Below are 64,754 nucleotides of genomic sequence, written 5' to 3'. Positions count from 1 at the left end.
CGTACGTATCGATATATTCTCTCCTTATTAAATTATTTTCACTTTTTTCTAATATCAAATTCCAAAATAATCATTTATAAAATAATTTTAAACAAATAAATCATAGTCTTATAAAATAAATAAAGACTCTTCTCAACACTAATATTTAAAAGAAATTTTAAATATTTTCAAGTAAAAAGATATCATGAATAATAGAGCATTAATTATAAAAATATTAATGTAAGTGATTAGCTTCCACTTGCTTAGTGATAATATAGAAAGTTTATTGAATATTTTAAAAAAAATTTATACCTTCCAAGAATTATATTTTAAGTATAAAGCAAATAAGTTTTTTTTTAATGAGTTAGATCACTAAATTATAATCGATGAATCTAAACTTAAACAATGAGGATCAAAAGATACAATTAAGTAGGATTATAATTTTAGCAAATCGAATATGACTTTATAGCTCATTAGATATGAATTATTATTATTATTATTAAATATAATTTTAGTCTTCCATTTTGCTAATTAATTTTGCTATAATTTTCAATTTTACATATATTTTAATCTTTTTCTTTTATTTTAGTCCAATTAAACTTTAAACCTAACATATTCATTTAAAATATCATTAATAAATGATTTAATTAACTAAAATCTAAGAAATAAAAGAAATAAACATAGACAAAAGAAATAAATAATTTATGAAGCAGGACAGAATCCTCTCTAATGTTATATGCTTGTGTATACGTACTTAGTTATATATGCAGTTGATGGTTTAATTTTATGAAAATTACATATTAATTCATGAGTTCTTCGTCAGGTCGTTTGCAAAATGATTTCAACATCCGAATATAGTCTCTATTTATGATTATATCTATCTGTGGGATGAGGATCTAGGGGTGGAACATTTTTCACCTTCAAGGTATGAAGGGATGCTTCTTTGTTTTTCTGCTATTCTTATTATTTTGGTATTTGTGTGCAGTCTGCCATGGATGTGAATGATTATCATTTTATAGGCTAATAGGAACCTACAGTAATGGTGTAAATGTTATGAAAAAAGAATCCAATTTTATTTGATTACAAGTTATATATTAGTTTTTTTCCCTTTTAAAATTTGATAGCTGAATGAAATCTGACTCTGAATTTTCTACAACACATTATAAGATGTATATTATCCTTATTAGGTTTGCTAAGCTTACATTTGGTTGCTAACAAATCTTGGCTTGTCTAGGGTGGTATCTTACAAAAGAGGTTGGTTTTTTATTCTTAAACATGTTCTAATTTTAAGGCTAGTCAGTAGCCTCTCTACATGCTTTTATCTCATCAAATAAATAAAAAAAGGAATCAATATTGGCTTCCTTTTGCAGATATATTGAAATTATAAAGCAAGAAGGTTTGGAAATATCTCAACCAGCTCTTGACCCACATTCAACAAAGATACATCATAGTATTACAGTAAGTAAGAGCTAGAACCAAGAAATTTCGTAGGTGATTTTTTTTGTTAGACTATCCATATGAACTTGCTAAACAATGCTTTTTGTACTTACATTTGGTGTTTCATTGAAGCAGAAGAGTCTATGAACGCAAAGGCAGTGCAAGGTGTTCAGATTCAAGTGCACTGGATAACTGTTACTTTCTTTGAACTTGGTAGAGTTGTGTAATATTTTAAGATGTTTGTGTTGGATCTTGTTGATGCTTTTTTTATCATCCCTCCATGTACCATCAAGATGATTTTGTTATGGTTTAGTTGACTACTTTGTAATATACTATGTTTTCCTTCTCTCTACTTCTGAAAGCACAATAACAAGTACGATGAGACAAATTCTTTTTGGTGATTTATGATAAAGCTTGGCATGCATGTTGTGTTGTGAATGACACAAAAACTTCAATACAACTTATGTAGGTTTGTGGAAGGTATGGCTCCGGTTTTCTCTCGATTTGCCTGGTACTGTACTTGGCATCTTATACAGGTAATATTATTGGCATGATACATATTAATATTAAATCTAAGATCTAGGGGTGTGCAAAAATCCGAAAAAATCAAATCGATTTTAAATTGGTTTAAATAGTTTAGTTTTTAAACCAAATTTGAGAACTAATTTTTAAAATCAATTTATAACTGAATTGATTCTAAAAGATCAATTTGAAAACAAATTGATTTTGAAAATTTAGTTTGAAACTAAATTGGTTTTGAAATAGTTTTAAGAACTAAATTGATATCAAATTGGTTTTTAAAACCGAACTTATTTCAATTTTAGAAAATAAATTCAGTTATCAAGTGAACCCAACTGATTTTAAAATTAGTTTAGTTCAAACCGATTTAAAAAAACAATTTCAGTTTTATTTAATCAAATCGATTAGGTTCAAAAATCAATTCAGTTTGGTACAGTTTGGAAACAGTTCAGTTCAAACCAGTTTATAGACACATTCCTATTGAGATTGAACCAAAGACATGTTGCAAACTCCTTTCAAACTCGCCATAACTTTTGTTTCTTCTAATCTTGTAATTGTACTACTGTGAAACACACCATGGACAACTTTTATTTTTTGTCCAAAAATTTATTATTGTTGTTTTTAGTTGTATTATTTTTTTTTTTTTGAAAGTTAGCAAAATGTTTGCCAAAAGGTGTTCTGAAATGAGGTTTGCTGAAAAGAAAACTTGTTCTCATTTACTTGCATTTTATTTTGGTTGCTTGCATTTTATTTTGGTTGGCTTCCTGATGAAGTTTAACCTTGTTTGTTATGAAATTTTTAGAATTCAATTTTTCATTTTTGTTATAGATAACTAATGGATGAAAATAATCAACTATGTTGGTGCTCAATTGTATTTTCTCCAAAATGACCTTGTCCAAGGATGGGGATTGGATATGAAACTAGGATATTGTGCACAGGTGAGAAATATGCATTTTCTAGACACTTTTGGAGGTTGTAGTTGTAAATTATTTTATTTCTTCGTAGAATATTCTTTGAACATGTGTTGATCTATTCAATTTATATTTAATCAATCAAACAGTTGTATACTAGGTTGCTCTGCCTTTACTTTTTTAGCTACCATTTATGCATGGCAAGTATATCATTAGTGAGATCAATGTCATTTTTCCAGGGACATCGAACTAAAAAAGTGGGAGTTGTTGATAGCGAATATGTTTTTCATAAGGGAATACAAACTCTGGGTGGAAGTGATCACAGAATGACAAAGGTATATGCCTCCTCCTTTCCTAATTGTTGAAGTCATTTGTTTCAGTTAGCTTTCATAATTTGTACTATGTCACTGCTCCAACATGGTATTTTTCAATATTCAGTAGTTGTAACTTGAATCAAATTCCTTGTGACACTAAACTTAAGAACAAACATGGTTTCTTACATATCATTCTGTTATCTACAGAAAAGTGTTACTTTCTCCCTATATTCATTTGTCTGGACAAATTTGTTGGTTTGAATTATAGCACCAATAAAGCTGTGTCGTTTGCTATTTTGTTGCCAATTAACGATTAGATATTATCTATTTGATCTGACCTCTCAAAAATTTCCCAGATTTTTTTATACAGTTTTATTAACATTAGCCCTCAGATTTATTTTCTTTCTTAATAAAAACTTTTTATCCTCGACAACAAAACCATTTTTTATGCATATATATTGAATATTTGAGACATTTAAATGGTATGGAAATGTAAATGTAATTGGTAATTGTTAAGAATTAAGAGACATTCTTGTATTGATATCAGTATAACAGTTAGATTTAATAATTTTGTTGCAATTAACTGAGCATCTGTGAAAGGGATTATTCTACCATTTTTAGTAGTTTGTTGTTGATCATTTGCTTCATGTCAATAGATTTTGTTCTTTTTCTGCGGGTTTCAAAACTACAAAAGATAACTATGGTACAGTTTTAATGATATTATGTGGTTCTTGTTTCTAATCCTATTTCATTAATAATCCTAATATTTCCTAATATTCATTTTATTTTTGATTTTGTATCATTTCCTAAGTAGAAACAAGGTGGAGTGGGGATTGATGTGCGAACTGAGGTGAGGTTTTTAAGCTTAGTTTCAAACTCAATTGTTGTGGTATTGACCCAAGAGTAACATGCATTGCAAATGACACTATTTTCATCTTAAAGTATGGATTGAGCAGATAAGAAGGCAACCAACATGGGAATTTGAAATCTTCCAAGAGCGGTGGAATGAAGCTATTTCTGAAGATAAAAGTTGGGTTGATCCATTTAGGAGTGACCAAAGACACATAAGAAAACGGCGTGCCACCCAACGCCTTTCTAAGCACTTTATATCTTAAAGTTTCATTCTCAAAGCATTAGTTTTAATTATAGGCATAATTAGCTTGTATAGCTCAGAATATTCATTCAATTTTGAAAAATAAATTATATTTTTCCTTATACTATTTCCCTTTCTCCCCCCCCCCCCCTCTCTCTCTCTCGCAGGCACTCACTCAGGATTTTAAAACTCGAACCAATCGTTAAGACCAATTATAAAACTTTTTTTGGGAAATTTTCATGAACGCTCAAAAAAATTGACTTAAACAAATATGATAAAAATAAATGTTGGGATTTAACTTCATTAAAACCTCCTTTTACATGATACAACACTCATTCATTCAATTAAAGTTCATATATTATCATTAGCATATAAACTTACTTAAACCTTAATCCTCATTCATTTAATTAAAGTTCATATATTATCATTAACATGTAAACTTATTTAAACCTTAATCCCTTAGAGCTTAAATTTGTTGATTAAACTACCTATTCCTTGAATAACTTATCAAACAATTTGTATTTGTATTAAGATAAGAGGCTAAAAAATTACTATTTTGATGATTTACATTAGTTATTTTCAAATAATGTTTATCAGAGGTGGTCACTTTTTTTTTAAAGAGAGAAGAAAAAGTTATGAATAACCATATACTATTACTTTATTTTATTTGGTAAAAAAGTTAAATAAAAAATTGACTTATAAAAACAAAATTTCAAAATTTTCATTTTTTCATTTTTCTTCTATTAAATAGAAAAATTGACTTATAAACCTATTATTTCTTGCTTTCTCTCTCTTTTTCCTTAACAGTCATTGACTTGTGCACCACTAAAGGTTCAATCTTGTATTTGGAAGCTGGCTCAAGACCACATTCCTTCCCTTAAGAACTTAGCATATGGAGGTATTATTCAAACCAATAAATTAATGTGTAAAGGTTGCCTTAAGGAAGTCAAAACTGTTGTTCACTAGTATTTGGAATGTGAATTTTTTTCAAAGATGTGAGGTGAGAGTGCTTGAGCTAGTGGGACATTAGGTCAGTATTACTAATAACACTCAAGTTAATTTCTGTCAAACTTAGGGATTGCTTAATTGTGATTTGGCTAGCTAATTGAATCAGGTGGCAAGTTGTATAGTTTTCTATTATTTGGTCAATATGGTAGGCAGAAAATTTTCTAATGTTTCACAATCCAGGAGCTCGTTTTGAAGTATTTTAGTAGATGGTGTTAGGCTTGAGCAGGAGATTGCAACTTGGTATATTGTGGAAAGGATTTATTTTGTTATGCAGTGGATTTGATTTATTCTGCATCTGATATATTTTGCAGCTGCTATGTAGTGGAAGGGATTTATTTTGTTATGTAGTGGAAAGGATATATTTTGGTTATGAAGTTGTTCAATTTTATGAGATTACATGCTCATTTAAATTATTGATGCTATCGGTGAGTCGGGTTATTGACAGGCCGTTGTGCACTCTACCTTGTTTGATGTTTCAGTCAGCTATGGGAATTTGCATAGTATATATATACTGAATAGTATTTCTTTAGGGTGTTTTTTTTTGTGTGTGTGTGAATAATACACAGAGGAACACGAATCCTCTAGGAAAAAGAAATAAAGCCAAATCAGCTCTAAGAACATTACAAATAAAATCTGGAGCAAATTCAAAAATATATTTCTGGGATGAAAGCTGCAATCCTTGCTTATCGACACCGTCAGCAACTTGATTAGCTTCACACAGCACATGGATTCAAGTAATGTTCCTCCAATGCTTATGAATATCATGAATCCTCATAATCAAATTATAACAATGTTGAAAGAAATAGCACCCATTCGTAAGAAGATTAACAGCCGAATCTGAGTACACTTTTGCGTGATGATTGGTGAGGTTCATTTGAGGCCAATTCCTTGATTTCTGGTGTTTGTTACTAACAAAATGCTTTCATGCTATTTCATACTTGCACCTACATGTGTCTTGGTGTACGCATAGTAAGGAGGTTCTTGAGCCATGAGAAGCATTCTCCAACCCACTAGATCAGAATCTCGCTCAAGCAAATTTTGCATACAGAAAAAATCAAACACGAACTTTCCACTAAATAGATCGGTATCCCACATGTGAACACAACAGAACTTTATAAAGGACCATATTAATTTAAGAATTACGATTAGATTAATAGATAATCATTCATAAAAAGGATAATTTAATTAGTGAATACTTTCTGTAATCGTAGTCAATTGTTAGGGAAAAGACCCAAGGATGAAAGGATAGCATTCACAAATAATATCACAAATAAAAATAACAAAAGATATCAATTTAATGTAGTTAAGTCCCTCTTATCCACGTCTTTAAGAACATTTCAATAAATATTTACTATCTCAAATACGATTACAAGTTTTCTAGATAAAGTTGAGAAAATCTTGCCTATTACACAACCCCTTCTCACTTTGTACGATACTTTTTCACTTCACAAGGACCTCTAGTGGTGAATAACTCTATTTACAAATGTGATTTAGTAAACTTCATTTGTCCCATTTCTCCACCAACTCTCGTTATTTTTATTTTTTTTTATGCTTCAGAAAGTTAAAACACAGCTAACAATGCAAAAGACAGAAAATACAGAACAACTATATCTAACACGAACAAACTGAACGCCTACTAACAAATGGACACTTGAACTAGGGGGCAAGCATCAAACACGATCCAGAGGTTGTCTTGAGATGCTTCATGGTTAGCCAACCTGTCAGCTACATGGTTACATGTATAAGACTGAATCATGTATCCATCAAAGGAGCATTAGGTTGTGTTTGGTTTAGTGTGAAAGGGGAGAAATAGAAGACAAATTTTGTACTTTTTATGTAGCCAGGATTCACACCTTTTATATTCTATTCTAATTCAAAAATTTATTTTTTATTTTCTTTCTCTAAATCAAACATACCCTTAGGATGAGTTTGTTCCACTCCCTGGAGAATAAACTGCAAGTTAAGCTCTCTAAGAGTCAGATTCATAGATAAGATTCATAATTCCTCATGTTAAGCTGGCGATGAGGAAATTAGACACTTTATCCTTTTTATACATATATTAAATTTGCACTCACTTAAGTTCATATTTGAAAATTGGAATTAATTTTTCCAACACCAATCAAAGGATAAAGTGTCGAATTTCCTCATCCCATTTTTAATGGATAAAAATTGTAGCAACTCCCAGATCTTTCAAATTTTGATTGATGCACGATTAGTTGACACGCGTCAAACATGTTGAAATAATATTTTTAAGAACTTTTTTTTATATAAATGTTGAATTTTATCAATTTAACTATTAAATTATGTGATTTTATCCTAATGATCATCTATATCGTTTTTTCATAATCTACAAATTTGTAGTTGTATAATTTAATCATAAAAAGTTACTTATATTTTAAATAACATATTACAGGTTAAAATATAATCTGAAGTATTAATTAGTTTTTACATAATATGATATTTCATAAACTAATTAATTTATTTCGTGAAAACTTTTAATGCCATGGTTAAATTGATAAAATTTAATATTCGTAGAAGTTATTATAGGTACACTATGTAGTTTTTCTACAACGTATCAATTGAGTTATATAATTCAATATAAACATTTTACATTTTCTACAACAGTATTTTTATTATCTCTGTATCTGTCACATAAATTATTTTAGCTCACACTTCTATTCTCCATTAATGTCCAAATTCTCTACGCCAAAGACCTCATCAGAGTTGAAAGAAAGCCCACGTTCTCCAAATTCCAATGGTAAGATAGGTCTTTCATGCCCTACAGCTATCTCCTGACATGAATAATGGAGAACAGAGTGAAAAGTCTCAAGAACATGCAAATATCATATGAACTTTCAAGTCCAAGAACATTGAAAGTGCTCGTGGGACTGACGTGTAGAAGCACCATGAACCGTTTACTAGTAATTATAATCTGTATAATTAGTTCACAATGTCAAAAAGATGTTTAATTAAGAGTGAGACATTCACCAAGAAGAATCCTTCAAAATTTCCCTAGTGGGGGCAGTGATTAATCATTACAAACTCTACTAACCCATTTCTTTTTTCCTTTATTTCCCCTCCCTACACGCTTGGCTGAAGCTTCTAATCAGTTCATTTTTTTTTCTAATTAAATGAATAATGTATGTGCCTTGTGGCTAGAAATCATTTGCTAGTCTTTGAAGTCATTCTCAATGTACCCACAAGGTGTGAAACAAATGACTAATAGTTTAAAGTCTTTTAAATATATAATATGGGTTCGATTTCTAGTTATGTAAAAGAACAATATTTGTGAGGAGAGGAATTATCTTTTAATTGGTACATTACTTTTTCCGAAATTAATCTTCTGAGTGCAGAAAAACTTTGCTTTTAGGGAGAAAAAAAAAAAGAAAAAAAGAAGTCATTCTCAATGTTGAAAAACCATATATCTAGGCCGGTGTTTAGGGCCTGGCGGTGCGGTGTCATTAGTACTTAATAGCAATTTATGACCTCAGCAAGTTGGGGCATATTTGGGTCGTGGCCTATAATTGAGGTGGACCATCATCTACTATGGACTTAGATTAATTGACAGGCCCGTAATGTATGCTTTGTTGTGGTTTTAATTCAACTCCTCTCTCTGACATTGCACGAGTTGGAGGCAGCTCATCCAATTTCCCTCTTCTGTGCTAAGACTTTCACTTCCAGCTTATAAATGTAAAAAAAATTAACTGAAAAGAAAAATATTAATTAAATTTTCTAATGAGAATGAATCATTAATAATGGTAGTGAATGTTCCATACCGATAAAAAAGATAAAGTAATGTTGGACTTTAAAATAATAATTAGAGACAAAAAGGTAAAATTATCTTAAATGAGAATATCAACCAAGATGTATTTATATAAGAAATGATAAAATATAAAATAATTATATATGACGAAATATTGTTATGATATTTTATTTAAAAGAAGATGATTGAAAATTTGTTAATGTAATTTACATATTAGTGAAGAAGATCACTAGAGACACAAAATGAAGAAAGTAAACTGCATTGTTTCTAGCATGTGAAAAGAGATAGAGATCAGAAGAAATCTTGTACTAAATGCATTTATCATTTAAGAATTTGGTTGTTTTTATAGAATCAAGTAGTGTCATGTGATTCATGTTATTTACCTTAGGCAGTGCCGTAAGGCCAATTAAATCATTGCCTTAGACTTTCCACCAAACTCTTAATTTATAAATATTTATAAAAATTAATTTAAATTTAAATTATTAGGTAATATATTTTATTATATTATTTATTATTATTTTGTTAGTAAAATAATAAAATTTTATTATATGTATGCACATAGATCTACTATAAATCATTTGAGAAGTTTATAATTCATTTGAAAATTATAGAAAAATTAGTTTTTATTTACTTTAAATTAAAAATAGTCATTAAAATGAATATAGTGATTAAATGTTATAAAAAAAATTATGTATATTTTGATGAAAATGACACATTTTTCCTATTGTAAAATATAAAATTACGTTGTACTTTTTATTTGAATCATAATAATTGAAAATTGTAAAACAAACTGAATTGAAAAAATATTATATTTATCTTGAACTAAATTTAGGTTTTAGTGAGTATTAATTTGATATTGTTGGTCTTAATTTTTCTCCCTAAATTAAAGATATTAAAAGAAATACTAACAAAAAGTTAATGTCTTATTAAAAATATTTAAATATATTAAAAAATTAATCCTTTTTATATGAATCTAAAGTTTGTAAAATATAATTAATAATACTTGCAATTGTTGTCATAGTAAAAAAAAATATTTAAAATTAATTTTTTTCAAGATTCAATTTGAGAGATAATTTATATTGTAAGATATAGTAGAATAAATTAGTATTGGATGAAATGTGAAAATATTACTTAAATATTAAATTTTAATTAATAATTTTTACACAAAAAAGTGAAAGAATAAAATGAAAATAGATAAGACTCACCTACAAAATTTGCCTAAGATCATAAAATATATATAGACCCGGACCTGACCTTAGGGTAACTCCAATGGTAGTTGTCTCTCACTTTATGTCGGACTAGAAACTTATTAAGTAACTCACAAATCATTGGAGAAAATAATGACCTGATTAATGGAGTAACCATTGCCTTCTATATTTTAGGTCTCATTTATAATTAAAATGCTTTCTAGAAATAGATGGTGAAGTTCATTTAAAAAAACTTTGTAGTGTTATTGGATTGAAGAAAAGAATATTAATAATAATATAATTATTATGGAGTATAAAAATTTATAGAATATTGGAATTTACAACTCTCATCAATTGCATTGTTAAAGATACTCTTATCAAATGTTACATAACTGTTAATGCTCTTAATTATTAACAAAATCTTAATCAAGGAATCCAGTTAACTTTGCATAAAGCAGGTCTAGATGACCCACTTATATATATTTCATTTGCACGCGGGAATGTCATTTCGTAAGATTACGCTTTACAGTTTCATCTTTAAATGAAATTAAAGCTGCAAGCAAAAAGTGAAACCAAAGCAAAGCAATTATTTTAGGAAAAGCATGCAAAGTGGAGTAACTATTTAAGCTTATGCTCAACTGCCCATAAACATAATTGAAAGAAAAATGATCTTCTGCTCGTAGTTACTATTGAATCAGTAGATGAAAAGTCAATTCATGAACATAATGACTCAAGTCATCAATATATATATTTCCCACATTTTATTTTTTTATCAATAAATATTAATTATAAGATTAGTAATTTTTATTAGTAAGAAGAATCAAACACATGATATTTTTTTTCTTTCTTAACCACATTTCTTAAAATGGGTCTACCAACGATTACCTTCTGAAGTTGCTTTAGGATGGATTTAAGTTGATGATGTATTGTACAAATAATTAGTTGCATGATCTTCACAGGTTCAATACTCAATTTAAATCATACTTTATAAACTGTACATTAAAATGTTGTGTAGTTATATAGAATAAAAAAATTATGCTACACATCATCTTAACAAATCTCCATGCTTTTCGTTTTTTGGTTTTTCTATTATTTTTCCAATTAGTAGTACATGGAATAAGTGCAGTGACTAAGGGAATATATGAGTACCTCTACCATCTATGGATACTATCTCATTTTAAGTGGAACAGTGTGATATATAGTGTTTTCATCGTACCATAACAGTGGCCACAACCATTTAAACCAGTTTATTATGGCATTGTCATACCACAAAACCAAAAGTATGCAATTCCACTGTTGCATTAAATCATTGCTTTTCTTCTCAAAGTTCTCCCGTTAAATGATTCGGTAGTTTGCTTCCCTACCAAATTTCTAACAAGTTCGTGGTAAGTGATGTCGGTGCGCTCTATGAACCTTAACTTTGTAGGGCATTATTATTATTATGTCTTCAGTTTTAGCCTCCGTATATATTATGTCTAAACTTGCTATCATTTCTGGGCCCATTAAATAAATATTGGCATATAGTTTTTTATTCAGAGGACTTTTGAGGGTTACCTAGTATTTGTTCTCATTGCCTCTGAATTCTTTATTCCATTTGGTGGAAGGTACGTAGATGGCAACCTAAGGGTGGATGTGCTAGCTTTTATTTATTTATTTTTCCATTTTTTTCAGAAAATAATAACATCTCTAGGTGTCAATTGCTAAAAATGACTCCCTTTTACACTTTTCCCCGATTATTTCTCTCCGTACCTGGGGATGAGTTGGGGTAAATAATCACATGATTTAGAATAATTATATACAATTATTTATGAAGTGGGGTAGTGGCACGAGTTAGTTGAAGAAAACAATTTTTAATTAATATCAAGCAAATAAGATTAAGAATAAAAATACATTCAAATAAGTCCTAGTTTTTTTAGTTTGTTTTAAATTTTGGTAGAATTAAGTTTTAAAATAGCCATATTAAAGGAATTAATTGAATAAAATAAAATTTCTGCTCATTGTAAAATTTAATTTGTTGTGCGAAGAAAAAGTGTATGATGTGATCGCAAGTTAATTAGCAAGTTGATTGAAGACTTTAGATTGATGTTTTAGTCTTGTTTTCATGATTAGCCTCACACTTGATTGTGATGGCAAGTTATATTGTATGTGTGTCTTGTTTAGTTAGCTTCTTATCTTTTTTATATGGCCAAGTTATGAAAAGATTCAAGTATACGTTTAAGCAATTTAAACACCATGATTTCCATAAAATCTTGAATTGTTTATTTTTTTAACTTAAATCTTGATTTAAGTATTGACACCCTCTTCCTCAAATTTTTGTAACCAGATCTCTTCATACTATTTAGCAACGCTCTTATACGAATAAGTTTGTTTACATGTCTATCAACAAGGAGCCTTTTTAAAAAAATTGCATGATCAACCATTTGCATTCAAACGACTCTTTTCCATTGCTAATCACTTCTTAGAGGTCGACATTGGCTGTATGTTAGGTTTCTTGTATGATGAATTTGTTACACCCTGATTTTCTCGTGCTAGCCAATTTGGACAACAGCTTGAGGTTTTCTTCCCTGATATTGTGCTTTATGTTGCATCTTGCATTCCTTAATGCATGGATTTTGTGGGTTTTCACCCATATTAATCCCAAACAAATTACTCTTGTAGAAATTAACTTCAACATTAAAAATGAGATCAGAACTTCTAAGGACAATTTTTATAGCCCGGAATTTTTCCTACTTCATCTATCTATAATAATATCAACATAATGTAATAGATACGCACTTCCCTCGTCATCCTGAAAATCCAAGAATTATCCAAAGTTCAATTGCCTTCCTATCATACTAGTTAACCCTTCAGGTTTCAACCACGATAAGAAAAACAAATGGGTGCAAAGGGATCCCCTTACCAATACCAAAAAAGAAAAATATTATTCAAAACAGTAATTTTCTTTTTCAAAACCAATGAATTAAATCAAATCAATTAACCTGTTGTGGATCATATATTAATTTTATTTGAATTTGGCCAATATACATAGATACATATACATACATAATGCTATATAACCGTGTAAAATGATGGCAATTTATGTATATTGTGAGAAAGAAACATGTATGTAAACAAATAAATCAGAATTTTTATTTCAAATTTAGTGATATGCTAATAAGCATCATTTGTGTATGTTTGCCGTGGTATAATCGGATTTGTATTAATGACAAAAACAAAGATATGGAAAAAGGAAATTGTGTGGATTATATTTATGTTGTACAAGGGAAAAGAATAAAGGAAATATTATAAGGAAGAGAAACTCCGCCTATCTTATTGGTAGGAATCACAAGGTAGAATATGTACCAAATAATGAAAAATGTGATTTGGGAAAATAAACAAAACGAAATGGAATCTAGATAAGTATATATTTAAGAATTTAGGGACATGATGATGCCGTTGTCATAAATTCACACATGGTGGTCATGATTCATCGAGGGATGGGTGAGGGCACGCAAGAACAGATGAAGAGTCACCGGGTAATGGTATCTTCCATTTTGGTGCAAGCTGGATGCAAGTGGATTGAGCATTTGACAATGTCAGCCCAAATATAGTAGCCTATTGTCTTCTTTAGAATTTAGTCTTCAATAAAAAAGAAATTGCATCTCGACATCAATATTATACATTTTTTTTTAAAAAAAAAATAGAGAGATAAAATGAGAAGAAATAGAAATATGAGATAAAATTAATATATATATATATATATATATATATATATATATATATATATATACATATGATAAGATAAATCATACAAAAACATTATAAAAATTTATTATAATTACAATATGTTTCTGAATCAAATTCCCTCTCAAAACAAAGAAGTCTTGTATGTAACAAATTTCAGGTTCAAAACCTACTCCTTTTCTTGAGATTAAGTAAATAACCCGAAGTGTTTCTCAGCCTTGGACTATGACACCATCTCCTTCCCCTAAATTTAATCTTTACCAAAAATAAAAGTAACTAACGAAGTAGCAGACAGAGAGGACCACCCCCCTCTCTCAAAAAGATATATCCCATTTAATAACCCCTGGTTGTTCCACTAGCCTTTTCGCTCCCTCTCAAGCATTCTATGCAACAAACAACATTGCATATTCGGAAATGATCAATGGTACAAAACATTTTGATGGAATTATGAACGAAGACGTGTGGCTAATTTTCGTCACATTTCATATTATTTTTGTTTATTTTATTAGAAAAACAATAAAAACATGATGTCTTACATAATATCGTCATAATTCGCGCATAGATAATTTGTAATATGAGAAAAGTGAATGGCGTATTCATTTTATTACACCATTTATTAATAATAAAAATTTATTAAAAATTATAAAATTTTATAAGTGTCACCTTTTATTTAATGAGTTTTTCACTCATATTTTGAGGTTTCTGATAGACTTCAATTAACAGTAGAACATGTCTTAAAATGATGTATTAGAATTTATTTTTTTTAGGCCAAACCAGTATTAGAAAGTATTGTTAGCACTTTATATTATGCTCTTTTATTTATAATTACTCATTGTTCTTGTATATTTCACCTTCCGTATCCCCCTTTGTTTGAAAAGCTTATTTTATTGGGATTGTCTTCATCATCTCACTCTGTACTGCCAATTGTCAGTTGCTAGGGTTTTTGTCTGAGACGCTGGATTTTTTCTCGATTTCCTTCCAAGAGTGAGAAGAATTGAGAAAACGTTATATGTATATATATATATATATATATATAAAGGATTGAGAAAATGTTACGTTCAGTTGATAATTTGATTAAAAATGTACATATATGAAGACGTGCTAATTAAAAGTAACGATGAATAGCAGTATTACAATTCGAACTTAGGAGAGAATAATTAATGGAACAGTTAGTTTTTATTAATTTTTAGTGTGGCTAAGGTCATGCCAAATTAACAGTGGTTGGTGGGTGATAGCAAAACGTTAAGATCATTACTCCCTTTCTTTTTGTGCACTACATATCTTTGCAAACACACACGCCCTTATCTCTCTAGCCACATAAAAAGAAGTGGTCCTTATTGTGGCTCTGTGATGACGAGATCAGTTCAGAGTCATGTGCATGATGATTCTTAACTTCTGAGTGTTTTTCTAGCTAGTTTGCTTGCGGACATATGTATATGCTATACAAAACCCAATTTCGTGAAAAAGATTCAGAGGGGAAAGGGAAAGAACATGTGTGTCTAGGACTGTGTATGTGTTTGCGTGGTAGTAAGCTCACTCACTATGTAAGTTGAACAATCATGTCTGACTTTCAAACATTCATATATATGAATTAAAAACCCAAGTTTCTTATATTTTAATGATAGCAAAGTGTCTGACTTTATCTCTTTTAATAATTTATTCTTTCATACATACGATAAAAAATCGATCCTCTCTTAATATACTTATAAAATTCAACTATTTATAAATTGTGTTGTACTATGTCAGTGATATTATTATACTTTGTTATAAATTATAAACCCAAGATTGTTATATTTTACTTAAAACAAAGTATTATTATAATTGAAAGTCATGAGCATAATTTCTTAAAACGTATGCATTATTGAAATAGGTTTTATTTCTTTAAGTAAATTTTTTTCTTACATTCGATAAAAAAAATTGAACATATGTCAGTGTGCTTAAAATATTCAACTATCTATTCTTTATATATGTTGGCTCATGTTAGTTAATAGGAAAATGTTGGATGAACATCCAAAAATTTATTTAACAAAGAGAAAAAAAATATAAATATAATATAATAATAAAAAAAAAGATAAAAAAAATAAAAATATTAATAAAATATTTAAAATAAAAAGATGATTCTTGTATATTACTGTGGTCAATATTATTATGTTATGATATGATATAAACAGTGGAAACGGCAGGAAAAGTGAAGAAAAGAGAGTGAATTTGGTTGAATTGTTGTTGGTGAATGAATGGATGGAGGTGATGGTGGTGCGACAAGCAATCTGGGGTTGTGGTATGGGGGCCACAGTTTTCAGTGTAAGTCGTATTTGTGTATGTGTTATTAGTAATTTAGTACATGAAGCAGTGTGTGTGAGAGAGAGAGAGAAAAAGCTGCAACAGAATATAGAAATGCAAATCACGGTCGTTCCATTGTTTCTCTTGTCTTGTCACTATCCACTTCTCTTTTCCCCGCAATTCCCTCTCTCTCTATCTCAACGGAGGGAACTTTTCCGTCCCGTTTGTAATTAATTAGCACTTCATTATTCACCATTCAAGTTAATTTCATGGAGAGACTCTCTGTGATTGTCCGTTTTTATGAGAAAAAAGAGAAGGGTGCTTTGGCTTGCAACGAAGAAAATATATATATATATATATATATATATATATATATATAGAGAGAGAGAGAGAGAGAGAGAGAGAGAGAGGGATGCATCGTCGTTGGTTTCATTCATTCATGGTTTTGTGGTTGGTGACACATACACAGTACATGTAAAAAGTTGCGTGTTTCTCCTTCTGTCTTGTTCTATCTGCGGTTTCCCGCCAGCTGACACACACAATATATCATAAAACACCAACTTCTAAGATAAAAACATGTAAAAATTTAAACCGATTCAACTAAATTGTATGTACTTATATAAAAGTTATTGTAAATAAACTTTAATTATTATGTCTTTAGTTTAGCATAAATAATCGTTATCTTACTAAAAATATGTCACTTGTTAACTATTTAACATTAAAACAGGCTTTGTTGATATAAATTTGTTTAATAAAAGTTAAATTACTAATTATGAATTTATATTAACAAACAAAGGTACTATATAATATATTAAATATTAATATATAATACTATATCGTATTATTAATGTAAATTTCTACAAAAATACTAATGATATAGTTTTTCTTATAAAAATCATAACAATAAAAATTAGTTAATTTTTTTCAAATAAATTATATTTTATATGTAACATATTTAATTGAATTTTTTAAACTAAAAAAAAATCTGAAACACGCATACACGACACGACAAAGAGATTGAGTACTCTCTCTGTGTGCGTGTGTCAGAACGTCCCATCAGACGTCTATCCGTCCGTTTTGGCTGTTTTTGGAACATCACATGATGAACTCCATCTACCCCTTCACCCAATCTTTTTTTTTTTTCCCTTTTTTCCTTTTTGTTTTTCATTTATTTTCATGTTAATTTTAAAATTAATCCTTAAAAAAAAAAAGCATGCTTTTATAATTTCTCGATTAATGTTGTTGCTTAACTTGCTTACCACCCTTTTTTAAGTATCTAAGTTGAAACGATCGTGTCGCTTAAATTCCCACCCTACTTTTATAAATGAAACGTTAAATCCATGTGATGTGAATCTTCTCTGAAATAATCACTTTATTTTTTGTTTTAGGGAAAAGTCATCCCCTCACGTTATGGCTTATTTAGCCTTATCACTCTTTTAAAATAACATTCTTGTTAAGGATCGGATTTCCCTAATAAGGAAATGGCGCAAAGCAACTTCAATTTGTAATGGATTAGTTATTTGGATCTTGTAAAAGGATTAGACCAAGGTAGTGAAGGTACCTTCCGGTGTAGTAATTATCATCGATAGTTGAATGCTTTATTCCTTTTAACTTATTTTGGCTAAAGTCTATCTTACTCAATGAATTGAAAGTTCAAAAATGCTTAAACTATTTTAGCTAGTTTGCGATTATACAAAGCGACAATGGATGCAGTTAGTGTGACATGATAACAATTATCTTAACAAAGGACCTTTCGGACCGAATAGTATCTTTCCCCTTAATGGGTCCAAAATGCATTGTCTGGTCTAACATATTAAAATTAAAAAATGTGTTAAAATAGAAAAAAAATTAAATTAAGTTATGGGGTAGGGATATATATATATATATATATGACAGTGGCATTGGATGATTGATGGCTAAAGTATTTGATCCAAGAGCAGGGTTGATAAATGATAACATATAAGTTGCTGTTGAAGACTCGTGTTAACAGAGTAAGGAGTCATGAAGGCCCTTTCGTTCTGCATCAATTATTGGGGGCCGTTCCAGATTTTGATGTGATTAGATTGCCCATCACCTCCCATATCCAAAACAGTTTCTTTTCTTTACTTTTTTTCTTATCAACAGAATTAGAAATTTGGATAAATTGAAAAGGGAGAAATATACATATTATATTGTTTATAGAATAATTTTTATATTTATAAATATAAATTAGTGTTGAAATATGTAGTCTCCGTGTGATATCGTCAACCGATGTCCATAACTTAACCTCTGCCCAATGTATGCTTCAGGCTTGAGGATTATGTAGTGATTTTAGTAGATTCAAATTCGATCCGATTACCTTCAAGATGTTGTGTATGCCCAAATACTGATGTGGGGGTAACCATGTACCAAGATTTTCAAGGACATTATATACTGTCTTGATACTTTTAACTAATAATTATGATTCTCGAATATTGAAGAGGAAAAAAATGGGCAGTAGGATAACATAAAAAGACCTTTGCTTTGACCTAAAAAAATAGGTTAGACATTACAATTCATTTCAATATTTTAGATTAGATCACATTCACATAAACAAATCTTTTCTAGAACAAAATATAATGTTGATTACATAAGTAAATATTAAAATGATATTATTACTCTATTTCACAGTAATTTATAGCGCTAAATATGCTTGTGTTCCTGTTTTTTTTAGAAAATATTTTTGGTTCCTAAATAAAAATTTTAACATTTTTATCTTTATTATTTCTTTGCATCAATATTTTTATTCCTTAAATTTTAAGTTTCAACGTTAAGTTATGAAGTTATAGTCACATTGCTGACATGACAACTATATATGTTAGAAACACTTAACTTATCATGTAATCAGTCTTTTTTCCTTCTTATCCTTTTGATTTATCAGAGAGAAAAATTTGATTAATCTAAAATTTAATCTAAAAATAAATAAAATTTGATCAAAAATTATTTTTTATCAAAGTTGAAATTCAAATACTACTAAAATAATTCAATTTTAATCAACTAATCTAACTTAGCAGTTATGTATAAATTTTTTTAGTAAATTATATTATGAATTTTTTATTATCTAAATTCACTTCATTAACTACTTTAAGAAGATAAGAGATTAAAAAGATAGTTTCAAAAAATTACAAGACTATTATGTTAGACTAGATAATGATGAGATAAGTGAAGAGATTGCTAACATGAATGACATGTTGCTACTAAATGCCCAAACTTGACAAGAGATATTAAAAAAGAATTTTCATGATGTCCCAAAAATTGTGAGGATTTTGTGACTGTTATTTTTTAACCAATAAAATTGTCATGTTATTTATCTTCTCACTGATTAAAGAATTTTTTTTTGTTTTTTTTCAAGTTCTTGATTAATTAAAATATTAAAAAAAATTAAAATTACAACTATTTCAATCAATTTTTTTTATTATATATAAATTTAAGTGATTGTTAAGCTTATGAAAAATATTTTGTGTTAATATTGGTGAAATAAATTAGGGTTTGTACTTTTAAACTTATGTTTAATCAAAGTTTTATAATTTAAAATAGTTTATTTTTAATTTTTTACAAATTAATCAATGGTAATTTGAAAAAAAAATGTATAAAAAAGTTAATTAATGAAAAGATATATGATATGATAATTTTATTGGTTAAAAAAATATAGTACCAAAACCCTCATATTTTTTTGTTACCATAAAAACTCTCGTATACAATTTGTGCTAAATATTTATTTACAGACTAAAACTGAATTTTATAGAAATGTTTAAAGATAAAAAACATATTCAACCTTGATTTTTAATATGAATTTTAATCATTTTTTTGTTATTTATTCTTTAATTATCATTTTAAACATTAGGGAGTTGGATCTTGTTATCTATTTATTTATTATATCTTCAATTTTATTTCATATATATTTTGTGCATCTTTGTTTTAACTCTTGTGAATTTTAAAAAATTGTATAAGAATAATTTTTTCAAACGAAAATAGATAAGTCAGAGATCTGTCTAGAGTACACACAATAATTTTTTAGATGGAATCTGTATGTTCTTGTTTTATTTTGCTGTATTATTATATATGGTCATCTTTCGTAAAATCCATCTGACGTTGACGTAAGTTTCTAGTGAAACTGAGTTTAACCGTGTGAAGGGTAAAGAGACAAGAAAATTACGGAGAAAAAAAATTATAAAAAAAAAAAAGAAAAAAGACATATTTGTATTTTTTAATTTAATAAAAGCATTATCATTCGTATTTATTTTATTTCTTCTTATCTGATCATAGCGGGGGGGTTATTAGTGTAAAATTGATACTCTTTAATGTCGTATATTTATTTTGTTTTATGATATAGCGACCTACTATCTATTATATATATATATATTTTTAATAAAAGTAGCTTATTTAGTTTAATGATAATTTGTTTGTATGATCATGACCAAATATATATATTCTATTTGCTGTCACAAAACTAATATAGTATACAGAAATCTGCTTTATATACAGTTTAATAGGGAACAAAAACAAAAATCAGAAAAAAAAAATTAGAGACTAATAAGGCGGTAAACCCTAATTTATAGTATAATAAAATGTATCAAAGTTGTAATGATTTTTTTTTCTTGAAATTTGACACACAAGAGGGAGAGGAGGAAAGAAATTAAGGTTGTAACTCTTTTCGTGTGTTGTCTTTCATTAGCAATGGTTCATTGAACAAGCAGTCTTATTGCTTGAAATTAAAGCATCCATAGCATATGGTAGAAAATTTGAGTGATTGCCTTACACTTTACAGAAATCTCTCACCATATTCTTACTCACAATTAAGCAATTTCTTTGTTCTAATATACAGTTTGTTAATCCGGCCGTTGCTGATTTAATAAGCATAACAATTTTTCCAAGCATCACCGTTATATTGCTCATTAGCCGCAAATAGGAAGCAATCCATCTTATTAGTACTCTAGATTAATCAAGAACGTAGTTAATTAGATGAATAATTATCTAGTTAATGAGTAGATAGGGGATTGAATGGTTATTATCCATTGATATGACTGATCTAGTACATTCCGTATCAATTATATATTGTCTAAACTTTTATCTACACTATAGAGCCGGTATTCTAAAGCTTATAATTAAAATTTAATAAATTTTAACTGGTTTAATTAAAATTGTAGAATAATGAAATCAAGACGAACCATGACAAATCCTTATACATTATTGTCTATATGCACTAGAGGAGAAATATGCGTGCTTGACTACTTGGTATGTTTGAGTAAGCTTGGGTGGTCTTTTCCAAAGATTGGGGAAGACAACAACTTTTTATTTTCCATAACGCTTTCTATGGATTGCGATGTGTGGCCTTAGCATTTATATTCAGTTTCTCACGCCAGTCAAGAGTGTGCTTTTAGTTGGTGAAGAGATGCTGACCCCATAACGTCGTTCTGTTTTAAACTGCCGTCGTTTGGCTCCTACATCACAAAATGATAAATTAAAGCGTTTTGTATCAAAATGCCCAAACCCAAAGCCCATCCAATCCTAGTATTTATTTCACCGCAGTTTTTTAAACTAGTATTTTTTTTTTATAGTCAATTTAAACAGGTTTTTTTTAGGTGTGTTTCACAAAACTAGATAAGCTACTAAAAAGTTTGTAAGTTAGAAATTGAGAATGGAAAAGTTGAGAGTTCATAATCTAATTGATTAAATTGAAAGTATCTAATAAAAATTAACAAATGAATTAACTAATAAATGTAAAATAATATATTTAATTACTTAATTACATATATGTATATAATATTCAATTTAAATATATAAATTTATTTTTCATGACTTATCATCTTAAAATTATGATAATATTTTTTCAAATTTTATATGCTTAATCCTTTTTAAGTGTGGCTATTTATTACTACTATTGAAAGTAATGAACACTCATAATTATTTTTTTATATATAAAACATCCAAGTTAATTAAGCTTGTAAATTCTTATATCCGTTTTATAATAAGTGTCATCTTAAATTTAGTAGGAGTAATTAGATAAAAAATAATTTTACAAAATTATTTTTTTCGAAACAATGCGGTAAAACATTATTAATAGTATAAATAGAAAAAACTAATATTAAATTAAAAAACTAAAATAACACTTGTTTTAAAACTTTTGTTTTCTTTTAACAAGACACTTAGTGTGAGACGAAAAGAGTAAAAGACTCTTAATACAAGCTAGTTAAAAATGATTAAGAATATACTTACATATCAAATGAGTTTATTTTAATCGAATAAACATATAAATTACTAGAATAACTTGTCAAACATTCTTATATAATGTCTAGTATATAAAAATACTTTTTAAAAGAATTTATAATGTTCAGTATAATATGTTTTTATAAAAGAAAATTGTAGTTTTAATTGTTTAACATTATCGTGTTTTAATTAGTGTATTAACGAAGTGCCTCTTGACACCAAAAGCTCGTCACCCATGTCGGAAAAGAGAGCACGTAGCAAGAGCTGCCTTTAATGCCGACAACTTACATTTTTTATTTTCGTATGTAATAATTCCCTTTGTTCTTTGGATAAATCATACATGTAAACTTTAATTTTTAGTCTAATCTAAGATATAAAAGAGAGAGAGATAATTAAAAGTAGAATAAAAAAATAAAGGATATGACAAATAAGAGAGATAAAAAAATAAAGAAAAATATAAAGATATTATCCAAACGTGTGAAATTGTACTATTGCTGTTGTTCTTTCTCTGAAAAGCAATCCTACAAACAAAGATTACAGCTATAACATTAACAACACGCACTCCCTCTGGCCCTCGCTCTCGCTTGATTCCTCCTATGTGGGAACAAACAAATCTACTTCTGCTTCATTTTTACACGCGCCACCCCACGCGCCTCCTTGCACGAGTCCCATACGACGTCACTTCGTTTTATTAGGCACTGGAATGCGTGCAGTCTGGAACACCCTAAAATGAACCCGTAGACTTTCAGTTTCAGTGCTTGTCATGCGATTTGGTGGAGCGCGTGGCATGATTTTGTTCTGTCTCCAGTTTTTGGTCGTATTATCCGTATAATATTTTCTTTTCTTCTTCTTCTTCTTATTATTAATTATATTAAAAGTATTCATAATTTTATCCCACATTCTCTATCTTTTTATTATATAAATTCTCTATTTTTTTCTTCAGCAACATTTCTTCATGTAATTTTTATTGCATGATAAAATTATTTTTACATAATTTGCTTTAGTGAACAAAAGAGATCGATACATGTTTTTATGATTTTACTATCCGCAAAGATGACATCTTTATATTCTATATATTAGAGTTATGCTAACAATGTGTTTTAAACACACCTGCTATGGAATTATCAAATAAATAGTTAAATATATTAAAATTCAGTAGGATGGAATTCAAAATAAGAATGAAAATGTATTCACATCATTTTTTCAAAAAATGTTTTCCTTTTTTAATTTCTTAACATGTCTTAAGAGTATTTCTCAACACTATCTTTTATGATATGTTTTAAATAATTTCTTTTATTTCAAAAATATGCTATTGATTAGTGAACTTTCATGTTGCTTCTTTTGGTCTGGTCTAGTTGTACAAAGCAATGATATACGTATGGAAATCTTCACATCATTTCCATACTTTACCCTTAATTTAAGAAAAGAAAAACATATATGTAGCTTATTTTCGGAAATAACATAAGGGTCTTCCTAATCAGCATAAGTAGAATATTGATTAAACAAATTAAAAAAAATATTTATTATGAAAATCATAAAAAAAATTATCAACAACATAATTTTATATATATCAATAAAAAAATCTTTTAATTTCTCAAACAATATTCTTAAAATATTGATTAACATTTGACTTAATATAATTCAAAATTAAACTCTGTTTAATGTCTCTATCTAGCCTTTTTGTCATTTGTCCTCACCCCATGCTCCTCCTCAGGCAGGAGAGTACCACGGTCACCGAAAGTGAAAACTTTTCGCGGTTAATTTTAGGTATCCATTAATCTGGAAGCGGTGAAAACCAAAAATTATCGAGTAACCGGAGACAGCCGGTTGAAGGTGACAATCTTAAGACAAATCGAGAGAGAGAGAGAGAGTGGTATATTATGCTCTCATTGTCGTGTCCTCCGAAAACAGAGAACCGCAAAAGTATATGAACGAATACACCCTTTGGACAAAGAAAGCACGAAGACAGAGAGAGAGAGAGAGAGACACACACTAAGAGAGTGAGAGAGAGTCTGAGACCCCCCCACCACCCATATTTCCTCAACACTAATTATTAAAAGTATTGAAAAAAAGTTAACGAATTTGGAGAATTTCGCGAAATGGAATTCGAGGATCAAGAGGAGCAGGAGGAGGAGCTGTGTATGGGTGGTGGAGCGGGCTACGATCCGACCCAGATGAAGATTCCGGTTGCGGCGGAGCCGGTGAGGAGCAGCAGCAGCAACGGCGGTGGCTGCGGAAGGGCGAGGTACAGGGAGTGTTTAAAGAACCACGCCGTCGGAATCGGAGGCCACGCGCTCGACGGCTGCGGCGAGTTCATGGCGGCGGGGATGGAGGGTACGCTGGACGCGCTGAAATGCGCCGCGTGCAGCTGCCACCGCAACTTCCACCGCAAGGAGGCGGATTCCTCCGCCGTGGTCTCCCTCTCCGGCGGGGACCCGTACTTTCTTCCCCATCATCACCACCACCACCACCCTCCGCCGCCGCAGTTTTCGGGGTACTACCGGCATCCGGCGGGGTACCTTCACATGGGGGGACAACTCCGTTCGGCGGTGGGGGGGACGCTGGCGTTGCCGTCGACGTCCGGCGGCGGAGGAACTCAGAGCACGCGTGAGGACCAGGAAGACATTTCGAACAACCCTAGTGCAGGAGGAACAGGGTCCAAGAAACGGTTCAGAACAAAGTTCACAGTTGAACAAAAGGACAAAATGCTTGAACTTGCTGAGAAACTAGGGTGGAGGATTCAGAAACACGACGAGGCTGTGGTCCAAGCCTTCTGCGACGAAACTGGTGTCAAGCGTCACGTTCTCAAGGTTTGGATGCATAACAACAAGCACACCCTCGGTAAGAAGCCCTAGCTAGGAAGAACAACAAAAACATAAAGAAAAGTTTCCATCTTGCTAGCTACCATCTTCACCAAAGCCAAAATTGTTTGGTTTTTAGGGTTTCTTTCTCTTTTTTCTATTAAGGGCTGTTAATTTTAGTGTGTCAGGATGTAGGTAAGGTTAATTATTGCTGCTGGACTAATTTTAATTTTCATTTCAGTGCCAAAAATGCAGTCTTTCATTAGTTATCTTTTTTTTTTCTCATGGTGACTACGACATGTTTTAGTTTTAGTATTTTTGTGCAGTTTGTTACAACGGTGGTGCATGAAGCGTTTGGAACCTTTTTTTTCGGGTGGATGATATCAACTATAAAGATGAAGGTGATGACGAGGAGGTTTAATTAAGATGGCATTTAGTTTGTTTGTCTATTCTGATACTATGATGATAACTCTATCCTAAGACAGATGTAGGAACTAGGAAGCAGAAACTTCCTCGGTAGCATCAATGCGTTCTCATCACACTCACCTGCATTTTCCGTTTTTCATGTCTTTCATTCAATTCCTCTCTCTCTCTCTCTTCTTCGGCTAACGGCAAGCCTTTTGGGTCACACCACGCACTGAAAAAAAGTGAGAGAAATCCCCGTGCTAGTGTCTCATTTCAGCATCTCCGTCATGCATTTTCAATTTTTCAGCTGAAACCTATTTGTTTTTCTTGCCTCCTTTACTTGACGTGTTTTAATTTTGATTTATACTATAAAGGAAATATATAATTTATACTATATAAGATATAAGTGGTTTAGTTGGCAGGTGTTTGTAACCCATAGACGGTATAGGGCATTAATTATTTGATGGGGGTAGAATGTATATTGAATTTCTTTGCTTTTTATTTTCCCAAACGAGCTAGAAATCAGAAACACTTTCATAAGTTGTTATATGTTGAATTCACTGTGGAGGAGATTGAACAGGAACCAGTTTGTTTGTATTAGTATGGTTGCGTCTTCCTTTCTTCATCATGACCTGGGGTCTGAGCGAGGAAAGTGACTGTTGTAATTAATGTTTTATTTTATTGCATGCGAGTTTTGTGAAGTTTCTGAAGCATTATTTTGTAATGTTTTCTTTTGTCTTGGGGGAAAGCAAATTTGGAAGACTCAAATCCTTATGCGTGGGGTATAAATTCATGTTGGGGGAAATAATTCAAGTGTTTGATTGATTTTTCTCCTCCTTTTCCTTCCATAATATCTCTATTTTTCACTTGGAATAAATTTTTCCATTGTTCTGACCAACTTTTCCTTTCTATTAAGTTAACAAACAAGCTCTATAAGCGCATACTAGTAGAAGAATTAAATTAGGGACACGAGTTACACAACCTTTATTTTCTTTTGCTGCAGTTCTCGAACTACTATCATCAATGAGGTTTAGAGAGAATCTATTAGGATCCCTAGAATCTCAGTCACGTCTCTCATTCACAATCATGGTTGAACTTTGCATTTAAGAAGGTGGAGTACTTAAAAATCTTAAGTAACATACATACATATACAAGCTAGCTAGTTAATTAATGAATGTAGTAAGTAGTAACTATATATGGTTTGTTTCTAGCTTTATGGCTGAGCTTTAATATATGCATGCTAAAGGGGGGACCTGGTTGATTACTTGGGGAAAGAGGAAGAACCGTGCTACTTAATTTGTAACCTCCCTAATTCAAAACTATGGGGGGGTTGTGATGTTTCAATTATAGTAGCAGGATATTATGCTTTTTTTATGGACAGCTTCCTTCTTAAGTAGTCCAAAGCCTTCCCATTACCAATTGCACGTTTAAGATGCTTTGCTTGTTTTGGGGGAGTCTTGATCGAGCATCAGTTAAAGCTGCGTGGCTTCATCTGTGGTCCACACACAAATATGAGCTATGATTTTTCAACACTCACTTTTTTTTAAATATTTTATCAATAATTTTTTTATCACATCATATTTCTTATTATATTTATATTTTATTTTTTTCACTTTCTTTGTGTCAAATAGCTTTGGATATCAAAATATTTTTTTAGGTAGAATTGTATTTTTAGTCCTCCAATTTATCTCCAATTTCGGATTTGGTCTCCTTATAATTTAATTCATAAATTTGGTTTCCCACTTTTATAAATCCCTGCAAAATTGGTCCTGAAAGCTCGATTTGGACGTTGACCGTTAACCTCAGACATTGATTGTCACGTGTCAATGTCATGTGTCAATGTCACGTGTCAACGTTTGAGTGGTTCCCTGTAAAAGTTTCATTTTTTTAGGTAAAATTGTACTTTTGGTTCCCTAGTTTTATTCCAATTTCGATTTTGGTCCCCTTATAATTTAATTTGCACATTTGATCCCTCAGTTTTATAAATCCCTTTATAAATTTAACCAAATTTCATTACTGAAGAAGTTGTATTTCAAATTTCAAACAAAAATACAATTGTCATACATAAGCCACTTAAGCAGTCGTATACACATAATATCGCATGGGGAAGCAAAAAAAGAAAAAAAAAATAGGGGGTTATTACAAAACCTATTAAAGTAAGAGATCTGAAAATTTCAAATCCAAGGTGGGATTTATGCGCCACTTTCCCAAGTTGAACAACCCCGGAAGTAGAAGAAAGACAAAAAGTGATTTTTCTCTGGGTTCTAAGTGAGTGAAAAACTTGCGATGAAAAAGAAGTGTGAGATTTATCAAGATCTACCATGTCTCTAACACCAGTGGCTAAACCATTCAAAAGACCAATTTTGCAAGAACAATTTATAAAGGGATTTATAAAACTATGGGACTAAATGTGAGAATTAAACTATAGTGAGACCAAAATCGAAATTGGAGTAAAACTGAGAGACCAAAAGTGTAATTTTACCTACAAAAAATGAAGTCTTTACATGGAACCACTCAGACGTTGACGGTCACGTGTCAATGCCGCGTGTGTATCAACGTCTGAGATTAACAGTCAACGTTCAAATCGAGCTTCTAGGATCAATTTTGCAGGGATTTATAAGAGTGGAGATCAAATTTTTGAATTAAATTATAAGGGAATCAAATACGTAATTCAAGATAAAATAGGAGATCAATTTTGCAATTTTACCTATTTTTAATTTCCCCACAAATATAATGTAATAATTCTTTGGTTCAAGTTTTGGTTTATTGATCAGTCAGATTCATCATACAAAGGCCTACATATCCGTAACTCTCCTACAAACATGTTCATGACTTAACGGATATTGTCTATATGCTCCCTTCGATCATTCAATTGCAATAAAATTAAATGAAACACATATCTCTTCCAAAAACCTGCAACCGCGTCAAATCAGCGCATTCTTGCTACAACTCGCAGGAGACGCCATGCTTTTTCAGTTGTTTAAGTACGATCCATCAATTCATCTAATATTTCTTTGTCCCTCTCCATCTCTATCAGCATATTTCTTGAGATATGTAGAACCAGCCTTGGTGCAATTATGTTTTTTTTGTTTTTTTTATATGTCAAAACATAGTGATAATGTTCGTTAATAATAACGGGCATTCGTGAGATGGGTCAGGACAAATTTAAAATTATATTAATTTTATAATGAATTAAAAGATTATCAGTTGAATAAGAAAGTTTTACTATTAATATATAATTATATATATTTTTAAAAATATAAAATGGTGTGCCGGATTGAAATAATCCAAAATAAAATCAGAGTCTATTATTAAAATATATCAACTCTAGTTTCTTAAAACTCGAACACTTTAGAATCAACTATGTATCAGGGTTAGTGAAACGGGACAGATTAAGGCATTCCTATCATTTACTAAAGCTGTGAAAAATATTTGTGTAGTTTCTTTCATTAAGCACTTAGATAACATTGTAGGGCAAGGATAAAAAAAAAAAATTAAATATATAATTGATAACTTGATGATGAGCTAGCATGTTTAAACATCTAGAACGACATATTGATGTGTGTGTGTTTATAAGATTTCCATTATCATATATACAATCAAATAGGTAGAAGAAAGTTGGTTAAGTTGATATATAAGCAAATTTCCTTAATTATCATTGGCACGCGTAACTAACATAATGAAAGAGAAATTATTTACTAGGCACCCAGAAAAAAATAAGTTATAAGGAATGTTATTTCCGAAAATAAGCTACATATATTTTAACAATATATCAATTTAAAATACTTTTTAACAATATTATTTTACCAAGAGAGAGATAAAATAAGCTACATATATGTTTTTCTTTTCTTAAATTAAGGGTAAAGTATGGAAATGATGTGAAGATTTCCATACGTATATCATTGCTTTGTACAACTAGACCAGACCAAAAGAAGCAACATGAAAGTTCACTAATCAATAGCATATTTTTGAAATAAAAGAAATTATTTAAAACATATTATAAAGGATAGTATTGAGAAATACTCTTAAGCACATGTTAAGAAATTAAAAAAGGAAAACATTTTTTGAAAAAATGATGTTAATACATTTTCATTCTTATTTTGAATTCCATCCCACTGAATTTTAATATATTTAACTTTTTATTTGACAATTCCATAGCAGGTGTGTTTAAAACACATTGTTAGCATAACTCTAATTTATAGAATATAAAGATGTCATCTTTGCGGATAGTAAAATCATAAAAACATGTATCTCTTTGAATTAAATACAAACTTCCCCGTTTAATTTCTAGTTTTACATGATGATTAGTGCATATAATCTAAGACAACTTGTATAATCAATAAGAATTCAGAGTTCTCTTTTCATAGTCCACATTTACACCAGTATAGTGGTAGTATTAGATTATGCAGTTGACATGAAATCATTCGTCTTGTCACTTGCTGGTTCAACAAGAATGGAAAAACACTTATATTATCATTGACAAATTACTCTCGTTGTTATATATATATATATATATATATATATATATATATATATATATATATATATATATATATATATATATATATATATAGAGAGAGAGAGAGAGAGAGAGAGAGAGAGAGAGAGAGAGAGAGAGAGAGATATGTTATATACTTACCAGATAATTAAAGCCAGTTGTAACGCTTAAACAAAAAAAAAAGTATTTAGTGTTATTTTACCTTCTTGGTCAGGTAAATAGAAGTATATATAATTTGTTAAGTATAGGAAAATGAATGGTGAAGGAGAAAATAAAATTAAGGTGGGAAAAGAGCAGAATTATATATGGTTGTGGATGAGAGTCAACTGAAAGGTGCAGAGAAGTAAGAGGAGGAGGGACCGGGCAATAGATTCGTTTGGATTGCAAACTTTTCCCAAAGCAAAAATTTGATGATTCGAAAGGAAAAAGGAGAAAGGTTTCCAAGGAACTTGGCTTTGTCACCTTACCTTGTGTCCCTTATGGAGAATCCCTGCCAACAATTAGAGGCAGCTGACCTCTAAATTTGCCGTCCCTACTGGTTCCCAATATCCAAACAATGACATTTTGCTTTCACAATGATTCCAAGACCAATGTTTGGGGTCTCCATTGCCCCCACACTCTCATAAATATATTGGTTTCCAAACTCTAATAAACATTTATATGCAAATGTTAATTGTTAGTTTATTAGTTTTTGTTAAAACTAGAAATTAAACATCATCTTTCTTTTTTTTCCTTCTTTCTTAATCACCTAACTAACCTTGTATCTCCCACTCTCATACATATATTAACTCAATCTTTTTTTGTTTCAATTAAAACAATTGTATGCTTGTTGCTTTCTGTTCATTAGAAGGAAAAATAATTGGTGGATACCAATCTTTAATCAACATTTAGAGAGTGCAAAAAAGATAAGTTAAAGACAAGAAAAAAAAATGTAAGTATAATAGGTAATATAGTATAATAGGAAGAAAAAAAAGACAATTTATAAATATTAATGTGATATATAATATGAAGCCTCCACTTATTAATTAATTATCACACTAACTAGAATCTAAGCTTCCAAACACGGCTAATGAAATTTTCATATCTAAGGTTGGTGGGCACTTGGGCTTTCTTTTGCAATATCATGGGCCAAGAAAGAGGATGCCCATAGTTTTTGGGCAATTGCTTCCTGCATCCCTTAAAATACTTTCTGCATCTCCATTAACTTTGCAAAATTCCGAAATCACCCTGCAGCACATAAGTATTATTTAATCATTTTCCAGAAAGATAAATCTGTAACACATGAAAATATTGGAGCCTTCAGAAAAGGCAAATCCGGAATTATAAAAAATAATTCCGGATTAAACAAATAGAGGGAAGGATATCGTTCATGGGGATGCGATTGGAAAATATCACTATTTAAGTGGGAGATTGATTTGTTGGGTGACATGAAAAATGATACGCGAAGTATAAAATTGTTATAGGATGAAGAGGACAAATGAGTGTGGAAGAAGGAACAAAATGGATTATATTGAGTTGAATTTGCTAATAAGATTCTCATGTTAGCGCAAGGGACGAATATCGTGAAGAGTTCTTCAGAAAATTGTGATTTTTGCTTGGAAACTTGTATTTGATAGGATACCTTTCTCTTCTGAATTTAGCTCATAGGAATATAATTGGTGACATTGTGTAAGGGATGTGGTTTTGATGGGGAATGTTTAAAGCACTTATTCTTTGAATGCATTTTTTCTCTCTAGAGTGTGGTATGATTACTTCAGAGGGTGGGGCATTATTCGGCCAGTACTACATGAAATGCTTAATTAAATTTGTCACAATTTACCAAGTGGCTTGGTTCAATTAAACCATAATAGGCCTCAGCCTCTTTTATACGTTGTCAATGCAATCCTACGATGCTGAATCTTCCATGCCTACTGAGAGATGCACATCAAAATCTTCCAAGCTATTAAAAATGATGAAACGCCCTTCAATGGTTGATGCGGATATAAAGTAATAATTGTTAGATAATGAGTAATTGTCTTGCAAATACTCATGCAAACAATGGAAACACTTACTTAAAAGCTTATAAGAAAACTAATCCTCGGAAAACCATTTTATGAACTACTTTTTAGCCGGTAACAAAACTAGTTCATCATTAAACAATAGTTTAGTTCAATTGAAAAAAAGTACATCAAAACATAAGACGTATATACGTTTCAGTTCGGTGCCCAAAAATAATTCAATTGATTCAAATACAGTTTGGTTCAAAATTTTTAAAACAATTGATCACCGAATAAAAAAAATAGTTCGGTTTAGGCAAATCATTTATCCATTCCGTTTGGTTTTTTGAGTTAACCCGAATCATAGACACCCATGCTCTCCCTAACTATAGATTTCTATAGTTTTTTTTTTTTTTTTTTTTTATGGATTTTGGCCTAATCTCCCATTTTACTGTTTGTATTGCTTCTTTGATTAATGTTATTCGGAGAAAGACTTTGATGGCTGATAGGTTAGTGTCATCATAGTTAGGATGTTCCTGCCCTCCATCCTGTCACTCGCTAATTTTTATTAAAAAAATCATAAACACCCATAAAACCAATGAAATTTTAACCTAGATTTTCGTGTAAACTATCCAAACTCCAAATTGATCCATTTTAGCAAGGTAATTAAGTGAAGTTAAACGAAGAATACAGAAAGCAAGAATCCAATTTTAAGTTCAATATGTAAACATCACATCAAATCGATACTTTATTTCTTTACAGAAACTTTCACTCCTTCAATACACTATCCATCATTTGTTTTTAGGGAAAAATCATTCCGAACTATATTACTATTATTTATGCAATCAAAGCCTTAGAAATCACGAATCAAATTACAAAGATCTTCAAACCTTCCACACCAATTGAAGTATCTTCTTGTCCACACTTGCATTCTGTTTTACTAGCTCGGTAGAACCAGCATTCTTTCCCCTCCCACCATGAATTTTCCAGTTGGAGAAAACATTAGGGTCAGTGCCTAACTTTTTATTCTTATTCTTTGAGCTGACACATGATGATCTTGTAGCACAAACAGGGCTTGAACCTGCTCTGAGGGTCTTCACCCAATCAACCTTCTTCACTTCCTTCACATTTTGTGGTCTAGAATTCCGTGAATCCTTTTCAGCTGCTTCTTTGTTGATCTCTTTAATTTCAACTTTAGTTGCTCCTTCCATTCTTATGCTTATGTTCACTTCAGAAACTGCCCTAGCTTGTTTATTGTAGAGTTCACATGCTTCTTTTGCACTTCTTTCCTTCTTCTGCTGGTAAATCCGGTGCAACCGAAGAGCAAGGTGGTATATACCCTCCTTGATCTCTTCTTCTAAGTCCCTCTCAATCTGCATTCCTAGCTCACTTCGTATCTTCAGCTCCTCTGCCGAAATAGGAACTGCGAGGATGTTCCAATTGTTCTTCACGTAATGGCAGTCCCGTTTACCGTTTTCAGTTTTCTGCTGCAGTTCAAATCAATGATGGAATAATCAGAAAAATCATGCTCAATATATATGTTTGAGTCAAGGTCTTAAAAAAGGGTCTCCGATCGAGGTTTTAGCCACAACTTCAACTTTTTAAGAGTGTTCACAACTGCAATTGTAACCACAATATTGCCTGCATTTATCTGCAATTTCTCGCAATATCAAGAAATGCGATGAAACATCTATCGCTACAACAGTTTAAAACCTTAGTTCGAGTTTAATTCAACTGTGTAACTTTTGAAACTAGAAAGAAGTCAAACTTTTTGTGAGTCCAGCGTTGAACTGAGCCAAGTACTGCTGTCAAATTCCAAATCTTGGCAATTCTCTGCTGATAAATCTGCATATGTAAGTAAAATGCATTAATAGTTTTATCAGCAAAAGTTTGAGGAATATGAAAATTAATAAAGACTTTGATTAGAATAGAGTGTAATCACTGCACCTAGGATATCTGCCTCGGTGTATTCTCCTTCATGACCCATGTTGTATAGTTGGTGCTTGCACTAGCAGCATCAAATATGTGGAATTTATATGCCAGCAATGTGATTTGGACAGTGCTGATATGGGGCTTGTGACAATATGTAAGGAATATGACACACATTAGGGTGCTTAGAGAAAATGTGATAGTAAGAGGCTGTGTTTCCCTTGGCTCATGCAAATTTAGGCGCCAAATAGATCTAACTGTTTTAGTATGTGATTTGGGTGTGCATGAACGTTAAGAAGAGACAAATTGTGCTTTACGTGGAAGGAATAAATAAGGCACTGGTTGGGTTGCCCTTAAAGCACAATCAATAATAGGGTGCAACACCCACATGTTTGATGTGTCTTCCTTGGATGTGTACCTTTCCCTCGGATTTTTAAGGTTAGTTAAAAGGAACCTATTCAAGCCAATGAAATCATGCCATTCACCGTGTAACAGTGTCATAATAATTAATATCCATTGCTTCCTTCTTGCGAATTCCATTATTAACATTCCTGGCAAACTAATTTATCACGAATCACTATTTTGTGCATACAAGTTGTTATGTACTTAAAATTTTTAAATATATAATATAAGTTATGTTTGTGATTTATAATAACAGAAAAATGATTATGCACTAATTGTTTTATTTTTTACACTGATAGTGCATAGATATTAATCTGTTGTAATAAATAATTTATATAAATTATAATATCGGGTTATTTAAACTATTGATAAAATGAAGAGAGTATGAGATGATTGAGAGAAAAAAAATAATTGTACCTCTAGTTGAGATTAGTGAGTGAAATACAAATTTGAAAAAAAAATTGAAAAATTCTAATTGAAAAAGTAAAGAGAATAAGACTCTTATTATTTTTTTTATGTTATGTATTTTAATTTATAGCATAAGAATGTAGATATGTATATCTAAAAAACCAGAAACTTTGCTTTGCAATACATTCATGTAATGCTAATGCTTATGAGATTTGGTTCGATGTCCCTTTCAAATTAAGGAATCAGAAAGAAAGAAAGAAAAAAATGGATCGTCGCTAGGGTTTATGGACCATATAAGTTCGAGATCGAGGAACGAAAGGAGAGTTTATGGAGGTTTTTATCTAGAGCTTTGAATTGATCTGTCTATGATCATTTTGGGGAATTTATATAAATAGCTGGTTCGCTTGTTTGCGTAACATTATTGCTAAAATTACATAGCAATAATGTTTTCAAATAAATTGTGTGCATATATACAATTGAAAATCACATCCTGATAAATTTAAAATTAATGTATATATAAAAAAAACAAATAATGAGGTATGAGTAACAATACTGTGACGCACTGTTTTTCTAATTGTCTGACTAAGTATTTTAATTAAAGTATAAGAGAGATTACATTTAATTTATATTATAAATAATTAATTTGGTAAAATATAGAAGTGAGATTATGTGTTTTAAGGAATGTTTGTCTTTCTTGTAGTTTGGGCCTTAATAGTTGGGCTTTTGAAATAAGTGAAGGAAGGAGTGTATCTAGCAAAGTCTAAGAGAGGGAAAAGTCAGTAAAACCCTTCCTAAACCCCTGAGAATTCTAAAAACATTAAGTTAAAACCTTTATTATCGCTTCTCTTCTTCCTCAAGTCATTCTACTCTTAAGAGGTTGAAGAAGAATCATAATCATCTATTCCAGGAGCACCTCTTTCCTTCTTTTGGAGTTCCATAGTTGCTTCCTTAGTGATGGTGAGTTCCTTTATTCTCTATTCTCTTTTTTGTTTCATTTTCTTCTTCCTCTTGAGACAAGGGTTTCACACAAATTTTGAGATGTCACTATAGGGAATAAGTCATCTGGTGACAACGGAAAAATGTGAATATAAAACAAAATCGTAGGTATATCACAATAAGCCTATTCCAAATAACATTTGATTTTGTTGTATATAATTCGCTATACCTACAGCTTGGTATTCGTAACTGTAGATTTTAATTTTAGTTACGATATTTAAGGCTATCGGAAAAATACTTTAACATATACCTACAATTTTATCTTCAACTATATTTTAGTTAAAATTAATATTTTTTATACTTACCATCACAACCCCGTCACTATAGATTATAGTAACCATATTTAAGATTGAGTGAAATACGATAAGATATACTCATGGTTTATCATTAGTAAGAGATTATAATTTGTCTTATCCATGTTTACGACCCATCACTCACTAAATTTTTAAGTAAGTCTTACAGTAATTAAAATTAAATTGAGTTTGACATGATTTTTTTAAAGATTATTTTATTTTTATAAAACATTCAAATTTGGAGCTAGATATCCAATAATTAGTAAATATATTTAACAACCACAATAAAATAAAATTTCAAACATATTGAAAATTAACATAAACCAAACTTTAGACATGTTCATAGTAAATTATATCAATAAAGATCATAAATTATTAGAAAAATCACAAAGAAATATCTATGTGTACTAGTAAAACATAAAAATTTAAGTCAAACTCGTGTTTTGGAGATAAGTATTTTTTATATCTCTAGCACTTATAATAAATAAATATTTTTAAATATATAAATTATATTATAATTATAATTATAATTAATAATATACTTAAATGTTTCAAATACATTTTATATGATTATAATTTATAATAAATAAATATATTTTAAATATTCAAATTACATTGTAATTAAATATACAATAAATAAATATCTTTGAATTATATCTTTTTTTATTTACAATCAACAATTAAAATGGTGAGATAAGCTTATTTTAAACTATTGATAAATCTCTATTATTTTTATAAAAAAAACATTGAAATTCAATTTAGAGATAATAATGATAAACGGGGAGATAAGTTGTTAAGAAGATAAGTATACCGGTAAAGATAAAAAGATTGAAGCTTGAGATGCTTGTAAAAGGAATTTTTTTAGTATGTTTGGATTTCAATTATTCATATCCAACTTTCAATCGAATTTAACACTCACATTACTTCTCTTTATGTATTGGAAAGTATAAATTTTCCATTCTACGTCATAGGAAAGTGATAGTCTCACACTCTCATTCTCTAAGTTGTGTATTTGTCTGAACTGAGTTGTAGGTTAATGAGTTTCCCACATTTTTCACGTTTGTAGATAACCAAACAAGTTTAATAGTTGGCTTCCTTTACAGACTTGTTCAACAGCGTTGTGGTTGGTAGGTTAGGGTGGCTGCTCTCTTCAAAAAGTGACCAAATAAATATTTGAAAGGTATTTTTGTTGGATCAGTCTTATGGTGTGAGATGTAACTGTCATTAATTAGAATGCCAATTTGATCACGAGATTCTCTAATTGGAAAAAGTCTTGTTTACATTTAGCAATATAAGGTAAATTACATTACATGAGAAAAATGTTATGGTTAATAACTAATAATTAATATTTATCAATAAAAAATGTTATTTATCATATTTGTCTTTCTATCGAGTATTTTAAAGATATAAATCAAAGTTCTAAAAACATTTAATGTATTTCATTAAATGTTTCTAAGTATTTCAAAAGATTAAAATCTTTTATATTATTAATTTAATAAATAAATTTCTTATTATTTTTTCCTACTTTTATCCTCTTCAATTTAACAATTGTCTTATCTAATTCCAGTGTTGCTTTTGTTAGAAAGTGGTTTTTCTCTTTGTTTTTTTGTTGTTTTCACTCAAAAAGAAAATCACAATGGAGTAGTTTTTGGTAGAGACTCACATATCTTTTATACGAGGCCATCCTACTCGTCTCGTAGAACTATCAATATATTAAGTAGATGATTAATAATCATATAAGTTAATCCACATGTTGGATAGTTCACAATGGAGTTAATAATATGTATTCGATCCAGTATTTTGTAATGGCATTAGAAAAACTCATATTAATCAATATATATTCGAAATTCGCAATCAAAAAGAATATATTATCATCCCATCACAAATGAGTTTTTAAAAGAATATTTTGAATGTTGTATCGGTAATATTTTTTATCATAAATTATTACATATAAATTATTATATATGATAAAATTGTTAATTTATTATTTAATTTAAAAAATAAATTTAGGATAATTTTTAATTAGTTAAATGTGTTAAAATCTTTGCATCATAGAAAAAATATATTATTACTTTTTGAATACAAATCTTAAAAGAAAAGAAAGAGATATCGAGCAAACAATGCATAAAGAATAACATGGTTTATTTTAGTTCTTTAAAGAAAATAATTATTTCAGTATTTTATAAAAATGAGTTATCAAAAAATAAATTGTTTAGTTTTAATACGTTATCAATGTAAAGATATTTACACTGATACTCCACGTATGATTTTTAAAGTAGTTTATAAATGTTAACAAACATACCACACAAAAAAAATTCATAATGAAAAATAATTTATTGTTATAATTATCTATTAAAATTAATTTTATTTAAATATGACTAAATAACAACATAAAATGTTTTTAGATTTTTTATATATTCTGATTAAATTCTTAATTAATTTGAACTATTTTCCACTAAAATATTTTTTTATATATAAAAGTTGTAAAAAATATTTATAAAAAAACTTACTATCTACTATTATATTATAATAAATTAATACTTTTAAATATATAAATTAAATTATAATTATGAATAAATGTTTTTTTAAAATACAAATTAAATTTTAGATTTAAGAAAAGCATGTAATTTATATTGCAATACAGCATTATTTTTAACTATTGATCTTTTAAAAAAAAAATATCAAAATCCAAATTTCTTGAACAAGAATGAAAAGGATGAAACGAAAGAGATAAAAGCTTACGAATTACGATAAGAAAAATATTTAAAACCATTCTTGTTGCAAAAAAAAAAAAATCTCTTAAAAATGGTCCGTTTGAAGAATAACTGCTTCTAAAGCGTTTTTAGATGTTTTTGATGAAAGAGTAATTTTAGGAATTTTTGAATTTCTCATCTTTCAATCTTAGATGCATTTTTAATATCTTTAGTTTAAATTTCAATTTCATTTTTTTAAAAAATGATCAACAATTATAAGGAACATTGTATCATAATATAAATTAATGATCATGAATCTAAAATATAATTTAGATGTTCAAAAATATTTAATTTATTAAAAATAATTATAATATGATTTATATTTAAAAATATTTATCATTTTAAATTATAATTAAATAAATTAACATTTTTTTTACAATGCATAGACTAATATACTAGTTGAGTTATATGCCTTATCATGATCTTATATATTGAACATTTAATTTTATTTTTTTTATTTTTTTTCTTTAGATTACACTTTGTAATTTTTAAAAATTTAATTGAAAAATTAGTTCAAAATTATCTTTCTCAGTCATCTTAAATTACTCTTTGGTTATCTTTAACTGTAGATTTAATGTTTTGATCACTTATATCTTTTAATATATTCTTTTCATCTTTATTTCTTAGTTGAGTTTCAATATTTTTTTTAAAAAAAAATGTTTTAAATTTTATTTATAATATAACTCGTACTTATTAGTATTCATTTATTATAAATTTTAACGGTGTACAAATAAATATTTATCTTTTTGACAAAAATACTAGTTGAACGTGAAAAGTAGAAAATAAATAAATAAAGGCTTAAGCAGTAGAGCTTGAAAATTAATGAAAAGGAAGTAACAAACTTTCCATTGAAGATTCTACATAACACAACAGTAAAGTACACACCAAATTGCCATCGTTAGCACTACAAAGGTTGTCTCTCTCGTTTGTTTCACGTGATTTCATTTACGTGACCGCATGCCACAAACAACAACTTTTGTATTTGATTCATCACTCTCCGCAAACCCCTGTTTTTTGATGGGTAGCATGTCGCATATGATCACTCTTCATGGCCTAACAGCTTCTTCAACCCGTTGCTCCTACGCCTTTAATGACTCCAATTCTCGTTTCAAGGCATTGGCAGTTCCTACCAGAGTGGCTAGCGTCTTTGCCAAGGTTAAGAGTAAAAGTTCAACTTCCTCCGAGTCCAACAACTCCGCAATTGATTTCAGCGACCCTGATTGGAAAACCAAGTTCAAGGACGACTTTGAAGACCGTTTCAGACTCCCCCATGTCACTGATATCTTTCCGGATGCAGTTTCTATGCCCTCTACGTTCTCTCCCAACATGAGGTTGGTTCGTCTCTACTTGTGGATTTTAGTCTCTTTTGTTGAATGTTTTTGTAGCGGAATACAACCCAGTCCATATGGACTAATAATTTTAAGACAATTATCATATGGACAGGGGATCCGGATGTGTAGACTTTAGTCTATTTTGTTGAATGTTTTTGTATCGGGATCCAACCTGGTCCTTATGGACTAATAATTATCATACAGACTTCGGAATCCCAATGTGTACACTTTAATCTGTCTTGTTAAATGTTTTTGTATCGGGATCCAACCTGGTCTGTATGGACTAATAATTATCATACAGACTTGGAGATCCCGATGTGTGCACTTTAGTCTGTTTTATTGAATGTTTTTGTATCGGGATCCAACCTAGTCCGTATGGACATACGAATTAGGGGATCCCGATTTGTACACGTTAGTTTGAATTACATTAAGTGTGTTTCTCATCAAAATTGGAATTTAACTTTTGTAATCTGCATAATTCTTTAATGCAAACATTTATTACACAGATTATCCAGGTAAAACTCCAATTCTGATTTGAAGAGAACACGAACAATACTTAGATGTAGTTCTTAGATGTTTTTAGCATGAATCTTTTAATCTGAATTGGAGTTTCACTCTAATAATTCATGTAACAAAGTTATGCTACATTATCAAGGTAAAACTCTGATTCTCCGACTAACAAAATATATAAAAAAAGTTTTTTTCCTTCGTTGATGTGTTTTAACTGCAATTTTTTTCTTCTTTTTTGGTTATGTCTGTGACTGTGGCAGAAATCCTACGACTAGTGACTTTCCTGGTAATTATCCTTTGGATGAGGATTGGCATGGATATATTAATGACAATGACAGAGTGCTTCTTAAGGTGTGTGTCTCATTCACCCTTCATGTTGTTTGAATTTAAATTGATTATGAAGAGGTATTTAGCTTGCTTGATGTTATTACCGTTGATACTATTTTCTGTGAATCTTTGTTGCATTCATGTTTCAAATTGCGGTTGCGTTCGCAAATGCAGCCACTGCAATTGCGGCTATTGTGTTGTGATGCTTATTGTGGCCGTTGCAGTGTGAATTTACTTTATGTTTGCACCAAATATAATTCATCTTGACCCATTTTAAACATTCTGCATCTCTTGTTCTCCCTCCCAAATTCCACCTCTCCCTCGTTACTAGCTCATTGTCATTTTACTAAATATCTAACCCTTCAAAATTTCGTATAAATCTACAAATAAAGAAAGAGGAAGAATGAAAAACTAATTGTGTTAGAACTATAAAACACATGGCATTCCATGTGTCTGTTTCCACCTGCGGTGTTGCATTGTGAAGTTTTCTGTGATTTTCAAAAACAGTGCAATTGCAATTGCAGACACTGCCGCGATCGTAATATTGCGGCTGCATCAGGTGATGCAGTCCACAATTTGAAACCACATGTATCACCAATTTCAGGTTTCCTTTGTTGTCAATGTGTTGTATTTTTTCTTTAGCCATGATATTTGGACTAATATTGTTGCCTTCACTGATTTTGAATCAAACTAGTTCTCTTTGTGGGCACTTGTTAATACTAGTTTAATAATATGAATTGACAACTTAAGAGTTTGACTGTATTTCCTGGTTAGTTGCTTGAAATACTGTCTTTCTGTCATCAACACATCACATGTTTATTATCACACTAAGGCCAATATTTGTCTTGCAAGAGGAAACAGTTTTTGCATTTTCAACTCATTCTTGCATTGGAATGTCTTTTGTAAATACAATTGAAGAGCAGGGAAATGCTTGTGTTGGATTTTAGTTGATGATCTTATTCTATTAAGTTTCTGATACAAGTGTTGACAGTTCTGAATGTTAATTTCCGTTTGCTTTGATCTCTCAGACAATATACTACTCATCACCTACATCTGCTGGCGCTGAGTGCATTGATCCTGGTTGTAATTGGGTGGAACAATGGTAAATATTTTATTTCACAATTCAAATCTGAAATATAGTGATTGATTATGATATGCCACTCTAAAAGATAGTAATGTTTCTATATTAAAAACAATGGAGTACTTTTTATTGGGACTTGGAAGGTTGGTTTGAAATTTGTGATGGATAGAGGATGTATTTTTTCAGTAAGTAGCACTAAGAACTCATCAATCAAAAATGTTTCTTAACTAATCTTTTTCTTGTATAAAATCCTTTTTAGGGTTCATCGAGCTGGACCTCGGGAAAAGATATACTTTCATCCGGAAGAAGTAAAGGCTGCAATTGTTACTTGTGGGGGGCTCTGCCCTGGTCTTAATGATGTCATCAGACAAGTTAGTTTGATGTGAAATTGTTACTCATATAGCTTTGATAAATTTTAGATTAAATATTAAAGCTTTGCAATAAAGTTAAGGCAGCAAAAGTTATTAGAGAAATGTCACATTTTAACTTGCATTGACTGTGCCATCTCAGCAATATGTTGTCACTAAATTCTCTGGGCAGTGAAATACTGCCTAAGTTATTGTCAAACAAACCTGAAATATATTCCTTGCTTTCATATCTAGTTATTTACTATTTAGGATATTTCTAGTTTGGGTTTCTTTGTAAACCAGCTCTAGTTTTTATGGTCATTAAATTGTTTCTCAATGTTTGATTCAATATTTGATGTGCTGCAGATTGTAATCACACTCGAAATATATGGTGTAACAAAGATTGTGGGTATTCCTTTTGGTTATCGTGGATTTTCAGACAAAGAGCTGACAGAAGTTCCAGTAATCTCACGCTTCCCTCCTTGCTGATTTTGGTCTAAATATCATTTGATTTAACTAAAGATATATTGCAAATCTATTGAACTTTTCTTCTTAATGAATGCTTACAATATTTGGATTTCATTTGCAGCTGTCAAGGAAAGTGGTTCAGAATATTCATCTTTCAGGTGGAAGCCTATTAGGAGTTTCACGTGGAGGACCTGGAGTCAGTGAAATTGTGGACAATTTGAAGGTGGTCTATTGATGCATTCTATTGACAAAATTCATGATTTTGCAGAAAAAAGTTTATTTTTTTATTCTGGGTACTATATTTACTGTCATTTGTTTGACGTGCAAGTTATGGATTTCAGGAAAGAGGGATCAACATGCTCTTTGTGTTGGGTGGAAATGGCACACATGCTGGTGCAAATGCAATTCACAATGAGGTTGTTAATCCTTTATCTCTGTATTAATTGATCACATTCAGTTGGATCATTTTGTGATCCATGTGAGTTCTTTTGTGACAAAACATATCTAGGAGTTTACAAAGAAGATTATTTTCTAGTAATTGGTTTTACTCACTGCCATTTACTTTCTGATTACTTAATGTTAACATTAAACTGTATGTTAGACAGTTGTTTTGAGATTTGCATTATGTGTGATATAATATTGACAGATTTTGCATGCTATTAGAATATCCAAGCTTGTCCTGAGTCTCTAATGATTTTTTTTTTCCATTCAGTGCTGTAAAAGACGGCTTAAGGTATCTGTAATTGGAGTGCCTAAAACTATAGACAATGATATTCTATTGATGGACAAAACTTTTGGCTTCGATACTGCGGTTGAGGAAGCACAAAGAGCAATAAATTCTGCATACATTGAGGTAAATTACTTGACATTCTGAGTCGATTTTACTAAACAGTGATATTTTCATGTTGGTAAATATTACAATATTTACATATCTTCCCTCATTTTATTAGGCACATAGTGCATATCATGGAATTGGTATTGTGAAATTGATGGGCCGTGACAGTGGATTCATAGCAATGCATGCTACCTTAGCTAGTGGACAGATTGACATATGTCTGATTCCTGAGGTATATATGATAAAAATTGGTCAGAACACTCTTTCTTTGTCATACTGATATACTGATGCAAGTTCTTGTTGTGGTTCAAAGGTTCCTTTCAATTTACATGGACCTCGTGGAGTGTTGAGTTATCTCAAGTACCTTATAGAAACAAAAGGATCAGCTGTAGTCTGTGTGGCAGAGAGAGCTGGACAGGTGATATAAATTATGTAATTATTTTCACAAATAATAAATCCACAACACTTGCACTATTAAAGTTCTGCTCTCATGGTATGTCAATCAGTAAAAAAATGAGCAGTGCTATTTTTTTAATTTATTTATTTGAAGATTGCTACATTCTGACATAGAATTAGAAATTTATACTTGTTAACTGATATGTCTTCTTGATGCAGAATTTGCTTCAAAAAACTAATGCTACTGATAATTCTGGAAACACTGTATTTCGAGATATTGGTGTATATACCCAACAAGAGGTTTGTTATTATTTGTTTATGATGCTTACAATACAAATGGGTTGAGACTGGATAAAATATATATATATATATATATATATATATATATATATGTTGCTTTTTTGTTTTTCATGAATTAAATTTCAAATCAAATATAAGAAAGAAAATCTAAGCTTGTGGAATAGCTCATTTATAATTTGTATTTTCTCCTCAAACGTAACCCAAAGGTATTTTATATTTTTGTCTATGCCTATCATCTAGGCAATGTGTCAATTTTACTTGTGCTTTTGGTCTCTAAATGTATTGAAAAGGAAAGTTGATTTTGTAAATATTCTTTTTGTGTTCAAATCCCTTCTCCCACTTTAAGAAGTGAAATTCTAGAAAAGAAGCTCCATGCTGTCTACCAAAGGTGGTTTTAGTTCTCCAAAGAAACACTGCAGCTTAATATCCTTCCAGTTGCCTACATTACTATATATGTATCCAGGGTAATCATGCCACAAATTGAATCTTTGATTATAGGTTCCTCTTTTCTAATGGTCAAGATCATGGGTAAGTTGGTTATTGGTAACCACTTAACAAGTTATTATTTTGGAAAAAAGCAGCTATTTTCCCTTTTAAGCATAATAATTTTGGCAAAAAATGGAAAAAATTTGCTCACAAACACATCTTATTAAAGCTTGGATCATGTGAGTTATATGAAAATGTTAGATGAAGTTTTTTTTCCTTTCTTAAGTACTGAATAATATGTTTTGGGCAAAATAACTAAGTTAATGCATGGATGCTTTTTGAAATGAGCTAGACATGAAGCAGTTTTGAACTTAGTTATGATATTGAGCTGCTGTCCTACTTTTATTTCTGTTAAAGCTAAAACTCAACCGCCTTTTTTGAGGTACAATGCTTAGCATTGTGTTTTTTACTCTTTGAGTATGGTTTCTGTTGCATATTCTATAATGCAGATATCTGTCTTCATTTAAATTTTTTAAATCAGTGTTTCATGCCAACAACTGCTTTATTTCAGACGAAAAAATACTTCAAGGAAATTGGTGTTCATGCTGACGTTAAATATATCGATCCAACGTACATGATCCGTGCATGTCGAGCAAATGCTTCTGATGGAATTTTATGCACTGTACTTGGACAAAATGCTGTTAGTCTCTCTCCTTCTCTATCATTTTCCTGTTGCATATATATGATTTCACTTTTTGTTATTGTTTCTCATAGGCAGTTTATTGGCCTTTTATTCTCAATTTCTTATCAATAAAGCTAGGAACTTCTAGATTATGTTTATAGTTCACCAAACTAAAAGAATGGAGAATATAGTTTTCAATCTAAGTTACTATGTTCATATTGATCTACTTTCTCTCAGAGAAAGATATAAAGTATGCGAATATTAATCAAATATCAGATTCATTTGGAGTTTCAGTCCCATAAAATAAGACTCTAACATCAAAGAGGGATTGAATTACCCTGTAATCATATTGCCTCCACTCATCTTTTTTGTTCTTTGTTCGACTCAATATATGTGGAGGAAATCCTCAATTTGATCATTCAAAGTTACACTCTTAATTAGCCATATTAAATAAAAAAAATTGGTCACTAAATAAGTCTCTCAAAAGATCTAAAAATGCTATCATATTAGTACTCCGATAAACTTGTCACCAAATTAGTCTCAAAGATTTAAAATTTCACCGTATTTGTCTTTCTAGAAGACTAAAGTGGTAGCAGAAATGAATCTTTGAGGGAATAATTTTGTGACAGATTAAATTTTTGAAGGACTAATTTGGTGGCAAAATTTTTGAAAGGTTAATATGGTGATGTTATAAATCCTTAAGAAATTTCTGGAGTAGCAGATCGATAATATACTCAAGCTCTATTGGAGAATAGACTCAATAAATATGGTGATGGTTTTGAGATTACGGAGTCAACTACATTTTAATTCTTTCTCTAGTTTATGATTATTGGGTATATATGACCTTGATATGAGTACTATTTCTCAAGCACAAATTGCATACAATTCAACATCTCCAATTAAAAGTACGTCTTATGTGTAGTGTTGTACATTAGTCACTTGATATTGATTCATAGCTTTTGTATTGCAGGTTCATGGTGCATTTGCTGGATTTAGTGGCATTACAGTAGGCTCTTGTAACACACACTATGCTTACTTTCCCATCCCCGAAGTGATATCTCATCCCAAATTAGTGGACCCTAACAGTAGAATGTGGCATCGTTGCTTAACTTCAACAGGCCAACCCGATTTCATTTGATTATTTTCCCATTTTAATACATTCATGAGGCTTGGGAATTCAGGCTTCCGTAGAGTATATCATAGGAAGATAGCTTCAAAAAAGTATTTTTGGTTAATATACCCAACATGATATCATTAGTGGAAAATAATACCGAGGATGACATTCCCTCATTCAAATTTTTATAGCATGGCAAATTCATAGTCTTCCAATTGCATTCAAAATGAAATTTGAGAGGAATGACAGAGCATTATTTGCTTGATTTTGTGGCATTTGTTGTAAATATAGAGTATTATAATATTGGAAGTCTATTGAATATATGTTTCAAGACTCTGATGCCAATATTCCAATCCAGCACCATTCATATTTTGGTTCTGTTATCTTAGTGTTTCCATTTCTTTTGATTTACGACTTTAGTATAGTAACTTTCGTTGAGAACAATCATGCAAATTAGAGTTTACTAGTTACCCTTTTACCTTGGTCTCTTTGCATTTTTGTAGGAAGACTGAAAAGAGTAATGGGTATGTGAAATAAAATGAGAACGTGTGACGAAGATAATATTATGTTTTAATTTAAGCTGTGTTACATGAATTAATGGAGGATTTAAATATACAATACTAATGCAAGAGTTATTCAAGAATTTATGGGCAAAGTAAAAAAAAAAATAGTCAAGATCATATGTATCTTTCTACTGAAATAATTCTATCAGAACTCAAATATAAATTAAACCTCTTATTAATAAGAAACAACCTTAAGCCAGTTCATTCATATACTGAGTGGTATGATCAAAGTAAATTAAAGTAAAAGATTTTTCTTTCACTAGAAAATTTAAGTAAAAGATAAAAACATGAGTTAATTAAACAAATATTTCATACATTACTTACTACTTAATTCATATGTTAGTGCAGTTTCCAGTTGAAAGTGATTTGTTATTTTTTTAGAATATAAACCAATTTCAACCCGACATATATAGTTGGGTACTAACTTGAAATTTGAAAAAATAAATATTTATTTAGTCTCAAATCTAACTTGGTCAGTACTAATAAAAATGTGATTGAATTAACTTAATTTGTGTACATAATATATCAATATTAACATTAACTTTAATTAAATAATATGATTAAAGAAATATAAAAATAATATATGTACTTCAAAATCAGTCTAAATTTTATTATTAATATATAATCGTTAAAAAATATAATTTGAAAGAAATATATGACAATAGTCTGAGTTAAGATTACTCAGAATATAATCCCTTATGATACTCAAAACACGCTAGCTAGGTTTAATTTTCAAAACTCAAATTCATCAAAATTAGTTTATTATTGGCAAAATTAGGTCATAGACACTCTTAGCAACACCAAAACCTAATTAACTTGTCACCCAAAATCCTTCCCATAACTTGTTTAGGGTTTCTTAGGAAAGAAAAAATTTACTCTTTTTTTTATATAAAGAGAAGAAGGAAAAATTTACTTTGATAATATTTAAAATCTTAATTAATAAAGTAGTCTCTAATAGTCAATGAAAAGGAAAAAGAAACATCCCCTTCCTATAATTGTATTAAAAAATTGAGGTGATGTTAGTGTTTTTGTAGCATATGGATCTTCTCCTTCGACATGTTGTATATGATGGTAAATAGTCAATAAAACAATGTTTCAGTGAAAGATAAAAGTGCGCGAATATACCCTCTCTGCTACTGCCTCGTATTAGGAACATAATTGTGGCGAAAGGAAATTAAGTAAAAGTACTTTTCTGGCAAGGGGAATAAACCCAGGTCAGCCCTAGTGAGTACTGAATAGTGATCTTTTTATACATTCATTATTCATCCTCACCCTTCATTCATCTTTTCTTTTTCTCTCCCGTGAAGATATGCCAGAAAATTGTTCCTTCTTTAATGCCTTTTGAAAAGTCAAAGTTCTCAATCTTATAACTAACCAGTTTTAACTAATGCTAGATTCCTGCGTGCGATAACAAACAGGAATCCATCATCTGTCAACATATTTAAAACAAGCTAAAGCATTCAAATAAATGGATTCTAAAACTCTGATTCTTTTTATGTTTGTGTGTCTGAGCAACCCTTTTGAGCTTTTACTCATCTTTTTTTCATTCAGTCCTCAAACAATAATAACCATAAAACCGTATATATTTTACTAAATGAGACGGGTTACATGAATTATGAATTATACAACGTCACTCCATTAAGTTAAATACTCAGGAATTTTTTTTCATTACAATAATCTTATTCGATTTAAATAAAAAAATTTCCGATAAAAATATTTGTGATCTAAACGAAAAATACTAAAGAGGAGTTTTAGATATATACTATTCAAGTTAGTTTTGCATCGTGAAAAAATTATGGATCTTCTGCGGCCACTAGAAGACACAAAAGAAATGGAAGGTAAATGAGAGCTTGAATTGCTTGACTAGAGTATATATTATACGTGAGAGACAGAAAGAGCACTTGAAAACTTCGTCACTGCATCCACTCAAAGCTCTGGAAGTTAAAACTTCCACCAACCTTGATCAGTGTGGCAGTGGCATTGACCATAGTTTGGGTACCCACCACCTAACATTGCACAGAAATACACATGCATGGAGTGAGTGAAACACAGAAGATACACCAGAAAACTGACATACACAGAAAGACCGAAATTAAAGAGAATTATTCTCTTTATTACAAGTTTTGCTAACCCCGTGCATCTTTTTAATTTACTCTCTTTTCTTTTACTGATTATTTCGACAAAACAATGTTTAAGGAACTAGAGTTTGATAATAGAATTGGTAAAGATATCCTAGTCAAAGAACAAAAACAAAGGTTTAGGTACCATGCTTGATTTAATTTCTCAATCCGGTATGTAATTTATGCTAAGTTTGTTTGGCGTGAAACATAACTTCGCGAAATAATGGTTTACGAAATAATTGTGATTATTTGGGTTCTTTGAAGATCATACATACATAGATGGATGGATGGATATTCAAACTTTCAAATCTAACTGAAAAGAAAAATATGAATGACAACTCATTTGTACTTCCCTTTATGAAAAACAATTATGTAAGTGAACTCGTTGCTTTTTCTTTTGATCAGCTCAAATATTCTTCAATTAAATAGTCTATGTTACAATAATATTCTCTTCGCTTTAAAATTAATTGATGTTTTAAGTTAAAAGAAAGAGAAAATAGATTAGGTAAAGTTTTACAACAGTGCATAATTGTTAAACTACAAAAATAATCATATTAATTGATGTTTCTAACTATATATATATATATATATATATATATATATATATATATATATATATATATATATATTAATTTTTATTTCAATTTTGACCAAATAAATATTATTTTGTTGGAGTATTTAATAATATATTTATAAATATTGGAAAGAAGAGTAAGAATATTTAAGTAAAAATGTAATAGAGTTCCATTACTTGAATTTAATATTTCTTTTCTTAACTTGTGTGAAGAAACTTAAGAGCAACTTTAACGGGTTCTTCTCTCAATTCTTAAACATAAGAACTCTCCTTTTTTTCAAGTTCATCATTGGAGCGGTAGGAGGGGGTCATCATATTGGAAGAACCACCGTTCTTCTATAAGGACGGTATCGATGTGGGACCATTTTTTATTGAAACAGACGAGACCCTAGATTGAATGGACCGTTAAATAATAAAATGTTAAGAGTAAAACGTGGAGTCAGTTCTCATTGAGTTTATTGTTGGAGTAAAAAATTAATGAAAGTTCTTAATTTTGATGTGTTGATTAAGGGCCTAGAAAACGTTATTTTTTTTTACTTGTAGGTATTAAAGACAAATATTAAAGAGTTTACAGCACAATCTTTTGGTACCTGCAAAAAGTAATTTAAGAACTTAAAAATTGATTTTCCTTGAAGATGATGTGTAAATGGTATGTTTCTTTTAGAAAATAAAGTGAACAAAAAGAAAGCGAGACAATAGTGGGTGATATTTTAGTTATTTATTAAAAGAAAATAAAAAAGAAAGAAAATATCATTTGACCATAAAATCTCAACATAATATAAGATATGTTAGGTCATGACAGATAGCGGTAGTTAAAGTGATGTTTTAAGGTAGATTAAATTTTTAAAATATTTGATTATCTATTTTGTAAAATCTTATAAAGATTTCATGATTTCATGATATTTTAATTTAAATTTGAAATAATTTAATTTTAAGTTTTTATTTTAATCTAATGAATAAAAATTATTTATATAATTATTTAAATAAAGATAACGTTTTCTTTTTATTTCATTGCACTCCCTTTCCCTTATAATTTTGGTCATGTTTTTAATATTTCCTTCCTAGTAAAATGAATCAAACGGTTGACAGTACACATGATACATCGCAGATCTGTTTCTGTACTGTGGTGAACTTAGATAACACGAAACCTAAAGTCACTTCACTGCAGAAACATTGGAGCTCTTCTGTAAACTTAACTAGGAATTGCCGTAACCACAATTGTAACACGCGCATAAACTTTTATGTCGCGCAATTTTTTTTCCTTCGTCTTTTAAACATTTGAAATATACTCTAAATATCAATTAATTTGAAATGGAAGAAATACATAAAATGTCTATCAGATTTTAATTTTTCCTTTGACTAAAATATATTAGAGAAGTTCTTATTTTTTTAATTCTAAATTTGTAAACACTTAATCACTAGTCAACACTGTTTATCTCTCTTTATCATTTTCCTATTAATTACATCATATCACTTATTATATTTATATTACTTTATGTTTTGTCTCTTTGATAAAGTGTCGAATATCACAATGTGTCTAAAAATCACTTTTGAATATTTTGTACGGGTTATAGCAATAGTAACTTCACAAGTTCGTGGTAGTTTCAACTATTGAAATCAATATTAAAAATAATATAAAAAATAACTAATAAATTTATGAATCATGAAATTCTTGCAAAAAAAACTAAAATTGGATTAAAAGTTTGCATCGTGAACTTCATAAATTATAGTAGCATATATTTTTTAATCACACTACAAGTTGTTTATTTTACAACTTCTATAGAAAATGGATGATTTTTTGTGAGAAAAAAATGGTATAATTATATCAAGATTTTATTAATTTAAAAATATTTATTTTTTTTATTCTGGAAAGTCATAAGAATTGCCGTAAAATAATTGCAGAAAGGGAAAAATATAAAGGACCGAAAACATTGCTGATAAAGAATGAATATATTCTTAATTTTTACATTATATACTATCTGATTGTGAAGAAGCTAAATTCATACTATATGCTTCTCTTGCATGTTTAACGACTTTCAAATGGATTGTTTTTATGTATATTTGTGACGTATAAAAAATTGCAAAGAAATTATGTCTTTCAAGATTAAAAAAAAAAAAAGAAAACGTTTATCTGGTAAACATTTAAAATATAGAGTAACTATATGCAAAAAAAAAAAAAAGAATTGTATTCATACAACTTTGTATAAAATTAAGGAGAAGAAAAAGAAATGCATAATAAAATAATTAATATAATAAAAAAATATTATAAAAGGCGTTGTAAAAGATTATTATATTTTCTCAACAAAAAAAAAGAAGTAACTTAATTCTCTTGAATCTAGGAAAGTGCCTTATATCCTTTTTGTATTGTTTTGTCAGTAGTGTCCCACCAAACATATGTGAGGTTTTGTTCAGTGTTGTTCGGCTGTGAAGCCAATACTTAAAAACGTTGACTGGTCAATGACTCAACAAAAGCTAGAGTAGGCAAACATCATAATTCATAGAGATAGAGGTTTCCAATCCCAATATTCAGCAAAGACGAATTTTGTGTTTCATGTGTAGATCTTGGTCGCAAATACTGACAATGACCCAACAAAACATTGACGTTGGACACGTTAATTCTTGCTTCTTGGATATACACATACTATGACAACAATTCAACCATATTATGAGACATGTTTTGGATTATTTTTAGGCACCGGATACTTTCTTTTTGCTTTAAATTGGAAGAGATGTTTATTTATGTTTTTCTTTCAAAATTCATAACCATAAAAAAATGCTTTATATATTAATTTTCTTCTAAAATGAGAACTTAGGACATTCACATGGACAACAATTATGGCTCTCCTCTCCAAATATTACATTCATACTGTGACATTCTGTGTTTGTGCCACCTCAACATTGTTTCATCAAAATTTTCTCCACCAATCGCATGTCCCAAGTATTTGTAGCTGTTTCTATAATCTGACTATAAACCAAAAAAAAACTTAACTATCAACACCTCCTTCCTGGTCATGTCCATATGCTTCTACCATGAAAGCACTTAATTAAATTCCTATCTTATTCATCCGAAGCACACTCTCGTTGAGAATGTTTCCAAGGAATCCCAAGACCACACCAAACTCCCATTCAACCAAACTAAATGAACTTTGGTGAAGGAAGAAAATCCACATTTCATGAATTGGAGGTTCCATTAGAAGGTCCATCTGGTTTGCTCCTCTTAGTAGGGTTTGGATTTGAAATATTATGTGAAGAATTTGGACATGATCCAACAGTTAATTCATCACTCTTATAACTTAAGCACCCAGCATCCAGCACCCCAATTGGACTTTGGGGCACATATGGTACCTTGCTGCCTAAACTAGCAGCAACATTGATCAAGGACAAATCTCTTATCAATTCAACACACTTCAGAACTCTCCACTGCAAAATGAAAATTGCATAGCACAAAAGTCAGAACAGTTCACTAAGATGACCTTAAACACCAATTATCAATTCAACAAGGACAATATGCTCTATGTGGGAACAGCAACCTCACCTTCTCTACTACTAAGAGATCAATTATGGCCTTATCAATTTCTATCGCTTGCAATTCCTTTAAAACAGAAACAGCCACCGCGGCAGCAATTTCAGAAGGCCGGAATTCCAAGTAGTCAATACCTGCAATTAATTTCCCAAAAAAGCACTCATCAAACTCATTACTCCTGAAGGAAAGCAGAGTAGGGAAGGACCAAATATTCAAACAGAGTATTGAGAATACCCATGATTATGCCAAGGATGAGCTGCACTGATATTGAAACGGATGATTTTGCTGGATGCTGCTCGCAAGTGATCTTGCCAAGGAAGTAGTCTATGAAGGAACAAGGAGTTATAGCGCACATTTTCCATCCCAATGTGCTTAATACAAGTAGTTCCATTTTTTGAATGGTTCTAGCTTCAAACACAAACTTTGGTTCCCCAACCTGCCCCATTATCAATATCAACGAGAAAATTAGAGGGTAACATACACAACAAAATCATATTTAACTATCTTACAGTATTGCAAGATTCTACTATACCTGTAAATCTACGGATTGAGGCACTTTGATCTCCTCCATTTTAGCCGCAATCGACAAGCAAGCTACAGCTAACAATTGCACAGTCCAAGTCACACCTCTCTAAACATACCAAGAGGCCAAAAACACCAATTAGACAATCAAAAAGAGATTACAGAGAAATAAACCAAGTAAAAAACACGGCCATAAACTTTCAAACATTTGATCTTACCGGTAAATCAAAAACCGATAGGAAGCGGTCCAAGTAGTTCACAGCTAAACAAAAACTCAAGGGTCCAAAGCCAAAATAAGAATGAGCCTGTTGATCACATTATAAAAAGAAAAAGTCAGCAACACAATCACCCCAATTAAATACAACAAGATTGCAATTTGCCACATTCATCACACAGTTTAAACCAATATGAAACAAAATCCAATTCCATAAGTTAAAGGAAAATCCAAATCAACTTAAGAACATCAACAAGCTGCCAGTGGCGAAAGAATTGGCAATAGCACCAAGCTAATCCATTTCCAACTTGGAAGTTCAAAAAATTAAAGCAAAACCCAATTGATACCCAATGAAAAAAACCAGCATTGCATAAAACCTGATATCAGAAGGCAAAAGAAATCAGACAACAAAGTAATAAAAAAAAAACTCTTCTAAATGACTAAAATTCCATTAAAAACTCCTGACCCACCAAGGCAAGAATCCACATAAATCCACAAACAAACCAAAAAACAAAAAATTCTCATTAAATGATTGTTTTCTTTTCATGCCCATTGATTGAAAATGGATCAAACACCAGAAATCAACAAACCCCAATACCTTACAAATCCAATCAATAGCCTCCCTCCTAACACCCAAGTCCAACTCCCCACTCCTCAGCCTCATCAAGTAATCATCCCTCGGCAAATGCTCCCTCTCTCTCTCCACCATAGCCCTCACAGTTTCCTCACTCTGCGCCACAAAACACGCCAACAACTCCGATCCACCACCACCACCACCCTCATGGTGGTCCCAGAACTGATGCGAGATTCTGGAGTTGGACCCATCTGCGGCATCACAACATTCCAAATCATCATCGAAGCAGGTGCTGCTGTTCTCCGAACAGAGAAGAAGGTTGGAGGTGGCACTGTCTGAGTTGTGAGCCATTGATAACGGTTGTGTGCTAGAACAGAAAAAGGGTGGTGCTTAGGGAACAGAACAGATTTGTGGGGCGTTTTGAGAAAAACCCATGTGAGAGTGTTGGAGAATGGAAGTGTAGAGTGGAGAATGGAGTGAAAGGAGCGAGCTTTATGTAGGAAGCGGGTTGTGGGTTTAGGGCAAAAGAGAGAGAAAGAGAAATGGGACAAGCAAGCAAGAAAGAGGGGCAATGGTATTGGTGCTGCTGCTGTCCATGGATACCAAAAACAAAGGAAAATTAAAAAAAAAAATGATTTTATGTTGTGGTGAGTACAAAAACAAAAACAAATGGGACTGTAATTTTGTCAAGATGGAAAAAATTCCAACCAAATTAAGAATGTTGGGAAAACAAAATAATGGGGATTCCTCTTTTGGTATAAGAATTTAACCTTTTGGATTTTACGCTCCTTTTTTCTTCAAAGTTTAATTATTTAATATGTTTATATGGCTTTGTTAATTTTTTTTTCAATATATTTTGTGATTTAAATGTTTTAACACAATTCTCTTTTCTTTTCTTTTTTTTACTGTCATTGAGTTTTATTGATAAGTTATATGAACTTATTCAAAGTCTTAAGTATATGACAATAGTAAAAACAATATTCGTTTTAGTTTTCATTTTTTTTACTGCGTTAAATGTATTATAGTTTAATTTATTTTTTAATTTTTTTATTCTTTTTATTCTCTCTCTTTTAATTTCTTCTTTTCTCTTCTCATTTGTCAAAACTTATTATTGTTGTAACTAATAAATGTGATTTCTCTCTTTTTTATAGTAAAAATGCGATTTCTCTTCTCTAATTTATATTTCTCTCTTTCTCTTATTTCCAACATTTCTTTATGATATTTTTATATTTATCAAAAAAAAAATCACACAAGCATGTAGTGCTTGCACTAGTTAAATATAAAATATGTTTAATTTTTTTATTTGTAAAACAAAATGTTTTGTTCTAATTTTCATATAAAACCTCCTAAAAAAAGTTTTGCAATTTAATAAAAGTTGACATTTTTTAACAATTATTATTAACTAGGGATTTACTTAATAGGTTTAGAAAAACGTTGGAAAAATTAATTTGTTGGGATGTGTTTAAAAGAAAGAAATTAGAATAGTTTGACTTTCTAATTTTGGTAAATAATTTTTCTTAGGTTGTATCAAAGGGTGACGAATTAATGGAGTGCAAATAAATTCCATCAAAATGGTCTTAACTTTTCTTCTTTTTTTTATAAACATAAATACACTCTAATCACCATTCCTTAATTTAGGCTTAATATGTTTTCTATTAAATTCTTTAAAATAGTTAGTCAAGATAATTAATTGAAATTATTGTATTTGAACATGAGTCAAATAATAAATATAAATTAAAACTATCAATTATCAATTATTATCCTTTAAAAAGAAGGTAAATGGGATATCAATTATTACCCTACCCGTAGTGAATTGTTAAAAATGTTGTAAACAAAGCGATATATAAAACATAAATAACTAAAAAATTATAAATTTAATTTATTTTGGTCAAGGACCCACTTTACAGCTCAAATTGTGTTATTTATTATGTTTTCTAAGTAGTAGAAACATCAATTATTTTTTTAGTAACTACTCACATGGTAAAAACGGGTACATCTTTCATCATCATGAGCAGTTGGCTTGGAAATTGTTCCTTCACATTTTTTCATAGTTTAGCGTTTGATTATTTATTTCATGTGAAAAAAATAATAGTTATATTCTATTATTCATATTTTTGTTTTTTAGAAACGTGTATGCATGCATGTTTAAACTTTGAAAATTACTTTTATGTTCAGTTATTGCTGACAACTTGACTTGTTTCTGACTAGGTCTTTTTATTTTTGGACCCACCTATACTATACTTGCACCAATTGTTCAAAAAATAGCTAAATTATTGAGAATTAATATGATTCTTGAGAAAAGCATAAAATAAATAATAAAAGTGTGATTAGGGATTATATTAAAAAAATGTACTTATTAAACATATTTTACAAGTATTTCATTATTTTCTCCACACAACTTATCTGGATGGTCAAAGACCAATTTTACACCTTAAATTCTGTTATTTATTAAGTTTTTGAGTAATACAAACACTAATTATTTTTCTAGTAACTATCCAAATATGATAGTTATGAATGCACATTTCATCATGGGTAGTTTGGCTTGAAAATTGTTCCTACACATTTTCTTACATTTTTGTCTTTGATTATCTATCTCATGTGCAAAAAAAAAAAATAGTTATCTTTCACTATTTACATTTTTCCTTTTTTTAGAGACGTTTCTTCGTGTATGTTCAAACTTGGAAAATTGTCTTCATGTTTAGTTATTGCTGACAGCTTGGCTAGCTTCTAGAGTAGGTCCGTTTCTTTGATCCACCTATGTCTTTCATCAATCATTCAGAAAATGGCTAATTTACCTATTAACTATTTTTAATACAAACAATCTTAAATTATGATAATTAATATAATTCTTGAGCAAAAAATTAAATAAATAATAAATGTGTGAGTGAGAATTATATTAAGAAAAATGTATTTTGATTAAACATACTTTGCAAACATTTCATTTTCCCCATACAACTTACCTAGTTGGTCGAAGACCAATTTTACACCTCAAATTTTGCTATTTATTATGTTTTCTACTTAGTACAAACATCAATTATTTTTCTAGTAACTATCCACATATGATAGTTATGGGTGCATATTTCATCATGGATAGATGGCTTGAAAATCATTCCATGCACATTTTCTCATGTTTTAGCCTTTGATTATCTATCCCATGTGCAAAAAATATAAAATAACCGTTATCTTCCATTATTCACCTTTTTTCTTTTTCTAGAGATGTTTCTTCATGCATGTTCAAACTGTCTCCATTTTCCTTTATTGCTGACAAGTTGGCTTACTTCTAGAGCAGGTTCATTTTTTTTTTACCCACCTAAATTGGTCTTTCACCAATAGTTCATAAAATGGTTAGTTTACCTATTAACTATTTTTAAAAAACGTTACTTCAAGTAACATTTCAAAAAATGCTAAAAGTTATTAAAAAATATTTGTTTATCGAACTGTCAAATAAGTTTTTTAGCTCGTAAAAAAACTAAAAACTAACTAAAATTCTTTGCCAAACATAGCCTTAAAATTGTTCCTACACATTGTCTCACATTTTGGCCTTTAATTATCTATCCCATGTGGAAAAAAAACACTTATCTTCCATTATCCACCTTTTTTCCATTTTTTAATAGATGTTTCTTCATGCATGTTCAAACTTGAAAAATTGTCTCCATGTTTAGTTCTTGTTGTCAGCTTGGCTTGCTTTTGGACCTGGTCCATGTTTTTGACCCTCCTAACTTGCACCAATTGTTTAAAAAATGACTAATTACTTATTAACTATTTTTAATGCGAACAATCTTACATGGTGATAATTAATATAATTCTTGAACAAAACACTAAATAAATAATAAAAGTGTGATTGAGAATTATATCAAGAAAAATATACTTGGTTAAACATATTTTGCAAGCATTTCATTATTTTCTCCACACAACTTATCTAGTTGGTCAAGGACTAGTTTTACACCTCAAATTTTACTCTTTTTTTATATAGAAGCCTTAAATTTTGCTATGCATTATGTTTTCTAAGTAATACAAACATCAATTATTTTCCTAATAACTATCCACATATGGTAGTTACGGGTGTATCTTTCATTATGGGTAGGGGTGATAATAAATCAAACCATCTCAGAAATAGTTTAAAAATCGATTCAATATTTCAGCTCATTGAATTTGGTTCATAAACCAAATAAGCTGGACTTGAGCTAAATATTTAATTTGTTAAATAAATGAGTCGAACTTAAGCTGTATATAGTTCAACTTGTTTGATTCATGAATCGGCTCGATAAATATATAATTGATTGAGTTTTCTATTATTTTATAAATGTAGGGTGGGGTAATTTTTATTTATGTAGACTTTGATTGTAATTATGTTTTTTCATACCTTGTAACCCTACAAAGCTAATAGAATAAGTTTATTTTTTTTAATTAAACAATCATTTTATGTAAAATCTACTAATAAAATTTGAAATGTATAGAATTTAAAAATTTTGACTCTTAGTTCATGTGATTCGAGTTAATGAGCTTCACGAGCTTGAACTGAGTCGAATTCAAGCTAAAAAAAAAGATTTATGTTAAGTTTCGAGTTGAGCTAAATATTAATAAGCCAAATCAAACTCAACTCAACTCGACCCATTTTCAACCCTATGGGCATTTGACTTGAAAATTATTACTGCATATTTTTTTTAAATTTTGACCTTTGATTATCTATACCATGTTAAAAAAAATAATAGTTATCTTCCATTATCTCAACCTTTTTTAGAGACGTTTCTCCATACATGTTCAAACTTGAAAAACCACCTCCATTTTTAGTTCCTGATGCTAGCTTGGCTTGCTTCTGAACCAATTCTGTTTTTTTTTTTACACATCTATATTGAACTTGCACCAATTGTTAAAAAAAAAAAGACTATTTATTATGTTTTCAAAGTAGTACAAACATCAATTGTTTTTCTATTTACTATCCACATATGATAGTTATGGGTGTATATTCCTTCATGGGCAATTGACTTAAAAAATATTCTTGCACATTTTTTTGCATTTTAATCTTTGATTATCTATCCCATGTGCAGAAAAATAGCAATTATCTTCCAATATTCCCTTTTCCCATTTTTTAGAGACATGTCTCCATGCATGCTCAAGGATGGAAAATTGCCTCCATACATGTCCAGCTCTTGCTACAACTTGGTTTGCTTCTAGATCGGGTCGTTTTTTTTTTTTTTACTTATCTATATGAGACTTGTACCAATCGTTCAAAAAAATGAAAAATTTACTTAATAATTGTTTTTAATGCGAACAATCTTAAGTGATGATAATTAATATAATTCTTGAGCAAAAGATTAAATAAATAAAAAAATGTAATTGGAGAATTATATTAAAATGTTTTTCAAAATAAAATGGCAATTATATTTAATGTTTTTTTTTTAAATATTTTGTGATTTAAATGTTTTTAACACATTTATTTTTTTATTAAATTATACGAACTTATTCAAAGTCTTTAATCTATAATCTACAATATAATAATAATAAACAAAGTATTCCATTTTAGATTTTTTTTTTCCTGTTTTACTACTTTAAATGTATTGTAATTGATTTTATTTAATTTTTATTCTCTGATTTCTCTCTCTTTTAATTTCTCGTTTGTCAAAGCTTATTATTGTTTTAACGAATAAATGTGATTTCTATTTTCTATTCTGTATTCCTCTCTTCCTCTTCTGTCTGATATTTTTATAAAAAAAAATCACACATGTATGGAGTGTATGCACCAGTAAAATATAAAAAAAAAATTCTATTATTTGTAAATCAAATATGTTTCGTTTAAATTTTTAAATAGTTTTTGTAACTTAATAAAAAAACATTTTTGAACGATTATTATTAAGTACGGGTTTGTTTAAAAGGTTTTGAAAACATATAAAAGAAATCGTATGAAAATTTTAGATTCTTGGAATGTGTTTAAAAAAATGATAAATTATAGTTTGACTTTTTCTAATTTGGTATGTAATTTTTCTTGGATTGCATCAAAGAATAAGTTAATAGAGTACAAATAAATTCCCTCCAATACATAAATAGTTCTAACTTATCTATTTTTTTTCTTCACATTTCTGTACAAACATAAATAGATATAATTGTCATTCCTTAATATCACACTTAAAATGTTCTCTGTTAAATATTTTAAAATAATTAGTCAAGAGGACTAATTAAAATAATTTTATTTTACACAAGTCAAATAACAAAAATAAGTTAAAGTTATCCATTATCATTAAAAGCATGTAAATTGGAGATATTCAAGAGAGGGTGGGTGCTCAAATTATAAGTGTGTCTCCTAGGGTATGTTTGATTCATTAAAAAATAAGAAATTAAAAAATACAAAAATATTCATTCAACGTTTGATTTAAAAAATGATCGAATATAAAATAAAAAAATGATGGACTTAATAAATACTCCAAAACTTGTAATTCATTAAATCTCGTATAACTTTTTTGTCTCATGTCTAACAAAAGTAAAAATACAATATTATTCTTATTTTTTGACTTTTCATTATCTCACACCTTTTTTCTTTTTCCATATATGTCTCCTTCTCTAAATCTCCCTCTCCAAACCTTGGTCATCAGCTAGGGCCGTATGGACGGTTGTTGTTCCCTTTTTGTTCATTATTTATTTCTTTTCATTGTAAATTTATTCAAATGTTATCATCGTAATATTCCTCCCTCTTGTTATGTTTTTTTCTCTTTTGGCCAACTCTAGCGAGGTCGTGTCGCACCATCGTGTCATCACCGCTGTCATCGTGACCTTGTGGCAACCTCCCACTGCCAGGCCCTACACCCGGTGGCATCATGTACCTTTCTTTTGTTGCATTGTCAAGGTGTCGTTAATGTACCTAGAATTTTATAATAAAATTTATATTATTTTGCCCATTACATAAACATATCAAACAAGATACACCATAATATTACTTGTAAGATACATTGACCACCAAATAACCTACAATACAAAAATTGTCCTATGACTCAGCTACTTGTCTAATATTATTCTGTCTGTCCTCTCTTTATGGCCAATCAAACGCACCCTAAAAGTAATTTTGTAAAATTATTTTACTTAATAACACTATGTATATATTAAATCCACAGTAAAAAATGTATATATTAAATTTCAATAATTAAATTATTAAATGTTTTGATATTATTTTAATGATAATTATGTACATTAAATTTTAGATAAATTTGATATTTATAGTTAAGAAATCTTATAGTCGACCTTTACTTATATTTTTAAAAAGTAGCTTAATTGCACATTTTTAATATTTTACTTAATATGCTTTTTTTTTGCACATGTTCTCCTATACTTATTTTTTTTTTCATTTTGTCCTAAACATAATTAACGCTTTTGTTTATTTCTTGACCTTTGATGCGACGATTTAACTGTTGACATAGAGGATACTAACGGAAATTAGTGATGTGACAAATTATGATATAACAACATGAATGATTAACTTAGACTATTATGTCATAATAACTCAAAGGCCCTCACTTTTTTCCTTCACATCTATATTATATACATAGAAAAATGATATTTTTAAGAGTTCTATGTAATAAATTTATTTGAAATAATAATAATAATAATTGTAATTTTTTTTTCAAATTGTAATAATTGAAATTATTATGATTGATTGCTAGCAATCAGCTTTTAAATGCTAATTTTTAATTATCAAAATTTGTCCACATTATTCACCAATTTAAATTGAACATAAATTTTAGCAAAAAAAATTGACAACACAAAAAAAAATGAATATAATTTTATTTATCATTACCAAACATATTGATGACATTTTTTTAATTTATAAATGTAATAATTTTTTAAGAAAATTCATTGCCAAATTTATATTTAAGGTAATAATAATAATTATCAATTTATTCAAAAAATTATTTATCAATTGATTAAACATTTGATTATTGATTGAAAATTTATTCATGAATATAACTTGATTAGTGCCACATCTAATTAAGAAATATTATTTAATTTGAAATCGATTTAAATGGAATACAAGTTTCAGCACCAAAATTATACAATTTAAACGGAATACAAAATTACATACATTTGAAATCAATTTAAGAATTACATTTCTACATACTAATTAAAAACGTTAGCTTTGTAACAAAAAAATAAAATAAAACTTTAGCATTATAACCCAATAAGTGTTTTTTATTCTAAAATTTTACATCCTTATATTAGCATGAAAAAAAAAGAAATTGAAAAAAGATAATAATATGGTGATATTTGTTAGAAAAGTGGCATACCTAAAATTTTCATTCTGATTTTTGTATGTAATGAATTGAAATTAAAAGAAAAAATTAAAACTCATAGCTAAATTGTAGAAAATGAAATTTGATATTATATAATATGTTATTTAATCATAATTTTAATTATTCTTTTTCTCATATATTATTTAAAAAAATTATTTACCCGGCATGACAAGGGTCACTACATTCTAGTTTTTGTACATTCATAAATACTTTCTGATTGCCATTCCTTAATTTCACACTTAAATGTTTTCTCTTAAATATTTTAACATAATGAGTCAAGATGATGATTAATTGAAGTTATTGTATTTGTAAATTTGATTATTAATGTTTTTGGTTTATTTTTGCCTTGATATGAGATACCTTTATTTTATTTTGATTCAAATATATATAACCTTTATTTCATCCTTAACTGTATGTCTATAAATAATCTTGCTATGCATCTTACATAATGATAATTAGTTTAATTATTTAGCAAAAGATTAAAAAATATTACACTTTTGATTAAGCAATAATATTAAAAAAATAAACTTGATTAACTATATTTACAATAAGAGCCCCGCATTTTATCATTTTCTTCATACAACTTATTACCTAGTTGGGGATAGCCATTGGCCTTACTTAGTAACATTTTATGCTAAATCCAAAAATTAAAGATGAATAACAATCTTTTATTCCATTTTCTTCATTCTAAAATAGAAAAACAAATAGTTTAACGTACCTCGCACATAATAATTTGGCAGAATATCTTATTTGGTCCGTGAAAGTGTATGCAGTCCTAAATTTAGTCTTGAATGTTAATAAATTAAAAAAAGTCCATTAAAGTAGCTTTGGGCTATCCTTGGCCAGAAATATTTTAGTTAGCTTTTTATTAATAAAAAAATTTGTTTGGCTATTCTGGTAAATATATATTTTTTTAGTAATTTGTTAGTAATTTTTAACATTTTTTGAAGTATCACTTGAAATAACAATTTTTTTAAAATATTAACTTCTAACTTTTTATATTTTCTTTCATTTTTATTTTTAATATATTTATTTATTTTCCTAGTTATTCTTTTTAACTAAATCATGATTTTATTATTTTTCTGTCATTTTATATTTTTTAATTACATTAACAATTTATTTTACTAAATACTTATAATTTAATAAATTAATTTTTCATTTCTTAACTTTGAGTGAGCTTTTCAGCTCATTTTAGCAAAAATAACCTTCATCCTTCATATTCTTCTTTCGTTTCAAATAGTGCATGTTATAATTAAAATGCAATTTAGTCCAGATATTCAAGGACTAAACTTCATTTTATAAATGATGTACTATAGTATGGTTTGTGCGTGTTTTGTCTGAAAGCTCTAAACAGTATTCGAAGGCTTTAGACAATGTTGTCAACTTGCTCAAGATATGGTTTGTGAGCTGCAAGAAAGAGTCTTGAACCTTCCTTTTTTTGGTTACATAGTCAAATATAAGAAATTGTACTGCTAGCTACAACAATTGAGAATATGTACATGTATAGTTTTCTTTTTGTTTTATTTGATCCAATAAAAATTCAATCCCTTCCTCTGAAGTAACTATTCTTCCCTTTTCTTTCTTCCATATTTTGTGGTTTATAAACATTTCATTTGATGAGTTATATTTATTCATCTCTAATAAATATATCGGTGATGCTTTTTACATTTC

General features: G+C 29.6%; 4 protein-coding genes and 1 pseudogene across 6 annotated transcripts; 3 read left to right on the top strand and 2 right to left on the bottom strand.

Annotated features, from left to right (window-relative positions):
* Positions 1–4,275, top strand: part of LOC112997798 (uncharacterized) — an 11,534-nt pseudogene extending 7,259 nt beyond the window's left edge.
* Positions 4,276–24,348: 20,073 nt separating this feature from the next.
* LOC100795063 (zinc-finger homeodomain protein 1) lies at positions 24,349–26,543 on the top strand. 3 transcript variants are annotated; one of them, XM_006572958.4, is made up of 2 exons: positions 24,349–25,280; positions 25,567–26,543. In XM_006572958.4, exons 1-2 carry the CDS (start codon positions 24,539–24,541, stop codon positions 25,587–25,589), a joined length of 765 nt encoding a protein of 254 aa, XP_006573021.1. In that variant the 5' UTR covers positions 24,349–24,538; the 3' UTR covers positions 25,590–26,543. The 3 variants fall into 3 exon arrangements, with proteins under 3 accessions (XP_006573021.1, XP_014624837.1, XP_040860750.1); XM_014769351.3 differs by having other exon boundaries at positions 25,554–26,543; XM_041004816.1 differs by having other exon boundaries at positions 25,548–26,543.
* A 6,303-nt stretch (positions 26,544–32,846) lies between these two features.
* On the bottom strand, positions 32,847–34,124 carry LOC102669053 (uncharacterized). The gene is made up of 3 exons (XM_006572957.3): positions 34,067–34,124; positions 33,888–33,964; positions 32,847–33,606 (listed from the first exon to the last, which is right to left on the bottom strand). Exons 1-3 carry the CDS (start codon positions 34,104–34,106, stop codon positions 33,004–33,006), a joined length of 720 nt encoding a protein of 239 aa, XP_006573020.1. The 5' UTR covers positions 34,107–34,124; the 3' UTR covers positions 32,847–33,003.
* A 5,683-nt stretch (positions 34,125–39,807) lies between these two features.
* LOC100794539 (ATP-dependent 6-phosphofructokinase 5, chloroplastic) lies at positions 39,808–47,083 on the top strand. Its single transcript, XM_003517659.5, has 13 exons — positions 39,808–40,231; positions 41,002–41,092; positions 42,097–42,170; positions 42,409–42,520; positions 42,863–42,958; positions 43,086–43,187; positions 43,306–43,380; positions 43,677–43,817; positions 43,915–44,031; positions 44,113–44,217; positions 44,415–44,495; positions 45,493–45,621; positions 46,574–47,083. The coding sequence occupies exons 1-13, from the start codon at positions 39,858–39,860 to the stop codon at positions 46,739–46,741; spliced, it is 1,665 nt and encodes a 554-aa protein (XP_003517707.2). The 5' UTR covers positions 39,808–39,857; the 3' UTR covers positions 46,742–47,083.
* A 5,651-nt stretch (positions 47,084–52,734) lies between these two features.
* LOC100794010 (cyclin-D4-1) lies at positions 52,735–55,417 on the bottom strand. Its single transcript, XM_006572956.4, has 6 exons — positions 54,832–55,417; positions 54,238–54,324; positions 54,030–54,128; positions 53,732–53,933; positions 53,510–53,631; positions 52,735–53,394 (listed from the first exon to the last, which is right to left on the bottom strand). The coding sequence occupies exons 1-6, from the start codon at positions 55,156–55,158 to the stop codon at positions 53,146–53,148; spliced, it is 1,086 nt and encodes a 361-aa protein (XP_006573019.1). The 5' UTR covers positions 55,159–55,417; the 3' UTR covers positions 52,735–53,145.
* Between the last annotated feature and the right edge of the window lie 9,337 nt (positions 55,418–64,754).

The sequence above is a fragment of the Glycine max genome, chromosome 1, assembly GCF_000004515.6.
Source record: "Glycine max cultivar Williams 82 chromosome 1, Glycine_max_v4.0, whole genome shotgun sequence".
NCBI classification, from domain to species: Eukaryota; Viridiplantae; Streptophyta; class Magnoliopsida; order Fabales; family Fabaceae; genus Glycine; species Glycine max.
Note: the sequence above shows the minus strand (reverse complement) of the source record. Positions and strands in the feature narration are given on the sequence as shown.

What these genes read in the sequence shown, in the direction of transcription:
- LOC100795063 (XM_041004816.1), top strand. Translation starts at nt 24,539, where the DNA reads ATGGAATTCGAGGATCAAGAGGAGCAGGAGGAGGAGCTGTGTATGGGT. An exon ending in TAACAACAAGCACACCCTCG is followed by an intron (nt 25,281 to 25,547) that starts GTAAGAAGCCCT and finishes GACATGTTTTAG; the next exon opens with TTTTAGTATTTTTGTGCAGT.
- LOC102669053 (XM_006572957.3), bottom strand. Translation starts at nt 34,106, where the DNA reads ATGGGTCATGAAGGAGAATACACCGAGGCAGATATCCTAG. An exon ending in CACCGAGGCAGATATCCTAG is followed by an intron (nt 33,965 to 34,066) that starts GTGCAGTGATTA and finishes TTACATATGCAG; the next exon opens with ATTTATCAGCAGAGAATTGC. An exon ending in CAACGCTGGACTCACAAAAA is followed by an intron (nt 33,607 to 33,887) that starts GTTTGACTTCTT and finishes TTTGAACTGCAG; the next exon opens with CAGAAAACTGAAAACGGTAA.
- LOC100794539 (XM_003517659.5), top strand. Translation starts at nt 39,858, where the DNA reads ATGCCACAAACAACAACTTTTGTATTTGATTCATCACTCTCCGCAAAC. An exon ending in TGTAATTGGGTGGAACAATG is followed by an intron (nt 42,171 to 42,408) that starts GTAAATATTTTA and finishes AATCCTTTTTAG; the next exon opens with GGTTCATCGAGCTGGACCTC. An exon ending in TTAATGATGTCATCAGACAA is followed by an intron (nt 42,521 to 42,862) that starts GTTAGTTTGATG and finishes GATGTGCTGCAG; the next exon opens with ATTGTAATCACACTCGAAAT.
- LOC100794010 (XM_006572956.4), bottom strand. Translation starts at nt 55,158, where the DNA reads ATGGCTCACAACTCAGACAGTGCCACCTCCAACCTTCTTCTCTGTTCG. An exon ending in CTATTGATTGGATTTGTAAG is followed by an intron (nt 54,325 to 54,831) that starts GTATTGGGGTTT and finishes TGTGATCAACAG; the next exon opens with GCTCATTCTTATTTTGGCTT. An exon ending in CTCAATCCGTAGATTTACAG is followed by an intron (nt 53,934 to 54,029) that starts GTATAGTAGAAT and finishes ATAATGGGGCAG; the next exon opens with GTTGGGGAACCAAAGTTTGT.